Below are 72,089 nucleotides of genomic sequence, written 5' to 3'. Positions count from 1 at the left end.
AAATGTCTAGAAAAAAATGGGAGAAAATCTTTGTGATATTGGGTTGGGCAAAGTTTTTTTTTTTTTTTTTAAACTATGACACAGAAACATTCGTAAGAGAAAAAACTGGTAACTTGGACTTCCTCAAAATTAAAATAAACAATAAAACAAACATCTAACAACTATTTAAAACATAACAATTGAGGAGCCTTTGACATAAATATACAAAAGATAGTATGTCTAGGAGTTAGTGGAAATCAGATGTGCATACTCCTGAAAGTCACTGAGTTTACCATTCAGGTTAACTCAGAAAAATGGTTTCAACTATAATACAGTTTTAAATTGTAAGCATTTTCAACTGTGTATTATTTGATCTTATGCATAACAGACAACTGTTTAGAGGCAGAGCACATGAAGAACGCTGATTTGAGAGCATAAAATAATAATTCTGCCAGTTCACCTAAAGATATCTTCACTAGTTCCATAAGCTGTATTCCACATGATCAAAATTATTTTATAACATCTAAAAGGTATCTCCAGTATTTTGGAAGCCAATTTAAGATACTGAGAATAACTACAAGTAAGACCACCTGGTTTTTCATTTGGGTATAAATCCATCCATACCACAAGAAGTTATTTATATAGAAGTGCTTGTGACTGGCAAATGAAAACCTATTTCATCTTTTAAAAACAAAACATTTCCAAAAAAACATGGAAATTAACCAGTTGACTTTTTAAAAGCAGAAAGTGAAGAAATTTATTTTTTCTCAGAAATACAGTTTTTTCTATTTCTGGTGGAAGCTGCATTTTATTTTTTTGTTGTTTAATTGCTAAGTCATGTCAGATTCTTTTGCAACCCCAAGGACTGTAGCCCACCAGGCTCCTCTGTCTATGGGATTTTCCAGACAAGAATACTGGAGTGGGTTGCCATTTCCTTCTCCAGGCAATCTTCCCAAACCCAGGGATTGAATCCACATCTCCTGCATTGAAGGCAGATTCTTTACCACTGAGCCACCAGGGAAACCCACCTTCATTAAATGTATATTTGATCTAAGATCAAACATTAAACTATTCAGTTAACACACACAATGACTGAGAAGCATGTTAAGAGACACTATGTTAGGTACTAGAGAGATGGTAGTTAGCATGAAAAGTAAGGTTTCTATTCTTACAGAGCTTACAGTTTACCCAGCAAATGGTAAATAAGAAATAAGAAAATAAAAAGATAAGAAGTAAATAGGGGTCTCATTGTTTTTATAAAAATCAAAGTAGAGTAATAGAGTATCACTATGCTTAGACTGCAAGGAGATCCAACCAGTCCATCCTCAAGGAGATCAGTCCTGGGTGTTTATTGGAAGGACTGATGCTGAAGCTGAAACTCCAATACTTTGGACACCTCTTGCAAAGAATTGACTCATTGGAAAAGACCCTGAAGCTGGGAGGGATTGGGGGCAGGAGGAGAAGGGAACGACAGAGGATGAGATGGCTGGATGGCATCACCGACTCGATGGACATGAGTTTGAGTAAACTCCGGGAGTTGGTGATGGACAGGGAGGCCTGGCGTGCTGTGATTCATGGGGTCACAAAGAGTCGGACAGGACTGAGCGACTGAACTGAACTGATATTGCAGTAGGAGTTAACTTAGATTTGTAGATGAAGGAAGTCTCTTGATAACATCTGCTCTAAGACTAGAAATGACTAAAATCTAACCAAGATTTCAAGTAAGAGCTTTCAAAGGAAAAAAGACAATTCATAAAAACCTTTAAAACAGGAATAAATTTGGTGTGTTTGAAGAGCAATTATAAACTTATCTAGAACATGAGCCAGAGAAAGGAGTCCAGGATCATGCCACGGAGTTCACTCACATTTATCTGAACAAAGGAAGAGATACTACAAAGGAGAAAGAACCCTAAAAGAAAACTTAGAAAGTTCAGCTGGTGGGAATTCCCTGGCAGTCCAGGGATTAAGACTTTGACTTCCCAGCGCAGGGAGTACAGGTTCAATCCCTGGTTGGGGAACTGAGATCCCACTTGCCATGTGGTCTGGCCAAAAAAAAAAGAAATGCTAGAGACTAACACCACCATAACTGAAGTAAGAATGCCTTTGATGGACTCATTAGTAGACTGGACATGGCTCAGAAAAGATCTGAGCTTGAGGATATATCAACAGAAACTTACAAAATGAAAAGAGGCTAGATGGTGGTGGGGGAGGGTGGGTTGGGGGGTGGGGACACATAAACAAGAATATCCAAGAATTGTGGGTCAACTAAAAAAGGTGTTAACATATACACGTAATGGGAACACTGAAGGTGAAGAGAAAAGAAATATTTGAAGCAATAATGACTGAGAATTCCTCCAAATTAATGTCAGACATAAAACTACAGATCCACAAAATTCAGAGAACACAAAGCAAGATAAATGCCAAAAGTAAATTATATAGCATAAGTCATTCAATACATGAAGCACTGTATTAAAGTACATAAAATTATATGTAATAGCCAATAGTATTTAGAATAATAGTTCATTAAAAATTTTTTATCACTAAAAATTATCATACATTTTTCCTACTAAAATGAAAGCCATATGAAAGCAGGATGTGAATGTTTTCATTAACTGCTCTATCGTAAAATATTGTTGGGTACACAGTAGGCCCTTAATAAGTATTTCTTCAATAAACATCATCCAAAATAATAAAATCATTTAAAAAAACTTCAAGGGGACTTCCCTGGTGCTCCAGTGGCTAAGATTCTGCACTCCCAACGCAGGGGGCCCCAGACTTGATCCCTGGTCGGAAACTAAATCCTGGATGCCACAACTGAGAGTTCATGTGCTGCAACTAAAAGATCCTGCATGACACAGAGACTTGGTGTGCCACAACTAAGACCCAGCGCAGCCAAATAAATACAAAAACATAACAAAAATTTCAAGGAAAGGGGTTCATAAGATACTTTACTGTGAAAAGAATCTCAAGGCTAAAAAATACTAGTATAGAACATTGTTGTCCAATAGAAATATGATGTGAGCTACACACGTAATTTAAAATGTGCAGACACATTTTAAAAAATAAAAAGAAACATGAACTTTTCATAATAGCAGTTTAGGTTATACAAAAAGAATGTGAAAAAGGCAAATCCTCAAAGGAGTTTTCCAAACATCTTGATATTCTTATGAATATTCAGTTTTTAATTATGCAGATATTGGGTGGGAAAAACAGTATTTGGATCTTACTTAGATCTAAGAAATTTGTTTCTAGTTGCTAAAATACTGTATTCTGTTTACTGTTGGCACCACTATCATCTTTGATGATATTTATTTTATATACACCCAAGATACTCAAGCAAAATAGGTTCCTTCTCTAAAAGGAATTTAGTCAATCCGTATAAATAAGACTTCAAAGAATATGGAATGAGCAAAACTGAGAAAAAAACAACTTCCTTAACCACAACATACAGAAACTAAAATAGTAACCTAACAGGATTTAAGCAGCAAGACTGCAAGAAATCTTATCACCCTTTCAAAGGTGATAAGAAAGCAACCAGATAAATTATTTTAACTCTTGGTGGCTTAGACAGTAAAGAATCTGCTGGCAATTCAGGAGACCAGGGTTCAATCCTTGGGTTGGGAAGTCGCCCTGAAGAAGAGAATGGCAACCCAGGCCAGTATTCTTGCCTGGAAAATTTCATGGACAGAGGAGCCTTTCGGGCTACATTCCATGGGTCACAAAGAGTAGGACACGACTGAGTGACTAATACCTTCACACTTTCTCTTGAAGAAGCAATAGTTCTAGATAATCCAAAAATCAATTATATTTGCCGTGTGTGAACTTCACTTTCATGTTTTTTACAAGAGTTTTCAACCTGCATTCCGAATTAAAATAAATAATAATCATTCCTTAGCACATCTGCAGCCCAGAAATTTTAGGCATAGTGAACCAAAAAGCATACCAATCCACAGCAAAACTGTCACAGATAATCCACAAAGCAAATAACCCTACAGCAAAAAGTCTAGATTTCAATAAACATTTTCTTAGAAGTATCATAAAAACTACCAACCAGAGACAACTTCAGTAAGACATGCCAAAGTTTATTTCTTTAAATTATAAGCATTTAAAAACTACAAAGAATAAAAACAGTTTTTTCTTCCTGGCTACATTAAATTTATTATAAATAAAATCAAGTTACTCACCAAAATTGGGGGGACTGTAAAGTTGGGTCTACAATTTAATCCAACATTCACTGTGAATTAAGGAAGAAGTCAGTTGTTCTGATATTCACACGACTACAAATAAAAAGTCTTGCCCTGTTGTCTCCAAAATGCTTCCATTAGTGACTTAATCTTTAAGATTTATAAATCATATTTATGAAATTTATCATTAATTAAACACAATCTGATCCCTTGGACATAATGAGATATAGTAAATACTATCATTTTGTTGCTGTTTAGTCACTTAGTCACGTTTGACTCTTGTGACCCCATAGTCTGTAACCCACCTTGCTTCTCTGCCCATGGGATTTTCCAGGCAAGGATACTGGAGTGGGTTGCCATTTCCTTCTCCTGCAGATCTTCCCAACTAGGGACTGATCTCCTACATTGGCAGGTAGATTCTTTATCACTAAGCTACCAGGGAAGCCCAATATCACCATGTCATCCCTCAAAAGCTGCATGTACATAGTGAGATAATTATATCAATAATTATTGCGTTGATCCTGACACTAGTAACCAGGTCTTTACAACTACTATTTAAGTATATGCAGGTCACATATACCAAATAAGTTTTGGCATTTGGGCTAAAGAAAATCAAAAGTTTGCCAATCTAGTCCATTTTCAGAGTTGAAACTAAAAATCTAGACAATCTAAATAAGACCCACCCATCCCCCTGAGAAAGAACATTAAAAATTAAAAACCAAATCTGATTTCCAGTCCCTAAAATACTACTCCAGATTTGATTATGACTTACATTCTAGCATGCATATGTATATTCCATAAAGTCCATGGAAAATATATCAATATCTACCCCCTGATATTAAATGTATTCTCTCAACTGAAATCTGGATAATCCTAATTCTCTTTAATGCAACAATATAAGCTAGGAATAAAAGTAGCATAAAGAAAGCAGATTCATCCTCAAGTTATAAGAAAGTGAAAAAACTACCAACAGATAGAAGGGAGAACTCTGAGGCAGAGACAAACATTAAATTGCTTCCACACTTATAACTTTTATGTGTTTAATATAGTCAATCCATTATGGTAACAGTGAAGGAGTAGGAAAAAAGCATAACTTCTTTTAGGAAAATTTGAGCAGCTCTTTCAAACATTACTGAAATACAACGGGGCTAAATTTCTGAATTTGTAACTCATAATGTTAAATTAAGTCAATTAAACCAATTAAGTCAATATAAGTAATGAGAAAGTATCTATATTGGTATAACTTTATTTCTGAAAAATACAGGAATTACTGGAAGGTGCAAATACAAAGCACACTACTGTGTTTTCAAGATTTCTTTATGCCACAAATGGGTATTTTCAATTCATAGCAGAAAGCACTGCAGTAATTGGCATGACCAAGGTACAGTTAGCTCAGTACTTTGTATTCAATAATGTTTATAGCTAGAACTCCTTCCACTTCGAAGACCATGCCTAAAAAGGAATTCTCTTTGAAGACTAAAGGAATTTAATTAAAGATAAAGCCACTTGGGTGGCCACATAACACATCAAACAGATCATACTTCAAACTTCAAGCAGAATTAGTACTATTCAGTTACAAAAGTATGACTCATAGGAATATAAATGAAGAATCATGTTTTTTCTGTGTACATCAACTTAGATCCAGAAATTCACATTAAAATTTAGCACTGTCACATTTGCTCACTATATACATTTTAGCTTTGACTTAATTTCAGGTGGTTAAACACTGATCAATGGCCTACTATCAAATAAAAACAAACTTTTAATTAAACAACATGCTTGAAAATTCTTGATCTTAAAGGACCAGAAATAATAAAAGTTTATTAGAAATATAACAAAGCCTTAATATTATAAATGAATGCATTTTTCCCAATTTTGCAAGAGAACTGTCTCATTCACATAAGAAAAAAAAAGTGTTCCTAAAAACCTAAAAATATTATCAAGTATTTAAAAACTTTCACTATAAATTGTCCTCAGATTTCCATTACAGACTGTCTACAGGCAAGTACAATATCATTTTTTAACACTTGCTGATTTGTTTATTTCACATAGAATAACAAGCACAGTTCACTGAAATCTCTTCAGAACATGTAAAAAGGAAAAAAAATCAAAACTTTTCAGAAATGAATACACCTTCCTTGCCTTTCTAAATCAAACATACTGAAAGTAAGACTGTATTGATGACTGAGGGTCATCACTAATGTACCATATTCCATTATAGTCCTTTAATATATTAATAGTAAGGACTTTAAGGCTAGAGGTGTAACAGATGATATGTTTTAAAGTCAGTAAACTAGTTGCTAATTTCCTATTGACCGTCACTTCAGTTGGAGGCAGTTTCATTCCTTCATTGCTGATTGTAACCTGAAGAATCCAATCAATAAAGAATCTTCTACACCTGAAAGAAAGCTTTTGGCCTCTATCAACTAACATGGTACAGACAATGTAAAAAAAAAAAAAAACAGGGAGAGAGACAAACAACTGAATAAGTAAAAATTACTCATAACAAATAAGATTTACGTGGTAGATTAAAGATAGGGTTTATTTTGTCTTTAGTTGCTAAGTCGTGTCCAAGACTTTTGTGACCCCACCAACTATAGCCCACCAGGCTCCTCTGTCCATGGGATTTCCCAGGCAAGGATGCTGGAGTGGGTTGCCATTTCCTTCTCCAGAGGATCTTCCCAACCCAGGGACTGAATACAAGCTCCTCTATTGCAGGGAGATTCTTTGCCACTTTGCCACCAGCAAAGCCCCAGGTTAAAGGCAGTAAAAGATGTTATAGGCAATTCAGAGATGGGCTGTCAAGAGCATCTAAATAATGAAGGAAAGTAACTTCAGATACTAGGCTTTTTTCCTTTAAACACAAAAAGACTGGCTTTTTTTCCTTTAAACACAGAAAAGGCTACAAGTCAATCTGGAACAATTAAAAGTAAAATTTGTAATCGAATTCTACATGAGACAGTTGAATGAATTAAGGAAATGAAATAGTCTAAGTTATTATGATAAATGGCATCAAAATTGGATGGAGTTACTGGATAATGCAGCAGTTGCACAACGGGAACTGGCAGACAACTGACAGATCAAGAGGCCCCACCTGAACAGAGAAGTACTCAAAATAACGAATAAAACAATAAGAGTATATTGCCAATAAAGTACTCCTAAACTAAGACAAAAAGCCAAGATATAATTTCCTGAAAAGTTTCAGAAGATCAAAAAGATAAATATTAATAGTCAACTTGCAAGTGTTTATTAAGCATCCACTATGTAAACTGCAGTGTATCAAATATGAAATATATTCCTCTTCTACAAGGGGCTTGTAAGAAAATAAAACATATAACACAGACATATGAAAAAAAATTTACGCTAATGAAAGCAAGTTCTTCTGTTTTATTGCTAATCCCAGATGATGAATAAAGATGTAATATGAGGCATGCTCATACACTAGATGAGTATTAAATACTCTGGAAGGTAATTTGGGGACATTACAAGAGCCTTAAAACACAAACACTTCGACCAATAATTCCTCTTTTACAAATCTAGGAGAAATTTTTTCCCAAAGCTTTACATAAAAGGCTGTAGTCTCTGTAGTGAAATTTATATCAGCAAAACATTAGAAACATCCCAAACATCTGCCAACAAGAAAATTTTTAAATATGATAGTTATATGATATAACACTGAGCTGCCAAAAATAATTTTTTCAAAGACTAAGGACATGGAACAGTGTATGAGGTAAAGTTAAAATACCACATAATCTTAGCTTCAAGAAAAATATGCAAATATTTATTGGAACATATAAATACAAATTATTTGTATTTTTATTATCTGCACCTGTTTTCTTTCTCCAAATTATTTTATAATAAGATTTAAAAACAAGCAATTATTATTTGAAAAGGTACATAACACATACACACAGAGTAAATGTTTAAAAAAAAAAAAAATCAGTGCGATAGAACTGGCCTGGATTTAGAAAAAATTCATGGAAAAAAAGTTAACCCAGAAGGACTGGGTAAAAGAAGTAATGATTATCTAGATTAAAACTATGAGAAATGGTAGAAACCTTGACACTGATCTGATTAAGTGGAAAAAATGGGAGAATCAATGATAATTACAACAGATTTTAAAGACATTCAAATATATGCTATTTCATCATTTATATTCCTCTAAGATGCTGGCTTTAAAAAAAACGGACTTGTTATAAAAACGCATTATCTGTCAATTTCTGTATGTGTAGTGTTGATAAAGGTTATAAACACTTTTACTGACACAAAGCATTTGATTCTCGTAACAACCTCTTAAGGCAAGGACAGTATTACGAAACTATTTAGAAGACGAAACAGAATCGGAGAGGTTGTAACTTGCCCAAACAAGCTAGTAAGAACTGGAAACAGCAGCGATCACTCACTGCTAAGCCTTTTTCAAGCAATCCACAGTCCAGAACACCAGGTTTTTGCTAATGTTTAATTATTTTTAGAGCCACTTTTTCCTAGTCAAAAACACTGTCGATTTTGTCTACAGTAGTGGTAAATATCTTAGGTTTTGTTGCTAACAAACCTGCCCCATACCGCGGTACTAAAAAAAAAAAAATTCCAACTGACCCAAACTCAGCATGAAGTTAAGCAAACTGGTTAGGAAGGACGAAGGAAAGACGAAAGAAACTATCCTCTTAAATCTCGCCAGTTGACCAAAGTTTGGATTATCAAAAAGTAAAGAGAGTAACTAACACCTGCTCACCCTAAACAGAAAAACCGGCGCAGCAAGAAAGACCAGCACAACCAAATATAAAAAAACAAAAATTTTTTTTAAGTAACATGCTTTCCAGTTAAAAAAACAAACAAAATCTATCCCCGCAGACCGCTGATGCGAGGGGGAAAGAGTGAATCTGCACGGAGAAGAGTGAAAGCGGGCAATGAACGAACCAAACAGTACTGCTGAGTAAGAAAACACCACAAGAAGGTCCATCCAGTGCCTTTCCTCCCCGTAAAGCTAGTCTCTTCCTTTCCAGTAGTTTAATAATCGGAACAGTCATGTATTTCTTGCTACCGAACACCACACATCCTCAAATTTTCCGGCAATGCATCAATCCCTTCAGCACACAAACTTAGAAACAACCGTTCCTCAACAATTCTCTAGATTGCCCTCCATCCCACGTAATTCTAAAGGCCAAATCAACATCTGCCTAGATAAAGTGAAAACAAGCAGAACAACGATCCCATCTAATGCAAACAGGTCCACCCTGAGAGATTCTCAAAAACAGGCGTAACCACAACCGCACTCGGCGAGGCGCGGCCGCCGAGGCAAGGGGCGGACCCGGGAGACCACGTGTTCGGGCCTCTGCGCACGCGCCAGCCAAAACAAAAGGGAGGACAGCCAAGCCCCGCCCCTGCTCCCACGTGACCAAGTCTAGATCCGCCCCTCCCCTCCCTCCACCCCTTACCTCCCCTTAGCTCTGCCAAAGCTGTTAGGTTTAGCCGTTTAAATTTGGCTGCGGTCCGACCCTACCCTAGAGCGCGATCCTGTGCCGGGACCCAGAGTCCAACAGCTCAGAAGATTCGGGGGGCGAAGGGGCTGCCGGTCGGTCGCCTGGGCCGCAAGTCCACCCAGCGGTCTTCTCCGCTCTCCCCTCCCCGCGGGGCCGCCGTCCCCAGCAGAGGAGACCCAACCCCCTCAAGCCCGCCGCTGAGACGCCGGCCACTCGCCTGCTGGGGCGCCCTGGCTCCCCTCCGCCGCCGCACCTTCGGTCCGGCCGTGGTGGGGGCTGCCGAGGTGATCTGTAGCTGCCCGCCCTCCACCCCCCACCCGGGGCGCAGCTGACTCGTCTCCAGAGCGCGTCCCGCTCCCGCCCGAGCCGCCGCCGCCGCGGTTTAACAGTCCGCCAGCTGCCCGCAGCTCCGGGCGGCTCGGGGGACGGAACCTTGCAGAGGTGGAGGGGCAGTGGGCGGGGCGCGGCGCCGGCCAATGACAGCGGGGGAGGGGCAGTGCCATGCAAATGAGCGCGGGTGGCGGGGAAACCCCGGCAGGATGCTGGGCAGGCAGAAGCGGCCAGGAGCGTTCTGGAAGTGGCTGCAGCGCTGGCGCCCGAACCCTGCTGCAGAGGCGCGGCCGCTCCCTTGGGGCGGGCTCCGCACTGCTCCTGCTTCCTCCTCACCGCGGTCCTCAGCCAGCCGGGAAAAACACGCACACTCACACATACAGACACCAGAAATACGGCCCGACGACTTCCCGCCGCTGCTCTATTTCTGTATCACCGTGACAGCAAAAACAAAGCGAGAGGATAGTCTGGCTGCTCTACACCCTGCCGCCCGCGCTGGCTTCTGGCGGCCAGACCCCCTTCCCGCCCCGCCACTGGAGGGACACGTTTTAACAAAGCTTTGTCACTGTTGCCAAGTCTATACGTGTCCGTGCGTTTGCTTTTCTTCTGCGCTCGAATGCAAAGTCATAATTCTGTAGAAGGGCCCTGGGAGAGAGTGACAAATCTGCCTTGAATCTGAGTCGGATTTTGGTTAAAAAATAATAAATCAAGAAAGGTCAGCTCAAACGTTTAAAAATCTGTACAAAGCTGGTTTAAGTGCCGTTGTAGTTAACTCCGTTCTGCAGTAGCACAGTCAAATGACAGAGTTTTACGTGGAGATAGTTGGCCAGGGACACATAAAAACATCGCTGAAAAGTTTGCACCTGGCCCGGCGCTCCACTCACCACGAAACTACACCCAGGCATTTCCCTAGCCACGCACTCAAGTTGTGTGTGTGTGTGTGTGTGTGTGTGTGTGTGTGTGTGTGTGTGTGTGTGTGTGTGTGTGTGTGTGTGTGTGTGTGTCTGTTTTAACATAACAGCATTGTGTGTGTGTGTGTGTGTGTGTGTGTGTGTGTGTGTTTTAACATAACTGAGCACTAAATATAGCTCCTTAGGCTGTAGATGGATTACAGGCTTTCCTAAACACCTAATTTACACATGAAATGATTTAGGGAATGAAGCGCACCAAAGACAATTGCCAGGATTTCTACGTTATTAATAGGATAACATGGCGGGGGTGGGGGGCGCCTGGGGAGAAGGATGGAATCCAAAGAACTGGAGTTTTCACAAAGCCTAAAACGACACAGATTATTGAAACTGGAAAATAACCGGCTTGTTTTTGGTCTTTAATAGATTGTGACATAACTGCAATGGTTTTTATGACAAGCTGCGTTTATAGGAGAGAATACTGCTTAAAAATTGCTCAAAACAATCAATAATTGCATCTTCATATGGAATAAGCAAAGTATTTCAGAAATCGATGTACCATCATTGGAAAAAAAAAAACTGTAAGTGAATGTTGTGAAAATAATTGAATCAACAAATATTTTTTGGATATTCAAAGGGTTGTCCTATCTCTGGGGAGAGGGGTTAAAAAAATAGATAAGGCATTAATTTTTTTTTTAATGAACAGGCTGAAAAGTCAGGCAAGTATTACAATAATTCAAAGATTTTTTTTTTTAATTTGGTCTGAGTATTTTAAAAGACTTTAGGCAGTGAAGGAAGAAAGGCATTACTAGTTCAGAGGATAGTTAACTTTGAATTTTTAAAATTTATTTATTTATTTTAATTGGAGACTAATTACTTTATAATATTGTAGTGGTTTTTGCCATACATTGACATGAATCAGCCATGGGTGTACATGTGTCCTTTGAATTTAAGTAGAGGTTGTGTGTGTCATATTATTGGGCTGAAAAGTGCTGTCATTACTAGGATTGAGAAAATCTCTATAGGTCTGGAGATACAGCACTAAACGAAGTTCCGTCCCCATGGAATTTATAGCAGTGATATGGAAATTAAGCTTTGTAATTACACAAGCAACAATTTAGAAGGCACTTTTATATACATTATCTAATTTTCCAATGCTCTAAGTTCTTTTATCTTATAGTCAATCCTGCAGTCTGCCAAATTTGCAGACCTTAAACTTTTCAATTTATTGAACCATCAGACAAATAAAACTTTCTTACTTCTTTTATATTTACAATACTTTAATAGGAATTGGGGGGTAGGAAATTAATAATACAAAATATATCTTTGATATAAAAATGTAGAAAAGCACAAAGAAGGAAATCATTATCATCTGTAAGACTTGCTGTATGTTATATATGAGATGACACTGCATACTGTGATTTTTACCCCATTTAACTACATATTAAGGACATTGACCCTTGACAGAGAGTATTATTCTAAAGCTTGATTTTAATATTTATAGCATATGCATGCCAGTTTTCCAGAAACTGTAGAATATCAAAGCTGCTTAATAGGAAAATTGACATACTGAACCATTTGTCCAATTGTTTATATTATTCTGAAAAATACATGCAGTTACTTTTTAAAAATCAAGGATATATTGTCATTTAGAAGGTACGTTAAAAGCATCCTGATTTCCAAGAAAAAATATAACACTGGGTAGAAGACTTATAGAACCAGCAAGAACAAGGAGACCGGAAGGCACCATTCTTGCTGACATAATTATTACCTATCTGGAAGCACGTAAAAGTGTCCAAGTAAGCAGTATTACAGTGATTTCATGAGATAATCTTTCTTAAGATTCAGTCACAGCTTTCATTCAGGGCACATGTGTGCAACACTTATATGTAGCTGACATGATAAACGCTGGTGATACAGGAGAATTTAAGCAGCTTACAGCCAGAAAGAGGGTAAAGTTACTTTTCTATCCTCCTTCTCTGCTGTTTTTCTCCATGGAACTTATGAAAATCTAATTTAACATCAATTTTGATTTTTTTGTTGTTGTTGTCTTGTCTAAGTCAAATGCCGTCTCCATGAGGTCAGTCACCTTTTCTGCTTTGCTTACTGCTGTATCCTCTGAACTCAGGACAGGTCCTGGCAAATGTAGGTTTTCAGTATACATTTGTTAAATGAATATATGCATTTAGTTCTCACATTCTGCAAACTGAGTGTTATATTCATTTTCTAAAGTGAGTGGAAAAGAAAAAAAAACTGAATGAGGTTACATAATGTAATATATCCAGATTCTCACACTAAAAAATGGCCAAATTTGAAAAACAGACCTGCCTGTCTCCAAAGCCAGCGTTCTTTCCCCATTACCTCTAGAAACTAGAAAACTAGTTTGGAAGCCTGAACTATTATTTCTCTATATTTCCATACCCAGGGCAACTGTCCTCCACTGTCATATTCTAGTATATTCAATTCTTTCTTTTTTATAATCATGTTTAGAAAGTGAAATAGGAGAAGTAGCAGTGCTAAAAGTGGTCATTCCTATTCAGGATAGATTTAGCTTTAACTAACCAGGATCATCAAGTGAAATGAGGGCTGGATGAAGCACAAGCTGGAATCAAGATTGCAGGGAGAAATATCAATAACCTCAAATATGCAAATGACACCACCCTTATGGCAGAAAGTGAAGAAGAACTAAAGAGCCTCTTGATGAACGTGAAAGACAGTAAAAAAAAAGCTGGCTTAAAAAAAAAAAAAAGCTGGCTTAAAACTCAACATTCAAAAAACGAAGATCATGGTATCTGGTCCCTTTACTTCATGGCAAATAGATGGGGAAACAATGGAAACAGTGAGACACTTTATTCTCTTGGGCTCCAAAATCATGCAGATGGTGACTGCAGCCATGAAATTAAAAGATGCTTGCTCCTTGGAAGGAAAGTTATGACCAACCTAGGCAGCATATTAAAAAGCGGAGACATTACTTTGCCAACAAAGGTCTGTCTAGTCAAAGCTATGGTTTTTCCAGTGGTCATGTATGGATGTGAGAGTTGGACTATAAAGAAAGCTGAGCACTGAAGGATTGATGCTTTTGAACTGTGGTGTTGGAGAAGACTCTTGAGAGTCCCTTGGAATGCAAGGAGATCCAACCAGTCCATCCTAAAAGAAATCAGTCCAGAATATTCATTGGAAGGACTGATGCTGAAGCTGAAATTCCAATACTACCTGATGTGAAGAACTGACTCATTGGAAAAGACCCTGATGCTGGGAAAGACTGAAGGCAGGAGGAGAAGGGGACAGGGGACGACAGAGGATAAGATGGTTGGGTGGCATCACCGACTCAATGGACAGGAGTTCCAGTAAGCTCCAGGAGTTGGTGGTGATGGCCAGGGAAACCTGGCGTGCTGCAGTCTGTGTCCAGAGTTGGGCACGGCTGAGTGACTGAACAACAACTGTAACAAGAAGCCAGCTTCAACAAAAAAGCAGACAAAAGATAGGGGTAAATAGCAAGAGCTACAGGATTCTTCTTGGAGTGAGGGCAGGATGCAAGAGTAGTCAGAATTGACCCATGACTTTAGAGAGACGGAAAAATGACTCCCCGTGTATACAAATATTCATAGCACCTTTTGTCAAAATAGCCCCAAGCTGGAAGCAACCCAGGATCCATCAAATGGTGAAAAACCATTTGTGGCACATCCATATGATGGAATACTACTCAGCAATAAAAAGGAAACAGACTACTGGCACACAGGACAACATACCTGAGTCTCAGCACGCTAAGTGAAAGAAGCCAGACACAAAAGGGAATAAATATTTTATGATTCCATTTATATAAAGCTCTGTCTACAAAAGATGAATTTAAACGCATAATGACAGAAAGCAGACCAATAGTTGCTGAGGCTGGGGTAGGGGGAACTGAGGGGGATGGGTATATGATGTAAAGGAAATACTCTATCTTGATCATGATGGAAGTCAAATGGGTACATGCATTTGTCAAAACTCATCAAATGTGTACTTAAAAATATGTACATATTATTGCATGAGAATTATACTTCAATAAAGTTGATTTTTAAAACAAGGGCTTTCTGATGAAAGTTGTGACCCAGAAATCTCAAAGAGTTTTAAGTCAGGCAGGCAGAAAAATTAAAAACTAGCCTACATCAGTTATGTGTGAAATGCATTTGAAAGCTCCAAATAATGATGGCTTAAAAACACAAGAATTAATACTCCTTGTTATATTTTATTGATACCGACACATTTTTTCACAGCAATGCAATAACAAAGCAATAGAACAAGAATGTTTGATTGGCAGTGGGTTTTTTCTTAATAATATATAATTAACAGTTAATGAGACACATTTTGTTTCTCTAAAACATTTATTTATTATTTGACTGCACCAGGTTTTAGTTGTGGCACATGGCATCTTTAGTTGACACATGTGGGATCTAGCTCGTGACAAAGGATCAAACCCGGACCCCCTGCATTGGGAGTGCAGCATCTTAGCCACTGGACCACCAGGTTAAATCTCTAAAACATGTTTTTTAAAAAAACACAAAAACGTTGAGAGACAGCCCAGAGCTGATATTTCAGCTCCACAAGGTAACCAGGAATGAAGGTTCCTTCCTATTACTCTCTTCTGCCATTCTCAACCCTGGTTTCCATTCTCAAAGTGACTTCATGTTGCCTGAGGCTATGGGAACTCCAGTCATCATATTCATTTCTCAAGCAGCAAGCAAGAAAGGGATAGAAAGCAAAGTGGGCCTCTAAGGTGACTTCCCAGATGTTCCTCTCAACAGTTCTACAAATGTGCATGTATCTAGTTGCATGGGAGACTAGGAAATACAGCTAACCTTGAACACATTGTCACCTCTTGTGACAGTCATGTTCAACTCTTTGTGATCCCATGGACTGCAGCACACCAGACTTCCCTGTTCCTCACCATCTCCTGAAGTTTGCTTGATGTCAAACAAAAAGACTGATAAGAGATTTTGAACTACATTTCCCTTTCAGGCTCTGTGGCTGTGCCCATTATTCTTTTTAATTGATGTAAGTCTGCAAAGGTTGATTAAGACCAAACTACGGAAGGTTAAGTAAAGGATGTAAAGTTATTCTGCAGGTAATAGTTGAACCACTGAAGAGTTTTGCATAAAGAAGTGAAATGATCAAAGTGTTGTTTTCAGACACTAATCTCACAGGTCTTTACACTAACTAAACAAGCATATCCAGAAATATTGGTCAGAACTCACTACAACTGGAAAACCTATCCCAATATTCTGACTCATTTCATATGAAGTGTGCATATCATGGCAGTTTCTTGGGGTCACTGAGGTGTTTAATATTGTAACAGCAGTTTTATATCCTCTATTACATACAACATATAAGAACAAATGGATGTTGTATCAGTCATGGTGGGTTATGATCAAGTTACAATACAATAACAAACAATCCCCAAGTTACAGTCAATTAATGCACAAAAAGTTTATTTCTATCTCACACAAAGTCTGTTGCAGGTCAGGTCACTTTTCAGAACACTTGCCTTCCAGAGCTGAATCTTTATTCTATGCTTTGATCATATGTCACCCCTACAACAACTCTACAGTTGCTGCCACAGGGTAAGACACATACCTCACTTCCATCCACAATCCATTAGCAAGAACTGGTCACACAATTACAATGGAACCAGGAAATAGAAACCTCTCATGTGCCTGGAAAGGAGATATGTGCATGGATGAATATTAAAGCTTTCTACTACAAAAGTCATGTCAGAAAAATGTTAAATGGCACCAACAAAGGAAACCATATCTAGTTGGAGATGTGACAATTTTCAGGCACTGATCTTAAAAAAAGAGGATCTTTATTCCATAATTTCCCTTTCCTAACATTTTTCTGTTTTTCATGCTCACATGCAGCCCTCCTCCCAGTTCATGAGCTCTGAGTGAATCTGCTGCTATTTCTATGTCCCAAAGTACTCTCCCGTTTGCTTAAGCCAAGTAAGGCAGTCCATTTCCTTTGGCACAATCATTGGTTCAGAGATAGGGATGAGACTAAAACTAGCTGCTGAAATTCATTCTCATGGGCTAGTTTTAGTCAGCTATACATCTATATGCAAAAATTAAAAATGGACCTTGACATCTCACCCCTAAAATCATTACTGAATTGAACATATATCTAAGTGAACAACATAAAGTATAAGATTCCTAAAAGAAAACAGGAGAAAAACTTTATGACTTGAGTTTGAGCAGAGTTCTAACGTATACTAAATGTGTGATCTAGAAAAGAAAAAACTGATATATCAGAATTTGTCAAAATTAAAAACTTTTGCTCTATGAGACCCACTGTTACAAGAGTGAAGGAACGAGCTACAGATAGGGAGAGAGTATTTACAAATCACATATCTGGGAAAGGACTTGTATCTCTAGGAGTACAGCCAGAGCCTGACAACCTTGCATGTTTCCACACAGACCACAAAGGCAAGGTTTGGACAGTAGCTGAATGGTGACAGAATGCCATAAAGTCTTGTGAACCTGCTGGTACAGGAGAGCATGGGAGACATGGGATGTGCGGCTACAATGTTATTTTTCACTTGCTCTCCTATCTACCCAGGGGGCTGTCATGGGCCAGTGTTTCATTGTTTTCAGATTTTGGTGGAGTCTGAGGCTTTCTGCCTCACCATCCATAAAGCAAACCTGCAGTTGTTAAAATTGATTAGCAGCATGCTGGAATGGAATCCTCCAAGGAGTGCCCCATCCTTCTCATTGCAGTCAGCCGGCCTCTTCTGTTTGTGTCATCCCGTACAAAGGCCACAGAGGGCTGGCACCTTTGGCTAGTTATCTTTGCATTCTCTATGTGAGCAAAAAACTGAGTATGTAAAGGGCTCATTGCTTCTTTACTGGCTGAATCTGTCAGCCTGAATTTACCTGGTGCTTGACAGTATTCAGTTCAGTTCAGTTCAGTCGCTCAGTCGTGTCCGACTCTTTGCGACCCCATGAACGGCAACACGCCAGGCCTCCCTGTCCATCGCCAACTCCCGGAGTCTACCCAAACCCATGTCCATTGAGTCGGTGATGCCATCCAACCATCTTATCCTCTGTCGTCCCCTTCTCCTCCTGCTCTCAATCTTTCCCAGCATCAGGGTCTTTTCAAATGCGTCAGCTCTTCACATGAGGTGGCTAAAGTATTGGAGTTTCAGCTTCAGCATCAGTCCTTCCAATGAACACCCAGGACTGATCTCCTTCAGGATGGACTGGTTGGATCTCCTTGCAGTCCAAGGGACTCTCAAGAGTCTTCTCCAGCACCACAGCTCAAAAGCATCAATTCTTCAGTGCTCAGCTTTCTTTATAGTCCCACTTGCACATCTATACATGACCACTGGAAAAACCGTAGCCTTGACTAGATGGATCTTTGTTGACAAAGTAATGTCTCTGCTTTTTAATATGCTGTTTAGGTTGGTCATAACTTTCCTTCCAAGGAGTAAGTGTCTTTTAATTTCATGGCTACAATCACCATATGCAGTGATTTTGGAGCCCAGAAAATTAGTCAGCCACTGTTTCCACTGTTTCCCCATCTATTTGCCATGAAGTGATGGGACCGGATGCCATGATCTTAGTTTTCTGAATGTTGAGCTTTAAGCCAACTTTTTCACTCTCCTCTTTCACTTTCATCAAGAGGCTCTTTAGTTCTTCTTCACTTTCTGGCATAAGGGTGGTGTCATCTGCATATCCGGAGAAGGCAATGGCACCCCACTCCAGGACTCTTGCCTGGAAAATCCCATGGATGGAGGAGCCTGGTAGGCTGCAGTCCATGGGGTCGCTAAGAGTCGGACACGACTGAGTGACTTCACTTTCACTTTTCATTTTCATGCCTTGGAGAAGGAAATGGCAATTCACTCCAATGTTCTTGCCTGGAGAATTCCAGGGACGGCGGGGCCTGGTGGGTTCCGTCTATGGGGTCGCACAGAGTTGGACACGACTCAAGTGACTTAGCAGCAGCAACAGCAGCAGCATCTGCATATCTGAGATTATCTATATTTCTCCCGGCAATCTTGATTCTAGCTTGTGCTTCTTCCAGCCCAGCGTTTCTCAGGATGTACTCTATTAGAACATATAAAGAACTCTCGAAGCTCGACATTAACAAACAACCCAAATAAAAACGGGTAAAAGATCTGAACAATTCACCAAAGAAGATACATGGAAGGCAAATCATCACATGAAAAGTTGTTCAGTATCATTAGACATGAGGGAAATGCAAATTAAAACCAGTGAGATACCACTACATAGTATTAGAATGTCTAAAATAAAAAAACCAAGTGCTAGAGAAGATGCAAAACAGTTGGAACTATATTGCTGGTGGGAAGGCAGAGTGACACAAGAACCCTGGGAAAATAACTACAATTTCTTGTAAAATTAAACATACATTTACCTCTGTGAACCCAAAATTCCTCAGACAGCAAAATGAATGAATAAATAAGCTGTGGTATATCCATACAGTGAACTACTATTTAGCACTGAAAAAGGAATGAGCTATTAATTCACACATGAATGAAACATAAATGCATTTTGCTAAGAGAAAGCTGTTCTTAAAAGGTTACATATTATACGATTCCATTTATATGAGTCCCAGAATGACAAAAATATTATAAAACAATGAATATATCAGGGGTTGTCAGGGGTTAGAGGGCTTTCCTGTGGCTCAGTGGTAAAAAATCTGCCTGCCAATGCAGGAGACACAGGAGACGTGGGTTCAGTTCCTGGGTCAGGAAGATCCCCTGGAGGAGGAAATGGCAACCCACTTCAGTATTTTTTCCAGAATGGCAAGAGGACAGAGGAACCTAGCAGGCCACAGTCTGAGGTTTGCAAAGAGTGAGACAAGACTGAGCGACTAAACATGCATGCATGTATGCCACGGGTTAAAAGTGCAGAAATGATGTGACTATAATGGGAAAGAGGTAGTTTTTTTGGTATAATAGAACTGTTCTGTATCCTGATTATGGTGGTGGTTGCACAAATCTATGTATATGCTAAAACTTAAGAGTACCAAAAAAGACAGTTTTATCATATGTATGTATACCAAAACAAGCAAATTTTCTGTATACTAATTAAAAAATAAAATGTAAAAAGGGAGAAGGAAAAAGAGAGAAGAGAAGACTGTTATAAAAGAAGGAGTTCCCTGGTGGTCTTATGGTCAGGATTCCAGGCTTTCACTGCCGTGGCCCAATTTCAGTCCCTGGTCAGGGAATGGAAATCCTACAAGGCACTTGTGTGTGGCCAAAAATAAATACAATTTTAAAAGTTAAAAAAAAAAAAAAAGAAAGAAAAAGACTAGTGCCTAGTATTTGGGACTTTCCTGGCAGGCCAGTGGTGAAGACTCTAAACTTCCACTGCAGAGGGCACAGGTTCAATTCCTGGTCAGGGAAATAGGATCCCACACATTGCACAGCAAACCGCAACCCCCCACCCCAAAACATAAAAGAGAAAGAAAGTGAGAGATGTAGAAGACAAAACCAAAAATGCAATCTGTGGACCTTGCTTGGATCCTGATTTGAACAAACCAGCTACAAAGGGCATTCTTGATACAACTAAGAAAAATTTACTATTAATCTGTAACTATATTTTAAAGTTTTTAAATTATGATCATGGCCTTGTGGTTATATAAAAAAAAACTTAATCCGTTAGACACACATTCTGAAGTATATATGTGTGTAAAATAGGATTACGTCTGGGATTTACTTCAAAATTATTGAAAAAAATTAGGGGCGATACATTGGCAAATGTTGAAGCTAGAGGCTCATTACACTATTTTCACTATTTTTGAGTATGCTTGAATCTTTATGTAACTTTTCTTAAAATCTGTCATGATAATGAGATTTCAAAACAGGATATCTGAAAGAACTCCTTTTCAACATTTATTATAAAGCAGAAGACAGATTGGCCTACAGTTGACTTTCACCTCAATGTCAAATCTTTCCAATGACTTCAAATAAATAAATGCTGTGTGTGCCAAAAATAATACTGACATATGAAAAAAGCAGCCTCCTAGAAATCTTATACCGTGAGCAATAAACTACTAAAATTACTAGATTAGTAAAGATTTGCTGTTAGATTTTTAAAACAGCAAATCAAAACAGCTTCTTTTATATACTGTCATTTTCAATGACACTATCAAAGAAACAAAGGGCAAAAATAATTTTAGGGCAATAATCATGATTTTAAAAATCTGAGCCAAAACCCAAAATTACTAAGGCCTTTCATTCTCATTAATTATTTACACAGTGTGGCTTTCCTGCTGTGTCGGTCCAGTCTGTTCTTTTGAGCATTATTATTATTTATCATTTCTTGAGCACTTAGCACTGCGTGAGATACAGATGCTAAATTCCTTCCCTGGGGGACAACAATCAAAGCCACACAAGCAAAATACGAAGATTAGCTATTGAAGAAATGAAAACTAAATAAAAAGCTAAGGAACACACTCTGAGCTCCCTGTTTTGCTTTATGCTTTAAGTTCATGATACAACACTTGCTTCTTTGGAGGGAGTGCAAAAGAAGACTGCATTTGCCAGATAAACAACTAGCTTAGAAGAAATAGAAAAACAGATTTTCAGGGATCATTCTAGGAAATATCCTACCTTAACAATCCTTTTACCTTCTGATCAATACAAATTACAAGAACCTACTCCCGGGAAGCAGCAGTGCATGCATGGGATCTTTTGAACTGAACTGAACTGACTCCCTGCTTAAGGAATGGCTTCTCCCAGTCTGTATTCCTGGTGAGTGTCAATCACAGTACACCTTTCCCCCACTTTATGACGACATTGTGCTGAACGATGTAGGCTAGGGGCAGCCCAAGGTTATTTTTACAGGCCCTGTACTGAAATTTCTCTGCAGTGTCCATTGGGCCAATTTGTAAAGAAAAGTAGAGATAAACGGATGCAGTTTAAGTGCTGGCAGTTCTAAATCCCAGAATCAGGCTCTTAAGTGCCTACAATTCTTTGCTTCTGCTGCTGCTGCTAAGTCACTTCAGTCGTGTCCAACTCTGTGCGACCCCATAGATGGCAGCCCATCGGGCTCCCCCATCCCTGGGATTCTCCAGGCAAGAACACTGGAGTGGGTTGCCATTTCCTTCTCCAATGCATGAAAGTGAAAAGTGAAAATGAAGTCACTCAGTCGTGTCCGACTCTTAGAGACCCTGTGGACCGCAGCCTACCAGGCTCCTCCATCCATGGGATTTTCCAGACAAGAGTACTGGAGTGGGGTGCCATTGCCTTTTCCCTACAGTTCTTTAGATTTTATGAACTACTCTACAATTCATTTAGCCAGCACACTCAAGTTTTTGCTTAGGATAGTCTGAATTGGATTTCCTTGTCATTTGCACCTGAAAGAATCCTGACTCAGAATTTGCCCAAGGTCCAACAGCTGCTAAATGGTAAGAGTCATCATTCAAGTCTAGGTTTGTCCAGCTCTACATAGTAAGCATTTCCTGTTAGGTTACTTTACTGTTTATCCTAGAGATGTTTAATTCCTAAAATCTAGTTTCCTTTAAGATTGGGAAAGGAGCTGGGGCTGGGGTGGGGTGTTGGATCTAATTCTCTATTGTTCCCTGGCAGTTGGTGTGAGGTGAAAGCGACAAATACAGTAATACCTAATAAGAATTTATTTTCACTCATTTTGTAGAAGATTTACTGAGCAAGAACTCAAGTTGTCAATCATACAAAGTTCTACCCAAGAGCAAATCAAAGTTATGTAAGACACTAGGACAGAACGGTATAAAAACATTCTCTCTTCTCTCTGCTCTACCCAGTTGTAATGACTGCATCAAAAAACAATGTTTAATACCCACAACACCAAATAAAATATCAAAATTTTCTAGGTTGAATGAGAATACATCTTTTTCACTTAAAAACTACTTTATTCTTTGTCTCACCAATACATGCAAAGGAAAACAAGTATTAAAATGATGCTGGCAGTTTACAAATTAATGGCCTATTTTTTGGTAATAATTAAATTAAATTACTAATTTTGGGTAATAATTAAATTAAATGTCATTTCCTCATTTTCCTATTTAAAATACTTCATTTCTTTTATTACCTTTATCATGATTTGAAATGATTGTTTATTTACTTCTTACTTTATGACAACTTGTTTATTCACTTATGGATCTTGCCAATTTTTGAAATCATATTTTTCATCAGTTTAACAGCCTGGCTTATAGATGACAACACAAAGTATAAATCTATTAAATTAATTAAAAAATTATACTGCTCCAAAATAAAAGTCATTGTTTTGGTACCTATAAAATATACCAATATCTTGAAACTATTAAGGATAAGGGTGTGCTCTCCTAGCAATTAAACTGGGATGGAAATCTGTTGAAAGCCCAGGTGTCAGTGGTTTAAGGAACCAGTGGAATTCTCTTGTGGGGATTTGCTTAGCTGAGTCCTAGTGGTTTTAAGGCCCTAAGGTAGGAGGCTTCCTGCTTCAACCTAAGCAGTGCTTCACACATCAAGATTTCACAAGGACTTGGCATAAGCTTTGGACTGAAGAAAGTGTCTCATTACTTAAAAACAGGTTTAGGGGTAGGGTGGTAGAAACACTGTTCTGGGGAACTTGGAATAAAAGATATCTAAACTTATTTTGCATTGTCAATTATATTTATTCTTCTTTTTCAAAATCAATGTGCTGTAAAAAATTTGATAGTATAATAAAAAATTACTTCTGCCTCAATTTTAAAGACCGAAGCATTTATACTCTTTTAGAATTTTAGAGATAAATGAAACATTAAGGCTTCTAGAATCAGAGAGTCTTTGCCATTTAGCTATGCAAAAAATTAACAGTTTAAACCTTATATTGGAAAAGTTTATGATCTTTGGATTCAAAGATTTCTCCCCCCACGGTGTTAATCTTATATTTGCATTTGATAGCTTTCTCTATATGGAGAACAGATTAAAAACTTGTTTAGTGTTCCCTCCCTTTCTGAGTTGTATTTTATCTTGAGTAGATTTAAAACCAGATTAGCTGTAATAGGATTCCGGGATGTGGGCAGATGTCTACTGGTCATGGATGATCTCTCTTGCAATCAGCTCCTTCATTATTTCATTGGTACCACCAAAGATTGTCTGGACACGGGCATCCACATAAGCTCTGGACAAATAAGAAGATGATTAAAGGAATAAACAAAGGATATTAGAAATTATAAATTTTGTCTCACCAGGTAACTATTAATTACTTTACAGTGTTCATTTAATGAAATTCAAACAATAAAATTTCTTCATAAATTACTTTTTTTCAGTATGGCATTCATCCAAGATTGGGATAAAATTCTATTCAGATATTGATCATTTGCATAGATTTGTTTTAGTTTGCTTGAAAAGAGTACAAATTCAAAATAACATTTCTAAGTATGTTTCTTTTAATTTTGTAAAATTCAGCACATATAATCCTAAAAAGTGCTATTTTAAATTTAGAAATGAATGCAATGTCTTAATAGTTTGTTACCTTTAATGTTTCCCCCCAAGAGTTGAAATGTACTGGTTTTATTTTTTAAAAAAAGAGAAAAGTACATATTTTCTAACATCCTTTAGATTCCCACCAATACTGCTGCCATCGGCAGTATAAATTGATGCTTCAGAAAATTATTACTTCACAAAGTTAACAAGTAACTTACTTTTGGAAATGATTAATAATCACCCCAGTAATGTAGGAGTTTAAAATACCAAGTGACTGAGCACACTGCTATAAAAAAAGAGTTTACTTTTGGTAGCGATGACAGCAAACATAACACTATATAGTTGTTTTTATCTTATCTCATTTTACCCTCTCAGCTCTGGAATTAGGGAGGGTAAATATTATTAATTTTGCAGGTAAAGGAACTGAGGTGCTGAAAAGTTAATACATATACTAATTAATGGTTTCTATTTAATGGTCACATAATAGATCATTGGCAACCTGGAATGAAAAGGTAGGTATCTTGCCACTTTGGCAAATATCTTTTTAATTATATCAATATTTATTTTCATCGATCCAGAAATGTAAGATTATTTATTGAGCTTTGCAGTTTTCTAGTAGGCAAATTCAAAGGCATTTATTTCTAAGCCTTAAACTGTTTTTTTTTTTTTAAATTTAATTTGAGACAAATTAAATGTGTTGGCTCTCTAGGAACATGACCAATTCTGAACTTTTCCTTGTCCAAGTTCATCATGGTACCTTGCAATGGTACCTCACTCGAGCACTCAGTATTTATTGATTTGATTTACTGTATTACAAAGGAATTTTTGAGTCTCAATACCTACTTTCTGATGAAACTTGAAATCTAGAAACATTTGTGTTCTCAAATATATTTTTTCTTTTGGACAAATTCCATTGTTGCCCATAAAATCCAGAACTTTCATTTAGAGAACCTATCTGGCATTTCAGCCTACTTCAGCAATTTCAATGCTTTTGAATCTTTTTGGACCGAGTTGGGCACATTTTTTTCACATTAAAGAAGTTCCAATGGAGTAGGTAATTGACAGAGACGAGTAGGCCTTTTATAAGTTATTAATTAAATTCAGTCATCAACTAAAATACAGAAGGCAGCAGAAGGAATGTTTAACCACACAGGGATGAAGCTCTTTATCTCACACTGTTCTTCCCAGCAAACAGGTCTTGAAATGGCAAAACTTAAGCTATCTGTTCTCATAGCCCCAAGCCGAATGAGTAAGACTAAAGGAAAACTCACACTTAAAACCACTTATTTTTATACAAATAGGAAAAAAATAAATAAAACAAAAAAGCATCTCCTTGATCTGTGAAACCAAGACTCAGCAACATGCACGGGCATAAGTTCAGTTCAGTGGCTCAGTCACGTCTGACTCCTCGCAACCCCATAGACAACAGCATGCCAGGCCTCCCCGTCCATCACTAACTCCCAGAGTTCACAAACACACAAATAATACAGTTTAACCTTAAGGTATAAAAAACACCACTAGAATGATTTTTTTTTCTATCATATAAAAATCTGTATACTTCATCCACATACTGCCTAATGTATCTAATTAGCTTTTTTGATATTATCCACTACTCTCTCATCATCTTATGAAAAGTTCTTTCCCTTTGTCTTTGGAGAGAAAACAACAGTCTGGTTTAAAAGTTCATACAGTCTTCAAACTAAGAACCTGGCCAAGAAGGGGATTGTTACTCGTGAAAGGAAGTATGTCTCTCAAATTGAAACCAGAAATTTCAAATACCATTTTTGCTTGCTCCTGATCTGATGGAATTGCCTCTGAGAAAACAGACCAAGATGTATGCTATACTCTAATCCTGGACCAGGCAGATGGCTGACTCTTTTTCACCTAAATGCTTTTCTTAGGAACAGAACTAAACTAGACAATCACTGAACCATGACATTGTCTACATTCCCAGAAGCAGTTATAACTGCACAGTTAGCGGAAAAATATAAACACCCATTATTATTTTACTTTCTTAAGCACTGTGGATATTATAAATAAGATGAGTTAATATTGTGACTAAAACATAAAAATACACAGGAGAAATCCCAGCAATGCTTTAATTTGTGCTAGCATAACTCAGTTTACTTCCAACTTCATGACTATTCAAAGATTAAAAAAAAAAAATCTGCTTTTGTTTAAGGCCTGTTTGAAGCAGTTCTGAAAGGATATACCAAAATCCAAGTCCAAGGATTGATAAAGAAAAGGAAATAAGTTAGTTACTTCATGCCTACATTCTAAAGGAAGGAACATAATCTACTTGTTGAGTTTTCATAGAAAGTTATAAATTATATATACCCTGTGATTAAAGCTTTCTGAGTTACCCAGTGGCTACAGAAAATTAGTAAATTACATCTATGCTGGAGCTTCTGTTCTTAATATAACTTGAATACAATGTTTATTTTCCTTATTAAGGACTATAAGCAAATAAAATGTCTTCAGTTATGCTTGCCAAAATGATAAATTTGAAACGAAGTTTGGATACTAGTTTAATACTGTTTCCCTTTTAGATATTCTGTATTTAGATCAATGTTATAAAAAGTTTTTAGAAGCTCACAGCATTCTCATTCTCAGATTCAAAACTAAATTGGACTTCTCTCTATATAGCAAAAACTTCCTTGGGAAAATTATATAAGCTGAAAATATTGCCAAATAAGAGGAAAAATATATTTTCTACAATGAGAAGGAGAAATGCCATGGAGGGATTATTAAGGCAAAGACTAAAGGAAGAGGGTAAGAAGAACCTATGGAGATGGAGGAAGAAACATAGACGAGGATGCTGTCTATTGACAAACTGGAACTGCTTCAAAATGGTAACAAGAATATTCATGTGTAATACAATACAAAGGCTGTAGTTAATTTGAAGAAAATACAAATTCTACTTAGAAAAAAAATAACACTTTTCATTTGTTTTTAGAGCTAAATAAACAATAAAAAAATTTAAGCTTTTTTATTGACTTTACATGTAGGTTAATTTTTCTATAATGTGTATTTTTTTTAAATGGTATTTTCAAAGACATACAAATGACCAAAAGGTATATGAAAAAATGCTGTACCACTAATCACCAGGGAAAATGTAAATCAACCACAGTGAAATATCATCTCACATCTGTCTATGAGCTAAAAGGCCAAAAGACAAATGTTGTCGAGGTGATGAAGAAATTGCAATACTGGCATACTGCTGTCAGAGAGCGGAGAAGGCAATGGCACCCCACTCCAGCACTCTTGCCTGGAAAATCCCATGGACAGAGGAGCCTGGCAGGCTGCAGTCCATGGGGTCGCAAAGAGCTGGACATGACTGAGCGACTTCACTTTCACCTTTTTACTTTCATGCATTGGAGAAGGAAGTGGCAACCCACTCCAGTGTTCTTGCCTGGAGAATCCCAGGGACGGGGGAGCCTGGTGGGCTGCCGTCTATGTGGTTGCACAGAGTCGGACACGACTGAAGCGACTTAGCAGCAGCAGCAGCAGCTGTTAGAATGCAAAGTGGTGCACAGCAGCTGCTATGAAACAGTACAGAAGTTCTTCAAAAATTTGATCCAGAAATCCCACTTCTAGATATTTATACAAAAGAATTGAAATCGAGACCTCCAAGTGATGCTGGCACTCACTTGTTTAATGCAGTATTACTCACAATAGCCAAGATGTGGAATCAACCTGTATGTCCATGGACAGATGAATGGATAAAGAAACTGTGGTATAACATACAATGGAATACTATTCAATCATCAGCAGAAGGAAATTCTGCAATATGTCACCACCTGGATGAACCTTGAGGACATTCTGCTAAGTGAAATAAGCCAGTCACAGAAAGACAAATACAACATGATCCCACCTATATGAGGTATCTAAGGTAGTCAGATTCATAGACTCAAAAAGGAATGGTGGCTGCCAGGCGCTAAGGAGAGGGAGAAATGGGAGGTTACTAACCAATGGGCATAAAGTTTCAGCCAAGCAAGATGAATAAGTTCCAGAGATCTGCTGCATAGCATGTGCCTAGAGTTAACAATACTGTACGATACATGTCAATTTCTGTGAGGAGGGTGGATCTCATGTTAAGTGCTCTTAACAACAGTAAAATAAAATAAAACAAAATAATTAATAGTCAGTGCAAATTAAGGACTTCCCCGGTAACTCAGACAGTGAAGAATAAGCCTGAAATGCAGGAGACCTGAGTTCAATCCCTTGGGTCAGAAAGGTCCCCTGGAGAAGGGAATGGCTACCCACTCCAGTATTCTTGCATAGAGAATCCCATCGACAGAAGAGCCTGGCAGGCTATATAGTCCATGGGGTCGCAAAGAGTCGAACACAACTTAAACAACCAAGCACATAACTTAAGAGGATAAGTCATCTTCAGTCTTTGTTCATTTGAGTATGAGTTGCTTCAAACTGGAGGAACTGATCTGGAAATGCATTAAAATGTAAAATATGCATACTTTTGAACTAGCAGTACTACTTTTGGGACTTTGTCCTTTTATAATAAAAAACACATGTATCTAAGATAAACGTATGAAAGTGTTTATTGAAGCATTGTTTGTCACAGTAAAAAACTAGAAAAAAAATCTGAAAAAACATAAACAATTATAGTAAAATACTATTAGACTATAAAAGTGATACTAATCCTTCTGAATAATGATTCAAATAAAGCTTTAGTACATTACATATTTATTTATATTTAATATCTTGTATACTAAAGTATATGTTCACTTTTTAAAAAAATGATTAAATCCTAGTGGTAAGTTGTTTCTATCTACCTGAACACACTCCATAGGCAGTTGAAAAATGCAAAGATTTTGCACCTCCTTTCCCTCTATACTCAGTGTACAAAAGACAGGTAAAGAAGTTTTCCTTTTTCTTCGCACCACCCTGAAAAGCATAACACAACAGGCCTACTTACTTTGCAATGGGATACTCCCACATGTATCCCCAACCTCCATGCAGCTGCAAACAGTCATAAGCTACTCTGTTTTGCAAATCAGATGCCCTAGATGTCCAAAATAAAAAGCAGAAAAGGAATATTTAAAATGAATTTTCATGAGATGCTTTACAACCAGAAAACAAATGACTGTTTAAATGCATACATTTATCAAACAATTAAAAATAGGCATATCAGTCAACCAGAGAAGATGGATATAAATTATATGTAAAATAAATCTCAAGAGTATTTTCACATAATGAATACTTTCTTCATCAACTATATTTCTGGCTGGGTTTCTGTCAAGTCTAGAAACAAAATGTAGACAATTTAGACTACTTGTTAGGTGTTGGCTACTTTAAGCCTAAAAAGAATATAGTAAAAATTTGACTCTGGTCTAATTTATTCAGATTCTCTGTGTGATATGTTAGCAGAAAAATTATATAGTCATCTATTTTCTTTTGCCTTGTGTAATATGTATTTGTTTTCTTCAAATGTATCACTTCCTATGCAAAGGTTGCAATTCTGAATTTTTAACTGTAAAAAATATGGTTTAGGGTTTTCAGAAATAAACTGAAAGTAAAAGTGAAAACCTAAGAGGACAGACCTCTATTAAAGCACATACTATCATCTAGGACACTTATTAAAGATTATTGGGGAATTATTATTTCTGAAGTATATGTATATTAATATGAGGTGCTTGAAAAATATATTCTTTTCTGATCTAATCACAATTTTCACTACTGTTAAAATCTGTAAAATAACTGGTTAGTTCAAAATCTTTTCAACTTACTTTCAACAGTGGGAAATATAAAACAAAGGTAAGCATAGACCCATTTTCCTATAAAAAATAATTTTTAACTCAAGCCATAGGACAGGTCAAGATGTTCCTGAGAAATACAGTAACGATATAATGATTAACAGATAAGATTCAGGGGGCAGTGACATTTGGAATTCTACACATTTTTGTCTTTGACAAGTATTTTAGTGAAATATTTGCTGGGTTATAAGTAGTTACTTCCTCTTCTCCAATATGAAACACCAGTATGTCTATAAACCTGGTGTTTTCAAAGAACAATAAGGCCACCAGCTATCCAAATGTATTTTTCCAAAAATATCTAAAAATTTTACACTATTTCCCCTAGTTAAAAAACTTGCTATAAATGTAAAGTATCTCCGTGCCGAAATGCTAATTCCTAGTAATTCCACATGACTTTTCAACCTGGCAAGTTTATTATTTTGGAGTCATTACATAAACCACTATTCTGCATATTTCCTCATTCTACTTCTCACTGAAGTGAACACAAGTTAATGAATAACAACAGGAATTTTTTCCAGGTTATTTTTGGGCTAATGAGATGTGAGAATGTTTTGTTTTTAAAAGAGGAAACAAAACCCACTTTCAGAATCTGATTTAAACTATGTTCTTGCATCTTAAAATACACAAAAGGCCTGGGGGGGGGGTCTTTTTTCAATTAACTCATCTTTAATAACATTGCTAATCATGTTTAATGAAAATGAAAAATTTTTTTGTTTGTTTTGGTTTGTGGTTTTGGCCATACCATGAGGTATGCAGGATCTTACTTCTCCAACCAGGGATCAAACCTGAGACCCCTGCAGTGGAAACCCAGAGTCTTAGCCACTGGATGGCCAGGGAAGTCCCTGAAAGTTGTCTTACAGAACATTTTTTTTTCTTTTGCTTCATAGAGCATGTACAACTTTTGATTGGCCAGTCAAAACTTCAGAAATTTTTTCTGAGGTCTAGAAAACCTCTTAAACAGAAAAATCTTGTGCAATCTACTCATTTCACAGATATCAAAATGTTGGCCCAGAAATAATTAAATTTAATTGCAATTACGTAGTGACAGAATTGCAGCTATTACTGTTCTTTTGTTATCTTACACTACCACCACTCTTCAGCTAATTTGAGATTGAACTACTACTTGAAATAACGAATTAGTCATCATATTTAATATTTACTTTTTGAGGGTAAGCTAAAAGTTAAAAAGTAACTTGGGTAAAGTTTTAGCACATTATAAATAGGTTTAATGGGAACGTTCAGCATTTTTTAAAAAATTGGTCTTTTCTGCTAGTTTTCATTTACTCAGCATTCTTCCTTTAAGACCTTCAAGGCTGAGTTTCACTTTGGAAGAATTCCATGACAGCCTGTGCAAACACCACATTTTCATTACCGTAGCATGCATACCAGTATTTCGCCATGGCAGCAGTGGCACGGTCCAGACGTTTCGCTCTGTGCAGCTGGAGACAGCTGTCCACAAAAGTTCTGGCTACACATATGGATGTTTTTAATTCTGCCAGCTTATGCTGCACCGTCTTGAGTTTACAGGAAATGAAAGGAAAAGATGAGTGAAGGAGAAGAGCATATTTTGAGTCACAGCGTATCAAAAAGTATATGATAAAAGATCTTTAGAGCAAAACAGACGTGGAATTACTGGGGTTTTTTTCCCTTCAAAAAAGATGCACGTTAACTACACAGCTAATGTTATATTTCATTGCTAAGAAAACTTGTACCAAAAGACAAGATGCAAAGGTCGATAAATACAAAATAACATCTCATATTTTACGTTAAAAATTTTAGACTATTTAGGGAACTTTTGGAAGAACAGCATGACTAAGGGTGAGCACCATTGTGTGGTACAGTCCTTTAGGTACAGCTGTTGAAAATATCTGTTCTCCTCCAGAATCTAAATCCATGAAGAACTACTAATTAAATTAAGTATGCACATTTCCTGCTTCTCTGTATTGGAATAAAGAAACAAGCTAGAAGGACAATATCAAAAATATTATTAGACATTAAGGGCTTCTCTGGTGGCTAAGTGGTAAAGAATCCACCTGCCAACGCAGGAGACATGGGTTCGGTCCCTGAGCCAGAGAGATCCCACATGCCCGGGGACAACTAAGCCCATGTGTCCCAGCCCTGCTTACCGCAACTAGAGAAAAGCCATGCAGCAACACAGACACAGCACAGCCAAAAAATTTTAACAAATAAATAAATAAAGTTTAAAAACTGTATATTTAAAAAACATATTTATACTTGTTGTTCAGTCACTCAGTTGTATCTGACTCTTTGAGACCCCATGGACTGCAGCACACCAGGCTTCCCTGTCCTTTACCACTCCTGGAGTTTGCTCAAACTCATGTCCATCGAGTTGGTGATGCTATCCAACCATCTTATTCTCTGCCCCCACCTTCTCCTGCCTTCAGTCTTTCCCAGCATCAGGGTCTTTTCCAATGAATCAGGTGGCCAAAGTACTGGAGCTTCAGCATCATTCCTTCCAGTGAATATTCAGGCTTGATTTCCTCTAGGATTGATTGGTTCGATCTCCTTGTTGTCCAAGGGACTCTCAAGAATCTTCTCCAGCACCACAGTTCAAAAGCATCAATTCTTCAGCTCTCATTGTCTCTATGGTTCAACTCTCACATCCATACATGACTAATGGAAAAACCACAGGTTGTTTTTCTAAAGAATTTTTTGTTTATTTATCTTTGGCTGGGTTGTGTCTTAGTCGCGGCATGCAGGTTCTTCACTGCGGTGCATGCGCTCTGTAGCTGCAGCACACCAACATGTGGGATCTTAGTTCCCCAACCAGGGATCAAACCTGCATTCCCTGCATTGGAAGGTGGCATCCAGCCTGGCTTTTCACATGGTGTACTCTGCATAGAGGTTAAACAAGCAGGTGACAATATATGGCCTTGACGTACTCCTTCCCCAATTTAGAACCAGTCCGTTGTTCCATGTCTGGTTCTACCTGTTGCTTCTTGATCTGCATATTGGTTTCTCAGGAGGCAGGTAAGGTGGTCTGGTAACCCATCTCTTGAAGAATTTTCCACAGTTTGTTGTGATCCATACAGTCAAAGGCTTCAGTGTACTCAATGAAACAGAAGTAGATATTTTTCTGGAATTCCCTTGCTTTTTCTAGGATCCAACAGATGCTGGCAAATTGATCTCTAATCCCCCTGTTTTTTCTAAATCCAGCTGGTTCATCTATTAGTTCTTGGTTCATGTATTTTGAAGTCCAGCTTGAAGGATTTTGAGCATTACTTGCTAGCATGTGCGTGTGTGCTAAGTTGCTTCAGTTGTATTCGACTCTGTGTGACCCTATGAACTGTGCAGCCCACCAAGTTCCTCTGTCCATGGATTCTCCAGGCAAGAATACTGGAGTGGGTTGCCGTGCCCTTTCCCAGGGGATCGTCGCAACCCAGGGATCAAACCCGCAAGTCCTGAATTACAGGCAGAATCTTTACTGCTGAGCCACCACAGAAGCCCTGCTAGCATGTAAAATGAGTGTTTTACATCCTACTGCATACATGCAGTAGTTTGAACATTCTTCATCAATGTCCTTCTTTGGGATTGGAATGAAAACTGAACTTTTCCAGTCCTGTGGCCACTGCTGACTTTTGCAAATTTGCTGGCATACTGAGGGCAGCACTTTAACATCACCTTTTAGGTTTTGAAATAGCTCAGCTGGAATTCTATCGCCTCCACTAGCTTTGTTCATAGTAATGTTTCCTAAGTCCCACTTGATTCTAGGATGTCTGCCTCCAGGTGAGTGACCACACCATTGTGGTTATCCAGGTCATTAAGACCTCTTTTGTACAGGTCTTCTGTATCTTCTCGCCACCTCTTCTTAATCTCTTCTGCTTCTGTTAGGTCTTTACTGTTTTCATCCTTTATTGTGCCCATCTTTGCGTGAAATATTTCCTTTGTATCTCTAACTTTCTTGAAGAGATCTCTAGTCTTTCTCATTCTATTGTTTTCCTCTATTTCTTTGCATTGTTCACTTAAGAAGGCTTTCTTATCTCTCCTTGCTATTCTTTGGAACTCTGCATTCAGTTGGGTATATCTTTCCCTTTCTCCTTTGCCTTTAGCTTCTCTTCTTTTCTCAGCTATTTGTAAGGCCTCCTCAGACAACCATTTTGTCTTGTTGCATTTCTTTTCCTTGGGATGGTTTTGGTCACCGCCTCCTGTACAATGTTACAAACCTCTGTCCATACTGCAAAATATTTAATCTATATCTGCAGAATGCAATAGAAGAAGAAAAGAATCAGAACACTCAACACATCAAAGTCCATTACCTCCCCAACCTCTGCCACCTTTCCCCACTCTCCCTCTTACCTCTCTCAGTAGCTCGCACGATCCTTAACTTGAACTGCATGGTCTGGAACTGTCAATGTCAATATACCTATTTACCTCCTCCTGCTGGCCATAGACAACTAACAGTATTCTAATCATTCTATCTAGACCAACGTCAACTATTCTTGATGGCTCTAACTTCAATCCAATTTTCTTGTAGTCCTGATTTTATTGTTCCTGTGGAAATTCAAATAGAAACAGAGTTTTGATCATTCTGCTTGGAAACTGAGATCTTCACTGTGGCTGATAAAAGGCATGGAAGACAGTGAAAATGGCACTAACTTGATGGCCCAGTGAAACTCAAACTAGAAATTATAAATGAACTCCACCTCCACAACAAGTGAACCAGTGAAGTTGCTCAGTTGTGTCTGATTATTTGCTATCCCATGGACTATAGCCTACCAGGCTCCTCCCTCCATGGAATTCTCCAGGCAAGAGTATTGGAGTGGGTTGCCATTTCCTTCTCCAGGGGATCTTCCCGACCCAGGGATCGAACCCAGGTCTCCCGCATTTCAGGAGGACGCTTTACCGTCTGAGCCACCAGGGAAGCCCCCACCTGCACACTGTCTAGTTCAAAACCACGATAGCCTTCTCCCAGGAAGGCTCCAAGGAGCAGAGGATGCTGACCCTCCTTTGCTGCCATTACAACAATCTCAAACCGTAAAACCTAACCCTTCAGAGCATCATTGTGGTGGAGACCGTTTGAGTACTTTCCATTTTTGGAAAAAAGTAGAAAAGGAGTATAATAAAACTCAGGACCAGGCAAAACTCACAGTATGTCAGCTAAAGGTGTTCCAAGGGACAGATTCCTCATACATGTGCCAACATAACTACTGTGCTGCTAAAGAACCCAACTGACTGCCTTTCCCTTGGGTTTACTCCGTTCCAGTCTAGTAACAGAAGATGGGACTGACTTCTAATGATTCTAAAACCAAGCAGAGGGAAGGCTGGTATCACACCTTTTCATCTCTTATATTGCTGTTGTTGTTGGGTCACATCTGACTCTTTGCAACCCTATGAACTAAAGCACAACAGGCTCCCGTGTCCTTCATGATCGCCCAGAGTTCGCTCAAACTCACGTCCATTGAGTCAATGATGCCATCCAGCCATCTCATCCTCTGCTGTACCCTTCTCTTCCTGCCCTCAATCTTTCCCAGCATCAGGGTCCTTTTCAAAGAGCTGGCTCTTCGCATTATGTGGCCAAAGTACTGGAGCTTCAGCTTCAGCATTAGTCCTTCCAGTGAATATTCAGGGTTGATTTCCTTTAGTATTGACTGGTTTGATCTCCTTGCAGTCCAAGGGACTCTCAAGAGTCTTCTTAAGCACCACAGTTTGAAACCATTAATTCTTCAGTGCTCAGCCTTCTTTATGGTCCAACTATCACATCCGTACATAATTAATGGAAAAACCATAGCTTTGACTACACGGACCTTTGTTGGCCTCTAATTCAAAACGTGACAGGTTACACCAAAACTTTCTTCCTTTCTCAGACTTTCCCTTACTTTTTCAATCTCCCTTTCTATTCATTTATATTTAACAAAGCCAAATGTCTACCTTTTAGTCAGCACAAAGTCTCCCACTCCCACCCCACACATCCGAATTTACTCACAGAAAAATCTAAAAGTGGAATAGGAAACAAAATATTGGAGCAATACCCTCCTACATATTGAAAACAGATGAGTGTATACTCCATGAAAATCCCGGAAATGGAATTTTTAGCTTAGTCTTGGTGTAGATCAATGACACTACCTATGACACTTCATTTGGAAAATAAGGAAGAAGCTGACAAGTCTCAATATACTTTTGCACACCCCCTCCACAGCATGTGATGGCACATTTAAGAATTTTTAAAAACTGGTTGTTTATTTATGTATTTATTTTTGGCTGTGCTGGGTCTTTGTTGCTGCATGGGCTTTTCTCTAGTGGTAGTGCACAAGCTTCTTGTTGCAGTGGCTTCTCTTGTTGCAGAGCATGGGCTATTGGCAAGGAGGCTTCTTAGTTGTGGCACATGGACTCAATAGTCGCAGCTTGCAGGTTCTAGAGCACTAGCTCAGTAGCTGTGGTGCAAGGGCTTAGACGCTTTGAGGCATGTGGATCTTCCCGGATCAGGGATTGATCCCGTGTCTGCTGCACTGGCAGGCGGATTCTTTACCACTGAGCCACCAGGGAAGCCCAGATTTAGGAATTTATGCACGATTTACAACAGAATAAAGATCTCTAAGCCCAATTATCTCGTAAGAGAGCTGCTTCGATGGAAATGCTAAGAGCTTCTAGAAGCTAAAGTTAAATTTCAGAGCAGGATGGGCTCATTTAGAAAATCCTTGCTTCAGTACATTCAGGTCCACAGGTTTGAAGGAATTAATGCCTGCAAGAGCACATAATTTACTCTTTGGCGATAAAGAGTAAATATTTACATATTCTTGGCATTGAGCTGAGTGTTACCAAACAGACTTGGTTTTTTGCTCTTCACTGCAGACAATGCATCATGCTTTCAGATATTATGGTAGCTAATAATTGTACCACATGTTATTAGCAAGGTGCCTTTGGTGAATGATCAGCATGCTCACAGCAGTACTTTTTAACATTCATTACTAGTCACTCATAGATACCTCTGCAGCTAGCCTTTTCCCCTAAAGTTGCAAAGTGGATCAGACAGCATCTCTTTCTGAGTTCTGAATAATACAATTCTTAAAAACACAGAATTATTGAGTTAGAAGACACCCTGGAGAAGTTACTGAGCCCAGCATTTCATTTAAACAGCTTGACTCAAGGATAAACTATAACAATTTAGGTTTACTACCTGATTTTACAGTTAATTAACCCCACACTTGGGCTTCCCAGGTAACACTAGTGGTAAAGAACCCTCCTGCCAGTGCAGGAGACTTAAGAGACGTGAGTTTGATTCCTGGGTCGGGAAGATCCCCGGGAGGAAGTCATGGCAACCCACTCCAGTACTCTTGCCTGGAGAATCCCATGGACATAGGAGACTGGCAGGCTACAGTCCACAGGGTCGCCAAGAGTCAGACACGACTTAAGTGAGTTGGCATGCATGCACACAATCCCACACTCAAGGTCAAAGAACTAAATAGTCCCTTTTTGGAGAAATGTAAGGAAGAAGTGTTATTTTTTACCTCTCCTATTTTTTTTCTCTAATACTTTGTCCTCTTAAAAGAGCATATACCACACAGGAAATAACTAAAGCTTGTGTTAGAAAAGAACGGGAGAAGGCAATAGCACCCCACTCCAGGACTCTTGCCTGGAAAATCCTATGGACGGATTAGCCTGGTAGGCTGCAGTCCATGGGGTCGCGAAGAGTTGGACACAACAAAGCGACTTCACTTTCACTTTTCACTTTCATGCCTTGGAGATGGAAATGGCAACCCACTCCAGTGTTCTTGCCTGGAGAATCCCAGGGACGGCAGAGCCTGGTGGGCTGCCATCTATGGGGTTGCACAGAGTCAGACACGACTGAAGTGACTTAGCAGCAGCAAAGAACACTGAATTTTCACTTCACTGTCCATGGGTGAAAGAGGTGGGAAAAGAAAAAGAGTCTATCTACTTTGGCTTTCTGGGTAATAAAACTAGTGAATGGGTTTCACTAGAGGCAGTAAAATTAGCTCTGGAACCTAAACCTAGAGTGTAGGTTCAGAGCTAGAATACTTAATGAAATCTTGGGCATATAACTTAACTGCTCCATGCTCCAATATCCTTTTCTGTAAAATAAGGATAAATGTAACATTTATTATATGCAGTTGCTATGAAAAAAGGAGAGACAATCATTTAGCACAGTGCCTGGCATACAGAGAACATCAATCAATGACACACATTATCATTATTTAATATCTGAATTTTACTATTGTATTGTCCATTCCATGGAAAATCATAAGACTGGACAGCAACTTTGGAGAGTATAGATGAGATAAAATGAAAATCCTGTAACTACTGCAACTTAAGTATGGTAGATCTCCAGTCTAAAAAGAAAATAAATCTTATCAAATGTACCCAAGTGGTCAGAAAGGCCCCAAATGTTCAAAATTCTAGGATAACAGGTATCAGGAAACCGAATTATTATATGGTCATAAAAATGACATTTGGCCACATATAATATAACATTTAAAGGTCTACTATTTCAATTTAATATTGGAACCATAATGGTAAAGAACCTGCCTGCCAATGCAGAAGACATAAGAGACACGGGTTTGATCCCTGGGCAGGGGCGATTCCCTAGAGAAGGGCATGGCAACCCACTCCAGTATTCCTGCCTGGAGAATCCCATGGACAGAGGAGCCTGGTGGGCTACAGTCCATGGAGTTACAAACAGACACGACTGAAGCAACTCAGCATGCACACATAAGCACATATTATTCATTCTTCTCTGAATACATATCTAGATTGAGTATGAAAATATTATTCAAAGGTACTTATTTATATAAAACAAGAAGATCAGAAGAAACATCTCAGAAATCTCAGAACCACACATCTACTTGGAAAACAATACTGCTCTTACCAGTGCTGTAGATGCCTGTAGAAGCAGAATCGTACCGCCATCTAGTGAAGTTTTAATAAACTACCTTTGAAAGAAAGAAAGTGAAGTCGCTCAGTCGTGTCTGACTGTTCGCGACCCCGTGGACTGTAGCCCACCAGGCTCCTCCATCCATGGGATTCTCCAGGCAAGAATACTGGAGTGGGTTACCATTTCCTTCTCCAGGGGATCTTCCCAACCCAGGGATCTAACCCGGGTCTCCTGCATTGGAGGCAGACGCTTTAACCTCTAAAATGGCACTTGCTTTGAAAAGGACTGTTATCTTTTTGCTATCAAAATACATAAATACATATCTATACATATGCACGTATATGTTATTAAATAAGTAAATATTTTAGAAGAATCTTTTTCTCCCATTGGAAAATATTATACCAATTTTCTGTATTTTTCATGGTTAAATGTCAAATAATATTTAACGTTCTGAAGTCTACAGGCAATCTGGGTAATATTACTGTCATTTTTGTTGTAATTTAATATGAAATTCCTGAGAAGGAAATGGCAACCCACTCCAGTGTTCTTGCCTGGAGAATCCCAGGAACAGGGGAGCCTGGTGGGCTGCCGTCTGTGGGGTCGCACAGAGTCGGACACGACTGAAGCGACTTAGCAGCAGCAGCAGCAATACGAAATTCATAAACACAGCAAGTGTAGATTTCCAAGGGGATGGAAAATATGTCTATTTGATTCACTTTTTATAGTACCCAGAATAGGGCCAAAGGCAAGAGTATTTTTTAAATTATTTTTTAATTGAAGGATAATTGCTTTACAGAATTTTGTTGTTTTCTGTCAAACCTCAACATGAATCAGCCATAGATATACATATATAAACAATTTTGATGTGAAACTGGTAGTGGTTGGCTTTGAGAAGTAAATGATACTAATTCCACTTTGGATACATCTGGGAAAGTCAAAGAGTGATAACAAGTAGTATCACTCTCTTTGTGTTGCTAGGGGCTTATAGTATTTCCAGAGTCATGTCTATCAAATTACATTTGAGCATACAACCTTCAGAAGGCAATCAATATATATTGCTCAGTGAAACAAATAGTGTATATTAATGTTTTTCAAAATGAAAAGATTAAGTGAAAAAGAAATTTACAGGTAAAATGACTGGTGCATTGATAAAAAAGAAACAGCAGTGTGATTACTTTATGGTAGCCGAGCGTAATCAATGGCATCCTGCGTCTGTGTGCATAAAAAATTAAACTTTTTATAATAAATTTATATATACTTTATGGTAGTAAATGATAAAATAGACAAGTATCTACATATTTTATGCATTCATGATATACATTTTCTCATTTTTTCATATTTCTCAGCTACAGAGTTCGTCTGTACTATTTGTCTTAAAATCTTCAGAAATTTTTCCAATGTATTTATTGAAAAAAATCCACGTGTAAATGGACCTGTGCCATTCAAACCTGTGCCGTTCATAGGTCAACTGGAGTAGCTAGCTTTAATGAAAGCTTGCTTTGCCAGGAAATATTCTAAGCCCTTTATTGGTATTATCTTCATAACAACTCTATGAGGTACCTACTCATATTACTCACATCTTACCAAGAAGAAATTACTTCTGAGAGAGATAATACAACTTGCCTAGACCACAAAGACTTAAGGAGTTGTACTAGGATTTAAATCACATCTGAATTTAACTTCATATAATGCTGTGCTGAAAACTTACTAAAGTATTTCATCTTTCCTTTTCCCTTCGCAACACGTTTCAGGCAAGACACTGCACTTAGAACTTTGCAATTAGACTTCCAACTGCAGGATTTTTGATGACTGCATTATTTATAAGTTGTTTCTTCACTTAAGAAGAAATTAGAGGGTTTAAAATCTGATTGACATTTTAGTGATTATGGCCACCATATTCTGAGTTATTCTGAAAATACCTTAAACTTCTTGGCAAAAGCCAGGAAGAAGCAAAACCCTTGCAGTAAAGCTAATACACAAAAAAGCAGAAGATTCTGCTATAAATACATGAGCACTAACCTCATCTGGGTCCTCAATACTGCCAGAAAGCTTACTCTAAGTGTCTGTAGTGTTCCGTCTCTCACTCCGAAGAGAGGATTTCAAACCTTCCTACTTCCATCCCTATTCACTCACATGTCTTATTTCCCTATTGATGTAGAAAGACATGGGTCTTCTGAAGAGAGCTTTTGCAGTCAATAGAATGGGAAAGACTAGAGATCTCTTCAGAAATATTAGAGAAGGCCTTACAAATAGCTGTGAAAAGAAGAGAAGAAAAAGGCAAAGGAGAAAAGGAAAGATACACCCATTGAATGCAGAGTTCCAAAGAATATCAAGGAGAGATAAGAAAGCCTTCCTCAATGATCAATGCAAAGAAATAGAGGAAAACAATAGAATGGGAAAGACTAGAGATCTCTTTAAGAAGATTAGAGATAGCAAGGGAACATTTCCTGCAAAGATGGGCACAATAAAGGACAGAAATGGTACAAACCTAACAGAAGCAGAAGAAATTAAGAAGAGGTGGCAAGAATACACAGAAGAACTATACAAAAAAGATCTTCATGACCCAGATAATCACAATGGTGTGATCACTCACCTAGAGGCAGACATCCTGGAATGTGAAGTCAAGTGGGCCTTAGGAAGCATCATTACAAACAAAGCTAGTGGAGGTGATGGAATTCTAGCTGAGCTATTTCAAATACCGAAAGATGATGCTGTGAAAGTGCTGCACTCAAAATGCCAGTAAAATTGGAAAACTCAGCAGTGGCCACAGGGCTGGAAAAGGTCAGTTTTAATTTCAATCTCAAAGAAAGGCAATGCCAAAGAATGCTCAAACTACTGCACAATTGCACTCATCTCACATGCTAGCAAAGTAATACTCAAAATTCTCCAAACCAGGCCTCGACAGTATATGAACCATGAACTTCCAGATGTTCAAGCTGGATTTAGAAAAGGCAGAGGAACCAGAGATCAAATTTCTAACATCTGTTAGATCATAGTAAAAGTGAGAGAGCTCCAGAAAAACATCTACTTGTGCTTTATGGACTATGCCAAAGCCTTTGACTGTGTGGAAGACAACAAATAAAGAGAATATCAGACCACCTGACCTGTCTCCTGAGGAATCTGTATGCAGGACAGGAAGGAACAGACTAGTTCCAAATTGGGAAAAAAGTAAGTCAAGTCTGTATATTGTCACCCTACTAATTTAACTTACATGCAGAGTACATCATGAGAAATGCTGGGCTCGAAGAAGCACAAGCTGGAATCAAGATTGCCGGGAGAAATATCAATAACCTCAGACATGCAGATGACACCACCCTTATGGCAGAAAGTGAAGAAGAACCAAAAAGCCTCTTGATGAAAGTGAAAGAGGAGAGTGAAAAAGTTGGCTTAAAGCTCAACATTCAGAAAGCTAAGATCATGGCATCTGGTGCCATCACTTCATGGCAAATAGATGGGGAAACAGTGGAAACAGTGGCTGACTTTATTTTTTTCGGGCTCCCAAATCACTGCAGATGGTGATTGCAGCCATGAAATTAAAAGACGCTTACTCCTTGGAAGGAAAGTTATGACCAACCTAAACAGCATATTAAAAAGCAGAGACATTACTTTGCCAACAAAGGTCCGTCTAGTCAGGGCTATCGTTTTTCCAGTGGTCATGTATGGATGTGAGAGTTGGACTATAAAGAAAGCTGAGCACCGAAAATTGATGCTTTTGAACTGTGGTGTTGGAGAAGACTCTTGAGAGTCCCTTAGACTGCAAGGAGATCCAACCAGTCCATCCTAAAGGATATCAGTCCTGAGTTTTCATTGGAAGGACTGATGCTGAAGCTGAAACTCCAATACTTTGGCCACCTGATGTGAAGAGCTGACTCATTTGGCAAGACCCTGAGGCTGGGAAAGATTGAGGGCAGGAGGAGAAGGGGACGACAGAGGATGAGATGGTTGGATGGCATCACCGACTTGATGGACATGGGTTTGGGTGGACTCCGGGGGTTGGTGATGGACAGGGAGGTCTGGCGTGCTGCGTGCGGTTCATGGGGCCACAAAGAGTCGGGCACTACTGAGCAACTGAACTGAACTGAACTTGGATGTTCCAACTATCTGGTTTTTGTTGCAAAACTCTTACATATCTGGTTCCTCCCTCACCTGTTTGGATCAGTCCCTCAGAGCTGTCTAAGAGGTTGTCTTTGGGGCTCACATCCACAGCTTTGTCCATCAGGTAAAACAGAATTCTCAACTTTTAAGTTGTGCGTATTTTCCAGTTGACATCACCTATGTGAAAATTACTCCACATTCATGTTTAGCTGAGACCCATTTCAGATGAGCAAATTGAGACTATGTGAAAGTGAAAATCACTCAGTCGTGTCTGACTCTTTGAGACCCCATGGACGATACAGCCCATGGGATTCTCTAGGCCAAAATACTGGAGTGGGTAGCCTTTCCCTTCTCCAGGGTATCTTCCCAACCCAGGGATTTTCTAGGTCAAAACACTGGAGTGGGTAGCCTTTCCCTTCTCCAGGGGATCTTCCCAACCCAGGGATCCAACCCAGGTCTGCCACATTGCAGGTGGATTCTTTACCAGCTAAGCCACCAGGGAAGCCCAAGAATACTGGAGTGGGTAGCCTATCCCTTCTCCAGCAGATCTTCCCGACCCAGAAATCGAACCAGAGTCTTCTGCATTGCAGGCAGATTCTTTACCAGCCAAGCTGCCAGGGAAAATGAAACTATGTAATACCAATGAAAAGCTTACCTGTAAATCTGCAACTGTCTTCCCAAAAGCTTTTCTTTGTTTAATGTAGTCCCTGGTTTCCTCAAACATGAATTCACTGGCTGAAACTGATAGCTCGGAAATTAACAGCCTCTCCTATAACCCCCAAATTAGATAATTACTCTAATTACACAAGTGCTTTTCATATGATTTCAATGACAGTAAATCACATAAATAATCTTTATAAAACTCCTAAACATTAATTTATTTAACTCTTCATAAGAAAAGACTCCCACTGAGATTTTTTAAGACTATTTTGATCATTTATAATAAGTCTCTTAAAAAATCTTTTATCTTTATGTATGCCTGTCTTTATACAGATATATAAGTAATTCATTTCCCTCTTCTCTTTACTTACTTATGAGAAAAGAAATTCCAAAGTTGTTCAAGTATTATTTTAAAAAAAAGAACTTGGCAAATATTTTGGCTATTTCCTTACAAAGAGCTAAAAATTCTCGACTTGCAGGTAAGACACTAAAATCATTCCAGGAAGGAATCATAGGACTGAAAATCTTATTTTCCTGACTCACTTATAAGCTTTAGTTGGATATCCTTGAGTTCACTTATTCATACGTCCAGTCATATATATGATTTTTGTATGTATATATATAATATATATAAAATAAATAATATACATAATATATAAAATATATGTATATTTTACAACTTCAAGTTATAGTCAAGTGACTGGCTACATCACAAGTTTTGTATGCATGGATTTATATAGTCCTGTATTATTCTACTCCAGTCCATCATCTAATCAAAAGGTGGATTCTTTTAATATTTCTGACCTGTGGAAGCTCTTGCATGAGGTAATAGAAGCCTCTATTCTCTTCTCCAAGTAGGGCACCTGCTGGCAACCGTACATCTTCAAAGAAAAATTCTGCAGTATCCTAAGGGATCATACGATTGAGTACAGCATTACCTCATTTAAATCTCCCAAGAACCTGATGAGGTGATTAGTATTGCCATTCAGAAAACAAATTGGCAGACAAAATGAAGTTGTTAATGATCACAATTAGTAAGTGGTAAACCTGGGATTCAAATTGAGGTCTATCTGATTTCAAAAGTGGCTTTCCCACTGCGATTACCTGTCATTCTAGTTCTAATACTGTTCTGTTCTACAGATATTGAGCACTAAGGATTTCTAATGCATCTCAAGTAAAACACATTTTTCTTTTTGGTAATGAAAAAATTACTAAATAATTACCAAGTAGTAGGAAAAAATATTTCCTGTTATTTCATAATTCAATTTCAAAAATAGACAGTATTGCTGCTATGTCGCTTCAGTCATGTCTGACTCTGTGCGACCCCAGAGACAGCAGCCCACCAGGCTCCCCCATCTCTGGGATTCTCCAGGCAAGAACACTGGAGTGGGTTGCCATTTCCTTCTCCAATGAAGTAAAGTGAAAAGTGAAAGTGAAATCACTCAGTCGTGTCCAACTCTTCGTGACCCCATGGACTGCAGCCTACCAGGCTCCTCCATCCATGGCATTTTCCAGGCAAGAGTACTGGAGTGGGGTGCCATTGCCTTCTCCGATAGACAGTATTATCACGCAGTTAATGTTCTAAAGCAGATTTTCAAAATATCCTAATTCACTTCTACCGCTGACAACAGTTGCATAAACAGTGGAATAAATTTCCACAATCATTTCTGAAAAAGCATATTTTAAGAATCCAGCATAGGAAAAACAGTATGATTGTGCTATATGTAGTTCTATATATAAAGCATAACTGAGTAAACTCAATTGTATATAAACAATATATTTATAAAGGATTTATATGATGAAAACAAATTTGTATTATGACTTACCTGGGCTTTTAGTCCAATTTTATCTAGTTTTCGTCCCTTGATAAATCCTTTCATTCCATTTTCCACCAGAAAAAGGCTAATGCCATGGGCAGGAGAGCGAGCCTCACGATTTGTGATTGCCACTACAATCACAACATCACACAGCCACCCATTACTGACAAATACCTGCAAAACCCCAAGTATACTGTGATGCTCCGCAATAACTCAGGTCCACGCGGAAGTCAAGACTGTGCGAAAACATTAGAGGAAACTAAACCAAACAAAACATGTTTATACCTCTCTTTGTAACCTCTCCAAATAGTTGCAGTGTTGATTATTCATACATGAGGCTATTACATGAGGGGAAATTACTCAATGTTTCAAAGAATGAATTCTATACATTTTCTTCCCACTATCAATACCGTAAATAATAATAATAATAATGAACTGATTATGTTCTTTTTAAATTAAAACAAAATTATCTATAAAAATGATACATTGTATTTTAGAAAGAAGTTTCAGATGAGAAAATGGAATCTGATGAGAAAATGGAATCTGCTCTGAATGGCATGATACTATTGAAGTATTTGTACTTTCAGATTTATCAGTTTTTGAAAAGGCACAGTTTTTGATTTCATAATAGATGGCCTAAATAAGAAAGGTACTGACTAAGGAGGGTTTCCCTGGCAGCTCAGCTGGTAAAGAGTCTGCCTGCAATGCAGGAGAACCTGGTTCAATTCCTGGGTTGGGAAGATTCGCTGGAGGAGGGACAGGCTACCCACTCCAGTATTCTTGGGCTTCCCTGGTGGCTCAGCTGGTAAAGAATCTACATGCAAGGTGGCAGACCTGGGTTCGATTCCAGGGTTGGGAATTTCCTCTGAAGAAGGGAATGGCTACCCACTCCAGTATTCTGGCCTGAAGAATTCCATGGACTGTATAGTCCATGGACTGATTAAGGAGCGAAAAAACAACAAACTCAAAAAGATATTAGTTTATCAAATATTTATCCAGAAGACAAATATACACAAACTAAATATGAACAACTATCTTCTCATTCTGTATCTTTCCTGGGCCCTCTCAGCCGCTTCCATGGCTTCAGTTGCTATGCATAGGCTGATGACTCCAAATCTTTATCTAAGCCAAATTTCTTGCTAGGTTCCAGACCTGAATATCCACCTGCTTCTGGATAGTTCCATCTGATAATTCAAGGAACATATTTCTTCCTACCTCTACTCCTATTTAATCCGGAGTATCAATCTGTTTTTCCCCATGACAGGGTATGATGTACATGTGCACTTAGTTGTGTCCGACTCTGCGACCCCAAGGGTTGTAGCCTACCAGACTCCTCTGTCCATGGAATTTTCCAGGCAAGAATACTGGCGTGAGTTGCCATTTCCTCCTCCAGGGGATCTTCTCAACCCAGAGACTGAACCCAGGTTTCCAGCATTGGCAGGCAGATTCTTTTCCACTGCACCACCTGGGAAGCCCCCTTCCTAATGACAGTGAATGGTACCAACAAATCATGTTATTATCCTACTTAATATTCAATTTGACACACAGTTCTTTCTAATATATTTCAACAGTTTTTCAGGGTTTTTTTTTTTAGCAGGGTTCATCACATACTGGCACTAGCTTACCAATCCAGCCTTATCTCTTATCTCACTCTCTCCTCATTCCTTTGTTTTAGGTGAGATCTATTGCATGACTTGCTGTCGCCAATGTTCTAAGGTCATCTTTACCTATGGGTCTTCGGAAATCTTGTTTCCTCTACTTGAGAGGCCCTTTTCCAACTCTGCTACAATGAATCCTACTCATCTTGGACTAAGTTCAGACATCACCTCCTGCAAAAAATCTCCCCAAATTCCCCAGACTGGATTAAGTGCTCCATAGCATCCTAAATTTACTATCTTTCAGTTCAGTCGCTCAGTCCAGTCCAGCTCTTTGCAACACCATGAACTGCAGCATGCTAAGCCTCCCCATCCATCACCATCTCCCAGAGCTTGCTCAAACTCATGTCCATCGAGTCAGTAATGCCATCCAACCATCTCATCCTCTGTCATCCCCTTCTCCTCCTGCCTTCAAACTTTCCCAGCATCAGGGTCTTTTCAAATGAGTCAGTTCTTCACATCAGGTGGCCAAAGTATTGGAGTTTCAGCTTCAGATCAGTCCTTCCAATGAAAACTCAGGACTGATATCCTTTAGGATGGACTGGTTGGATCTCCTTGCAGTCCAAGGGACTCTCAAGAGTCTTCTCCAAAACCACAGTTCAAAGCATCAATTTTCCAGCACTCAGCTTTCTTTATAGTCCAACTCTCACACATCCATACATGACTACTAGAAAAATCATAACTTTGACTCTCCAGACATTTGTCATCAAAGTAATGTCTCTGCTTTTTAATATGCTGTCTAAGTTAGTCACAGCTTTTCTTCCAAAGAGCAAGTGTCTTTTAATTTCATGGCTGCAGTCACCATCTGCAGTGATCTTCAGTTCAGTCACTCAGTCATGTCCGACTCTTTGTGACCCCGTGAATCACAGCACTCCAGGCCTCCCTGTCCATCACAAACTCCTAAAGTCCACCCAAACCCATGTCCATTGAGTCGGTGATGCCATCCAGCCATCTCATCCTCTGTCATCCCCTTTTTCTCCTGCCCCCAATCCCTCCCAGCCTCAGGGTCTTTTCCAACGAGTCAACTCTTCTCATCAGGTGGCCAAAGTATTGGAGTTTCAGCTTCAGCATCAATCCTTCCAATGAACACCCAGGACTTATCTCCTTTAGGATGGACTGGTTGTATCTCCTTGCAGTTCAAGGGACTCTCAAGAGTCTTCTCCAACACCATAGTTCAAAAGCATCAATTTTTCGGCGCTCAGCTTTCTTCACAGTCCTACTCTCACATCCATACATGACCACTGGAAAAACCATAGCCTTGACCAGACGAACCTTTGTTGGTAAAGTTATGTCTCTGCTTTTTAATATGCTGTCTAGGTTGGTCATAACTTTCCTTCCAAGGAGTAAGCGTCTTTTAATTTCATGGCTGCAGTCACCATCTGCAGTGATCTTGGTGTCTGTCAAACTCTATACAAATGATCTAATCTTGTCTCTGTCCCTTTGAAACAGTACAGGCATAAAACGGTGTTGGTTACTCCATCACCTACCATCCATGCCTCTTATAAGAAGATTCATCTCTAAAATACAGAGTGCTGATACTAAGCAATAATGGGAGATGGGAGTGATGTTAGTGCCGTGTCCATGACAGCAAATGAAAGCGCTGGAGATGGCACAGTTGTAAGTGACATAACAGGAAAAACTCTCAGCACCTCTAATAGTTCCTTGACGGTGGGAACTATTTCCTATGCACGTGTCTTCAGTACTTAGAACAAGGTTTGGCATACAGAAGGCCTTCAAGGATGTTTGCTCAAAAAGTGAGAAAAACATACTCCTCAAAAAAAATTGTGCACATCATGGTAAACGTATCTTTTTTTTTTTTCTACAGTGTTTCTCCAGTATACCACTCCCTTGCTCAAAAGCCATTTAGGTCTCTCAATTTCCTACCTGTCTAAAATAATAAAGACCATTTATGCAGTTACCAGCTGAATTTCTGAAACAGTATTTGTTTGTTATCTTTATGTTACTAATACTTAATGTGAGCATTTCCACCATGACTGATCCTCTTTTCTAATAAAATTACAAAAGAATTCTCTTTGTATGAGATATCTTTGACTTCTTTCTTAATTATGACAGTCAAAACTTTTTATGGGGCTGAGATTATCCCTAGTGAGGGCATTACTTATTTTTTGTTTGGTATTGAATGCCTATAACAAACATTCTTTACAGATGTAGATAGTATACAGTATTACAAAGAAAAAGGGAAAAAAAAATCCTCCATGAAGCCATCATACAAATATCATTGAGAAATTCCTTTCCGATCTTTTTTCTTTTAATATAGTTGAAATTATTCTGTATTTACATTTTATATGCATGAAGTGAAAGTCACTCAATCGTGTCTCTTTGCGACCCCACAGACCATACAATCCATGGACTTCTCTAGGCCAGAATACTGGAGTGGGTAGCCTTTCCCTTCTCCAGGGGATTTTCCCAACCCAGGGATCAAACCCAGGTCTCCTGCATTGCAGGCGGATTCTTTACCAGCTGAGCATTTCATTTAAATGTTTATATGATCTTTTCACTTAACACAATTATTTTCCTATACCATTAAAAAGTTTGTGTTGATGCTTTAATAGGTATATATTAAGTCATCTTATTGATGTAATGTATTTACTTACTTGCTTCTTTACCTCTTCTTCCTTTAAATTTTTTTACTATGCCTAATAGTTTTTTGAAAATCTGAGGTACTTTCCTGGGTGGTTCCCGCAGAAGAGTCTAACTGAGAAGATTGGGCAGACTTAGAAAGTTGGAATCTTAGGAGAACATGGATCCCATTTCACTTTTGACCAAATACCCTACTCTTCCACCAAAACAAGCCCTTTTTGTGCAGAGAGTTAACTGGTTATATATCATTTTAATAGTTAGCACCTGTTTATTATAATCCTTAGAAAAATAACTCAGATTAATATTTCTTAAAGTATATTTGGCTTCCCAGGTGGCTCAATGGTAAAGAATCTGCCTGCCAATGCAAGAGACACAAGAGACTCAGGTTCAATCCCTGGGTCAGGAAGATCCCCTAGAGTAGGAAATGGCAACCGGCTCCAGTATTCTTGCCTGGAAAATTCCATGGACAGAGGAGCTTGGTGGACTGTGGTCCATGGGTTCACAAAGTGTCAGACATGACTGAGCTACTGAGAATGCAGACAAGTTTGAAAAACATCAGTAATTCAAGACAGTCTACAAAAAGAGAATTTCCTTTTTCTTACGGGCATAAAACACTCTATCTCCAACTTTTAAAAGTTTATGATACATACCAGCTTCTCAAAGAGTAAGGAGGACACATTTCCCAAAGTTTTTGATACTGCAGATTGTTTTTCTGTATAATGACTATGTGGACTTTCCTGGTGGTCCAAAGGTCAAGAATACGCCTGGCAATGCAGGGTACACAGGTTCTATCCCCGGTCCAGGAAGATTCCTCATGCCACAGGGCAACTAAGGCCCATATACGACAACTACTGAGCCTGCGTAATAGAGCCCAGAAGCTGCAACTACTGAAGCCTTGCATGTGGAGCCCATGCTCTGCAACAAGAGAAGCCACCACGACAAGAAGCCCACATACCACAGCTAGAGAGTAGCCCCTACTTGCTGCAACTAGAGAAAGCCTACACACAGCAGCAAAGACCCAGTGCAACCAAAGCTAAATAATTAATTATGAAACTAGATAATGGAATGGTCTTTAGAACTGGGTTACTCAAAATGTGTTCATCAAACTGATGTCAGTCCACAAACTGTTACTAATCCTTGATCATATAAGTACAGAAACTGGATGTTTAGAAAGTTTTATAGCAATTTAACAGCATCATAACATTCAAGCTTATGATTTTGCAAACGCAAAGGTCTTAGTTGAAAACAAATAAGAAAATTTTTGGTTTTCCCTGGTTGTCCAGTGGTTAAGACTCTGTGCTTCCAATGCAGGGGGTATGGGTGTGATCCTTGGTTGTGGAACTAAGATCCCATATGTCATGTGGTGCAGCCAAAATTTTTTTAAAAAGAAAAAACGAAACACTAACAACAGCAACAACAACAACTAATAAAAAAAATTTAAATGTTCAAAGACATTTTAGTTGTTCAGTAGTCTTTGAAACTTTTGGAAAGATATCCTTAGTGCAAACAATGAATATCTTTTCTTCACTTAACACTCAGTCATCAATAAATCTTTACTGGGTGTATACTAGACACAGGTTTAGGTAAACCTCTGCCATCAGTGATGTGAGACTCTAAAAGATACATTTACTTCTGAGCCTATCTATAATCTCAATTGCAGGTGCTCTCCAATTCTATCAGTGGATTGATATGATGCTCAGAAAGGTTGAAGGGCGCTTAAATTCTATTAAAAATACTTTTTCTCTTAAGATCTTTTGAAACTCTTCTTGATATTTATAAGAAGTCTTTCCCCTCATTTCTCATCAACATCAAATTCATTAACTATTGTTTGTCCCCTATCTGGACAATGTAAGCCTCACCTTTTCTTTTTCTGGTTTGAAAAAGGCTGCCTGGAAGCTAAAACAACATTTTCCATATTAGTGAGAGAACATGCAAATAGAACAAAGAAGAGGAATATATCTCAGGTAATATGAACGCTGTCCAGTTCTTACTGTCTCCAAAACAAGTCAGCTCAGTTCCAGTGCCAGCTCAAGTAAACAATTCCCATGTGACTCAGAGATCTGAGAAGACTCAATGATGAGTAGTCTTTAAGGCTTTGTTACCCCACAGCATGACTTCAGAGAGGAGAGTTATGGAAGCCATTCTTTACCAACCTTGCTTCCATTGAGAATCCAGTCACTCCCATCCTTTTTGGCATTTGTTCTTATTCCTTGCAAATCACTGTAATTGAAAGAAATGATAAAAGAATTCATTAACTGGCAAAAAATAAACTATGCAAATATTGTTATGTATCTACTGTGATAATTTACACTGCTACACCATTATAAAAATCGACATTTAACTAATATTAGGAATGTTCACACAAATGCACTGAAAAATCATGTCTGATATATTCTAAACTGTTTATACAAATGAATATTTGATTGAGATTCATAGAGTAGCCTGATTTTTACAGAGCATAACAAGCCTATACTCATTCATATTTGTGGTTAGGACCTTGCTTCTGAGATTTCAAAACCAACCAAACATTGATTTACCTTCCAGCCCCAGGCTCTGTCATTGCTATGGCACCAATACATTTCCCTGCAACCATCTCGGGGATGAAGCGCTTAATCTGTTCTTCTGAACCATAGTTTGCAATATAGGGTATGACGATATCTGAATGAAGACTAAAACCTGGGCCTGTACAATTTGAATATGCTCTTAGAAAGAAAAAGAGAGAAGACAATTTAAAGCACAACACAGTTATTTTTTTCTCTTTTTAGTTCCTCTGATTCCTAATTAGAAAACAAGTACTAGAGAGTCTTTTTTTTTTTTGATGTCTGATCTTATTCATTTGTTACTCTTAGAACATCTCAGTTTTGATCTCTGGGCAAACCGTTCCTGGCATTCTTCTTTGGCCTCCTTCATTCTCTTGGCCAAAAGTTTCTCATATTTTGTAACCTTTCCCTTCTTTTTCTTAGTTCGCTGTTTCTCCAGAGCAACTTGCCGATGTTTGTGTTGCAGAACACGGGGAGTAACAGGCACTGAATCTTGGGTGTTCCAGTCCTGGGTTTCTAACCTTCATTGTTTATAGAGGCTTTCTCACAACATACTGGTGGACATCATCTTCTTCAGAGGGACTGAAAAGTTTTCGGATTCTGCTAGCTCTTTTGTTTTGGAGGGTGGGGGGATGTCCCGTTGAGCCCCTTGTTTTGGGGGGTGGGGGGTCTGCTAGCTCTTTTGGTCCCTAAGGGATGAGGCACAGCAGTATCAGTTGAGTCCAGGAATATCCGTCTCCCTATTGTTAATGACGACCATACTGAGAACACTCAGACTGGCATCCACAATGCAACCCCGTACAGATGTGCTCTTTTCCCCTCTGGTCTTCCTCAGTCTATAACAGGAATGCCCCTCACTCAGTAGCAGGCAGACTTGGTCATGGGTCAAGACACCTTGCTTCATGGGAAACCTGTTTGACATTCCCACCGATTTGGACCACATAATCCTTCTTATCTTCACCTAGAATGTCAGTGCCTGTGGTTATACATTTCTCACCAAAGGTATGAAGTTTTTGTTGAAGTCTTCATTCATCATCCACTTCAATATGTTTCTGGCAGCCAGCGGCCAGGAAATAGATGCTCAAAGGGCAGTACTAAACCCTTATCACATTATGTGATGACAGCTTGTCTCCTCACAAACCCATGAAGTTCCTGAAGGTTTTCTCTCTTTATTTTTTGCTAACCTTTTAATTTCTGGCTCTAACATAATAACAGCACTCTAGCAGAGCTCAACGATCACTTATTTAATGAATTAAAAGATAAAACATTAAAAAAAATTTACCACCTACAACTGTATTACCCTAAACACAGTAACTATATTCATTTTAGCAAATGACCTTTGCCATAAGGATATATGTATTTCTAATACAGCTGTATTAGAACTGGACATGGAACAACAGACTGGGTCCAAATTGGGAAAGGAGTACATCAAGGCTATATTTTTGTCACCCTGCTTATTTAGCTTATATGCAGAGTATATCATGAGAAATGCTGGAATGGATGAAGCACAAGCTGGATTCAAGATTGCTGGGAGAAAGATAAATAACCTCAGATATGCAGATGACACTATACTTATGGTAGAAAGCAAAGAAAAATTAAAGAGCCTCTTGATGAAAGTGAAAGAGGAGAGTGAAAAAGTTGGCTTAAAACTCAACATTCAGAAAACTAAGATCATGGCATCAGGGTCCATCACTTCATGGAAAATAGATTGAAAAACAATGAAAACAGTGACACACTTTATTTTGGGGGGGCTCCAAAACCACTGCAGATGGTTATTGCAGCCATGAAATTAAAAGGTGCTTGCTCCTTGGAAGAAAAGTTATGACCAACCTAGACAGCATATTAAAAAGCAGAGACATTACTTTACCAACAAAGGTCCGTCTAGTCAAAGCTATGGTTTTTCCAGTAGTCATGTGTAGATGTGAGATTGGACTATAAAGAAAGCTGAGTGCTGAAGAATTGATGCTTTTGAACTGCAGTGTTGCAGAAGACTCTTGAGAGGCCAATAGCAAGGAGATCCAACCAGTCCATCCTAAAGGAAATCAGTCCTGAATATTCACTGGAAGGACTGATGCTGAAGCTGAAACTCCAATACTTTGGCCACCTGATGTGAAGAAAGAACTGACTCATTTGAAAAGACCCTGATGCTGGGAAAAAGTGAAGGTGGGAGAAGAAGGGGATGACAGAGGATGAGATGGTTGGATGGCATCACCGACTCCACAGATATGAGTTTGAGTAAACTCTGGGAGCTGGTGATGGACAGGGAAGCCTGGCGTGCTGCAGTCCATGGGGTCGCAAAGAGTAGGACGTGACTGAGTGTCTGAACTAACTGAATACAGCTGTGGTCACGGCACGAATACACTTATTCATTCTCCCACTGCCATACATTTAGATTGCTTCCAAATTTGAGGGATTATAATCTAACAAGGCAATGATGTTTGTACATAGCTGTTATTTTTTTCTAACAAATTATTTCCTAATGACAAATTCCCCAAAATTGCATCCAAAGAGTAGAAAGATTTTCATTTTTTATGTATCCATGATTTCATCACCAAAGCACTTATTACTCCAATATATAATGCCACCAAAAGTATATGAGTCACTTGAACGTGCAAGCTTGTCAGTACTGGGTATTATGACTTTTCATTTGGACTACCTTTTGTACTCAAAATGATATATCTCTAGATATAATTTAATTTGCATCTGATTGGTAGAAAGGGTGAACTTTTTCATTTAAAAAGCTATTTGCATTTCTCTTTTGAGGATTTGATGGTTCAAATCTTTTCCCCATTTATCAACTGAAATCTCTGAAATAGTCACATGGGTCAATTAGAAATGAAGCAACTACTTTATCAACTTAAAAGGAGATTTTCAATCTTATAAGAAGATTAGAAATCATTTTTAAATCATCTCAGAAAGGTGAGAGAACAAAACAAGACTCAACTTCAAATGTTTTCATACTTACTGCTCCTCCCAGACAATAGCTGATGAAAACAAGTCCCCCCCAATGCCACCATGGTGATCTGCAATATTGATACCAAGTAGTCCTTGTTTTCCAGCTTTTTCCCAAAGCTCCCTACTCACTTCTCCAGCTTTCTCCCATCTGCAAATAACAAAACATTTTAAAATCAGAAAACGTGTTTTCATATTTTTTAAATGGCTACAATTTGAATTTATGAATGATTTTGAGCAGGAATGGTTCCTTAATTTAAGATAATAAAGGGGGTGCTCTCATACTCTGTGACAACAGTAGGGCCCAAGAGGAATAAGAAGGACTCCTTTTTCCCAGCAAGGGCTCAGTCACTGAAAAGCCATGGACCCTGTGTTTACCCCGGCCCTCCCAACTTCCTTTTTCTCTCTATGAACATGCTCTCCCTCCCTTGCTGTGGCAGGGGTGGGTGGGTGGGGGGAGCGGGGGACTTGCACACAGATCACCGTGGTTGCAGACCCCAAACTGCAATTCTCTGCTGATCCTGAATAAACCCATTTTTTTTTCTTTGCTTGAGAAATAACAGGCAATCAACTTGTCTTAGGTCAACATATAGATATCTTTAATTTTTTAAAGTCTTTGTTGATTTTCTTATAATATTGCTTCTGTCTTATGTTTTGGTCCTTTGGCCACAAGGCATGGGGAGGGAGGTGGGATGGGGAGGGAGGTGGGAGGGGGCTTTAGGATGGGGAACACATGTAAATCCATGGCTGATTCATGACAATGTATGGCAAAAACCACTACAATATTGTAAAGTAATTAGCCTCCAACTAATAAAAATAAAGGAAAAAATAAATAAATAAAACCAGCCTGAACATCTGGAAAACAAACAAACAAACAAAAAAGAAAACAGTCCTTCTTGGACTTCTAATGTGTATTACTTTAAAAGAAAATTTGCCACTTACTCTGCATGATAAGGAATCACTTCTTCTTGAAAAAATTTCCTTACACTTTCCCGGAAAATGTCATGTTCTAAAGAGAAGATTCTTCTAGTTCCTATATCTGTTAATTTTTTAGCAGAAGAAGTTTCTAGACGTTCTTCACCTCCAGAATGAGAACATCTTAAAAATACAAACACATTAAGAAAATTCAGTCAAAGGTTGCTCTTCACATCTGAATTAATGTCATCAAACAAAATGGAAAATTAATCCTATAGGATAACATGGAAAAAATTCTGACTCCCCTCCACCGCCCTCCCCACCCCTGAGGCACTTTAGAGATAAACAGAGAGTCTGAAATCATACAAACTGGTTCAGATTTGGGCAGAACCACTTTAGGATCTGCCTCCATTGGATGAGGTTAAGAAGTAGCTTACCCTGATTCAACTCAAACTTTACTTCCAAATCCATAAAGAGGACATGGTGCCTAAAACTGATCACATGTGTGAGCTGCAGTAGACTAACACTGTCATGTGATGCTAATTAAAGAACGTAAAATTCACGTGATGTCAACTAAATCATGCAAAATTCAAATAGTACAACAGAATAATCATCATCATGTGGTCAGTTGCTCGTTCGTGTCTGACTCTGCGCGACTCCATGGTCTGCCAGGCTACTCTCTCCATGGGATTCTCCAGGCAAGAATACTGAAACTGGTAGCCATTCTCTTCTCCAGGGGATCTTCCCAACGCAGGGATCGAACCTGGGTCTCCCACATTACAGGCAGATTCCCCACCATCTGAGCCATCACTTATATGTGCAATTTCCCATGCAAGTCAGGAAGAATAATATTGATATGTTTTCAAGTAATGTACAGTATTTAAAATAATGTAATCCCCATCAATATTTTATCCATAATTATACAATTTCAAATGGCACATATATAACATGCAAACTGTGATTTTTTTTAATTGATTAATTAATTTTAATTGAAGGATAATTATAATACTGTGATGGTTTTTGCCATACCTTCAGCAGGACTGTGTTGATTTTTATTGCTACATTACAACCTAATTGTAAAGCAATATCAGTTTCTGTAGGGATTAGTCCAGAATTACTCAAGATCTTTGGAGACTGGCCTTTCATCTCCCTGCAGTGCCCCATACCAGGCTTCAAAAAAGACAAAAAAGTTCCTTTTGTTAAATGGTCTGAATTCAGATCTCCCCATTCCCTAGGGGTACACCTAAAAAGATTTCAAAACTCTGTGTACCACTTTGTACCTTTTGAGCTCACATCTAAAAAAACTTTTTATCAAATATTTGAATATTGCCAAAAAGTATTTTTCTGTTTTGCACGATACTGTTTTGGGTTTCTCTCTTCCTTATTAGGACTCCGATCTGATCCTATCCTTTCCTTCCTTTTCCTTTTTCTTCCTCTTCTTCTTACTCCAGAAAAGACTAAGTCTTCATTATTGGCAATTAAGCATTTCTTTTTTCTCCCCTGAAATGGGCTATTTTGTTCCAGTTTATGTGTCTTTGCTTAATGCAATGAACTGAAATGCAATGGATTAAACTGCACTCGCTTCCCTCCCCTCAACCCAATTCATATGTTGAGGTTCAAACTCCCAGTGTAATGGTATTTGGAGATATGGCTTTGAGGAGGTAATTACAGTTCAATGAGGTCCTAAAGCTGAAATTTAAACCAAGAAGCTAGACTTACGTTATAAGAAGGAGAAAGAGAGATACAGTTCTGTGTGCACACAGGAAAGGTCTTTTGAGGGCTAAGGGAGAAGGGGGCTGTCTACAGGCCAGAAAATCAGGTCAGTACTGAAATCAGATTGACTACAGTCTTTGCAGCTGAAGATGGAGAAGCTCTATACAGTGAGCAAAAATGACCAGGAGCTGACTGTGACTCAGATCATGAAAGCCTTATTGCAAAATTCAGACTTAAATTGAAGAAAATAGGGAAAACCACTAGGCCATTCAGATATGACCTAAATCAAATTCCTTACAGTGGAAGTGACAAATAGATTCAAGGAATTAGATCTGATAGACAGAGTGCCTGAAGAACTATGGATAGAGATTCGTAAGTTGGACCATAAAGAAGGCTGAGTGCCAAAGGAGTGATGCTTTTGAATACTGGTATTGAAGAAGACTCTTGAGAGTCCCTTGGACAGCAAGGAGGTCAAACCAGTCCATCCTAAAGGAAATAAGTCTTGAATATTCATTGGAAGGACTGATGCTGAGCTGAAGCTCCAATACTTTGGCCACCTGATGCAAACAGCCAACTAACTAGAATAGACCCTGATGCTGAGAAAGACTGAAGGCAGGAGGAGAAGGGGACGACAGAGGGTGAGATGGTTGGATTGCATCATTGACTCAATGGACATTTTTTGAATTTGAGCAAGCTCCGGGAGATGGTGAAGGACAGGGAAGCCTGGCTTCCTGTCAGACAGGAAGCTGCAGTTCATGGGGTTGCAAAGAGTTGGACACAGCTGAATGACTAAACAACAACAGGCCAGGAAGATGGTTCAGACCAGGAAATGAACTGTCCGGTACCTTGATTTTGGACTATTCAGCCACTAGAATTATGAGGAATAGATTTCTGTTGTTTAAACCACCTAGTCTACAGCATTTGGTTATGGAAGTCTGAGCTGATTAATACACTTAATATGTATATTGCGTCATTTTGCTTTAGGCTTACCTATTATAAGTGACTCTAAGTTGAGTCTTATTTGTTAATATAATCTGAGATGTCTTTTAAGTGGTAACCTTTAGTTGAGAACAATTAATAGTACAATTGTTATTGTACTGTCTGCTGTTTATCTTCACTGATATTTTTCTGGTTTGCTACTCTGTCTTCCAAATCACCATTTTTAATAGCTTATTTATTCACATAGCCAACAAATACTTTCTGAGTGTGTAATATGTACTAGGAACCATGCAACTTGGGATATCAAGCAACTTGGGATACAATAGCAAGCAAAGGTCTTGCACACCACTGTAACATTAAAGCAATACAGAAAATAAAATCTACTTCATTCTCTACTGAAAGGATTGGTTCCAATTTCTTTATAATATACAATGTCTTGGTCCGTATTTCCTCAAGCGAAAAAATGTGCCGAGACTAGGGTACTGAGACTTGAAGACACTGAATCATTTGTCAGCATGATTAGTAAATAATAGAGTGCAACTTATATTTGAGTCTTCCTGGATCTTAAAATTTTATATCCCATGTAACATAAAGGAAATCTTTGGAACATTTATAAATAAAACATACTAAGACACAGGAAAGTGACAGAAGTGCCAGAAAGAACAAAGATGTTCAGATCAGTCAAAAGTGTTCAAAACAGAATGTGCAGGGGGAAGGAAATCAAAACACTTGGCAGTAAGTTTTTGGAATAGCCATTTTTTTCCAAGACCAAGGAACCAGTACTAAACATATTGGCCCCTTTTCTCCCTACAAAAACCAGGAAAACTGTACTGAATAAATTGTTCATTGTTTTCCTAATGCATTAAACTGCTACTAATCTAACAGGCTAGGCTCTAATTAATATCATAATTTTTTAAGCCTCATTTACACTATAAAAGAAGGGAGACAGTCTCCACCAGTACCTTCAGGTTGGGAGCTGGTGATAAATACACAATTTCAGGCCTCATCCAAGGCTGACTGAATCAGTCAGCATACTTGACCTGTGAACAACATAGGGGTGAGGGACGCCCAACCTTCACACAGTCAAAAATCCAGGTGTACCCCATCATCAGCTCTCCAATATTGAAATTCCTCCAGAGCACAGTTCTGCATCCTCGGATTCAAGCAACCAAAGACTGTGTAATACTGTAGTGTTTACTACTGAAAAAATTCCCATGTAAGTGGACTCTCAAAATTCAAATACAAGCTATTCAGGCCTAACTGTATTTTAATATTTTATCCTAAATGATTCATATGCACGTTAAAGTTTAAGAAGCCTGTGTGAAATGAAAATATCTCCTGCCATATTCATCAACAAGAAATGTCACAGCCATCAGTGATTTCTGGCCTCCAAAAGTGAAAGAGGGCTCCTCAAAATGAGATCATCAGATGCTGCCATCCCCCCACAGTGATTGCTGAGGAGCTGGGGGAATGCAACAAGCAAGGTGAATAAGAAAACAGGATTGGCTCCAGATAGCTGAGGTGCATATGAAGGAATGAATTCATTGAGCCAAGAGGCTTGCCTCTTCCTGTACATAGAATGCTAAATTCCTTAATTTGATACCTGATCTTTGATGTTCAGACTGCCATCTCCCTTTATTGCAAACTTGTATATAGCCTGACTCTCTTCCTGCCTCCTTGGAGCAGTTTTCTCAGAGCTTCTGAGAGGCTGTCTCCTGGGCTTGGAGTCCTAAACATTTCCACCAAATAAAATAACTCTCTACTTTCAGATTGTGACTATAATTTTTTGTCGACACCTGTTATAATAAAACTAGAGCCTCTGACCTATTTAGAGGGTCCCTCAGGTCCTCTTTGTTCCAATATTCTTCGTATGTGTGTGCTAAGTCGCTTCAGTGGTGTCCGACTCCATGTGACACTATAGACTGTAGCCTTCCAGGCTCCTCTGTCCATGGGATTCTCCAGGCAAGAATACTGGAATGGGTTGCTATGCCCTTCTTCAGAGGATCTTCCTGACTCAGGAATCTAACCTGTGTCTCTTACATCTCCTGCTTTGGCAGGCGGGTTCTTAACCACTAGCACCACCTGGGAAGCTCATTCTTCCTATCCATCAACCAAAACAACATGACAATAGACAATGAAGAAGCAGGTATGAAAATCAGGCAGTCTTAATTTACAGACTTAAGAGAAGGCAGTTAGGAGGGGGAATGTTTGGGGGAAGGATGGGGGAAGGGATAGGCAGGGAGTTTGTAATCAACATGTAGACTGCTATATTTTAAATGGATAACCAACAAGGACCTACCACACACAGGACAGGGAACTCTGCTCAGTGTTAGAGGCAGTCTATATGGGAGGGGCTTTTGAACTGTGATGTTGGAGAAGACTCTTTAGAGTCCCTTAGAGTCCCTTGGATTGCAAGTTAAACCAGTCAATCCTAAAGGAAATCAGTCCTGAATATTCATTGGAAGGACTGATGCTGAAGTTCAAGTTCCAATACTTTGGCCACCTGATGTGAAGAACTGACTCATTGGAAAAGACCCTGATGCTAGGAAAGACTGAAGGCAGGAGGAGAAAGGGGTGACAGAGGATGAGATGGTTGGATGGCATCACTGACTAGATGGACATGAGTTTGAACAAGTTTCAGGAGTTGGTGATGGGCAGGAAAGCCTCGTGTGTTGCAGTCCATGGGGTCACAAAGAGGCAGACATGACTGAGCGACTGAACTGATTGACTGACATGGGAGGGGAGTTTGGAGGAGAATGGATACATGTACATGTATATGTAAGGCTAAGTGCCTTTGTTGTCCACCTGAAACTATCATAACATTGCTAATTGGTTATATGCCAATATAAAATAAAAAGTTTAAAAAGAGAAAAAGAAAATCAGGCTGTCTTCTATTAAGCCTGTTATTAAGGGATCTACAAAAATGCAATACAATGTCACTCTTCTCACTTTTTCCTTTGTGGAAAAGTTAATTTTTATAAAAATGTTGTTTATGTTAACATGTAATGAGCTAGTTTTATGTGAACTAAATATTTGTAAAATTTCACATTTTCAAATTTTGCATGCTTGTCTTACACCTAGTACTTCTGAACTGATTTTTTTTTAAGGTATAACTTATGTTGATTTTCACTGAAATCATGGTTCTGTCACTACTTTTGTAAATTAATCTGAAAGGATACGCTTGTGAAAGTGCTCCCCTTTTATCATCAGTGTAACTTGCTATGAAAATAAGGTGTAACTTTGTGACTGAAGACTTCCAAAGAATGAAGACAATGGAATGTTTCATTTTCAAAATTGTGACATATTACCTGCAGCCACAGATTCGGTATCAGATGTGAGAATAAAGATTTTTGGTACATAAAAAAAAATTCTCTCAGTTTTGTAGATATCTGTTGACATCAATGTCCATAGATAAAACTAACGTAAACAAAAGATCTTTGAGGCCCTCTCATTTTCACAGCAGGCTTTGCAAGTGGCTCTGTGGTAAAGAATCTGCCTGCCAAGCAGAGGATGAAGGTTCAATCCCTGGGTGGGGAAGATCTCCTAAAGAAGGAAATGGCAACCCACCTCAGTATTCTAGCCAGAGAAATCCCATGGACAGAGGAGCCTAGTGGGCTAGTCCCTGGGGTCACAAAGAGTCCGACAGACTTAGCGACTAACAACAAAGTTTAACAGGACAAAGTTTAAAATCCAAAAATTTGAGCATCACTGTCTTATGAAGTTTGGGAGAGAGCTTAGAAAAGTATGTGTATTCAGAAGTAAAGTTACTCCTCCATGAAGCCTTCCCAGCCCTCCTCAGGAGCAGCAGGAAATTTGTTTCCATCCCCATAGCATCTTGTGTGTGTGCAGTCTCATGTGACTCTTTGCCACCCCATGGATTGTAGCCCACCTCTCCAGCATTGGCAGCCCGGATTCTTTACCACTGAGCCAGAATCTCCAAAATGATGCCGTAAGTTGATTTATCCATCCTGTCACTTTTTTAAAAACTTTTTTTTCATAGGGAATGAATAAATAAACAAGTGCTTCCAGTTTATTTATCCAATGATTGTATTTGAGGTGTCAGCCGGTATCGGAAACTTTTGATCTTATAAACATTACCTTAATAATCACCGAGTCACTTAGAAACTCTCTCCATTAATTCCCATGCAAAACTTAACTATAAGGATTTGTTAAGCCTTACGTTAATTTCCTTATCTAATGCGGCCATCACCAGGTCTTTTCCTGTCCTGGGATGTCTTTTCTGGGCCAGCATCGCTCGCTGCAAGTGCTTTCTTTTCTAGAGATTTGGAAGGCAGTGAAAGTCCTGCTTCCTTCCAAGTTCACAGGTTGGCTGTGCCTTCTGCCACAGATCTAACAGGACCAGAGGTCGTGCCTCGATTCGAACTCTTGCCAACTGTGCCCGAGGGTGCGTCGACGCTTCGCAAGAACTCTAGGAAATGCGGACTCACAGTGCCCCTTGCGGCCCTCGGATCCAGACGGGCTAGACCGGAGCCTCAGGAGTATTTGGGGACACCCCCCCCGCGCCTCCCGCCGCCTTTGGCTGTGCTCGCGTTGAGGCTGCTCGCCCGGCGCCCGCCCTGCTAACCGCTGCGGGTCCCACCAGGTTCTGGGAGTCCAGGGGCAAGGCCCAGCCTCTTCTCCCACCCACTTCCGCCCCCACAGCTCAGCCCCAGCCCCTGGTGGTGAGACCGCCGGCCCCGAGAGCGCGGCTCCCTTGTTTTCCGGCCCCCAGGAGTGGTGCGCGGGTCACCGCCTGGCCCTGCAGCCCCCGGGCCGGACTAGCTGGAGCCCGGCCGGCACTCACCTCGAGGCCGGCGGCAGGCACGGTGCAGCGCGGCCGCCCCACAGGCGCAGGGTCCCGCGGAGGAGGCGCGTGGCCATGGCTGGGACTGCGAGGGCTGCTGCGAGGGCTGCCGCGGGGGCAACGCACATGTCTCCTCGGGACTCAGAGCGCGCAGGGCGAGGGGCCGGCCCGGGGCACTATCCCTGAACCTTGCCCCGGGGCAGTCCCGCCCGAAAAGCGTCGCGCAGCCGCCCTGGAACCTGGGCGTGCTTCCGGAGCGGTGTCCGCGGCCTCCCATCCCCGGTGCCTGCGGTGGGTGAGCCGCCCAGCGTTGGGACACGCCCCCCCGGAATCTTACCAAAGGAAAGACTCCAAGCTGGAAATTGTTACTTTTTTCCTACGGCGTTGTTGTGTATCTAAGCAGTTCTTTTCCTTGTTCTGAACCGCTTTGAGGAACCGGTGTAAGTTATGGAGCTTCAGAAATCCACTCAAATACAAACTCACAAACTTACATGAAGTACCTTTCCTTTTCCTTTTTTTTCCTTTTTAGGATTTTTTCCCCCTTATTATTTTTTTAATTGAAGTAGTTGATCTACAATATTAGTGTCAGGTGCACGACGTGCCTGCGTGCTAAGTCGCTTCAGTCCTGTCTGACTCTTTGCGATCCTATGGACCGTAGCCCGCCAGGCTCCTCTGTCCATGGGATTCTCCAGGCAAGAATCCTGGCGTGGGTTGTCCTCCAGGCTGGTGCACAACATACCAATTCAAAATTTGTGTAGCGAGATGGATGAAACTGGAGCCCATTATACAGAGTAAAGTAAGCCAGAAAGATAAAGAACATTACAGCATACTAACACATATATATGGAATTTAGAAAGATGGCAATGATAACCCTATATGCAAAATAGAAAAAGAGACACAGATGTATAGAACAGAATTTTGGACTCTGTGGGAGAAGGCGAGGGTGGGATGTTTCAAGAGAACAACATCGAAACATGTATATTATCTATGGTGAAACAGATCACCAGCCCAGGCTGGATGCATGAGACAAGTGCTCGGGGCTGGTGCACTGGGAAGACCCAGAGGGATCCGGTGGAGAGGGAGGTGGGAGGGGGGATCGGGATGGGGAACACATGTAACTCCATGGCTGATTCATGTCAATGTATGACAAAACCTACTACAATATTGTAAAGCAATTAGCCTCCAACTAATAAAAATAAATGAAAAAACAAAACAAAACAAAATTTGTGTAGCTTATACTCCATTTTTAAAACATTTTATTGGGGGTATAGTTGATTTACAATGTTGTGTTAGTTTATGCTGCATAGCAAAGTGAATTAATTATACATATACATATATCCACTCTTAAAAATTCTTTTCCCATATAGGTCATTACAGAGTAGAGCTCCAGGTGGTATATAGTAGGCCTTATTAGTTATTTTTTATTTTTATTTTTGTTGTTGTTTTGTTTTCCAAAACTCACCTATTTTATATATAGTAGTGTGTCTGTGTCAACCTCAATCTCCCAATTTATCCTTCTCTTCCCTTTATCCTCTGGTAAGTTTGTTTTCTACATCTGTGAGTCTATTTCCCTTTTGAAAGAAAGTTCTTCATTTGTATCATTTTGATACCCCACATATAAGCAATAATCATGATATTTGTCTTTGTCTGATTTCACCTAGTATGATAAGCTCCAGGTCCATCCATGCCACTGCAAATGGCATCATTTCATTCTTTTTATGGTTGAATAATCTTCCATTGTATATATGTGCCACATCTTCATTTACCCACTCCTCTGTGGATGGATATTTAGGTTCTTTCCATAGCGTGGCTATTGTGAATAATGCTTCAGTGAACGTTGGGGTACATGTATTCTTTTGCATTATGATTTTCTCTGATGTATGCCAAGGAGTAGGATTGCTGGATCATATGGTAGTTCTATTTTTAGTTTTTTGAGGAACCTCCATACTGTTCCATGAAATTTATTTTCTAACATTGCAGATTGATTTACTTCACATAAATGACTGTAAACACTATTTTCAAAGAAATGTGATGTTATCATTTTTTTTCTCACAAAAATTAGTAGCCATTTCTTGGCAAAAATTAAAACATGTTCAGTATGAAACTTTAAAAATTTAGTTTTGCTCTTCAATAGTATTTTATTTGAATTCATGTCTTGCCATTTCCTTTTTGTTCAAGTCATCAAATACTGTTTAATAATCTACAGTTCTTTGTTTTAAAAAAGAATCTGCCTACAAGGCAGGAGGCTTGAGTGCGATCCTTGGGTTGGGAAGATCCCCTGAAGAAGGGAATGGCTACCTACTCCAGTATTCTTGCCTGGAGAATTCCACGGACAGAGGAGCCTGGGGTTGCAAAGAGTTGGACATGACTGAATGACTAACACACGTCTATTTATTTTTGGTTGTGTTGGATCTTTGTTGCTGTGCAGGCTTTTCTCAACTTGCAGAGAATGGGAGCTACTCTCTAATTTCAGTACATGGACTGCTCATTGTGGTGGATTTCTTGTTGTGGAACACAGGCTCTAGAATGGGCAGGCTTCAGTAGTTGTTGCACATGGGCTCTGTAGTTGTGGTTCCCAGGCTCTAGAGGACAGGTTCAATAGCTGTGGCATCCAGGCTTAGTTGCTCGGTGACTTGTGGGATCATCCCAAACCTGTGTCTCCTGCCTTGACAGGTGGATTCTTTAGCACTGAACCACCAGGGAAGCCCAATAATCTACATTTCAATTTAATGAAGTATGCACTTTTGAAATTTGTGGATGTGGTTTTTTGGTAATAGGAAATCACTGAAAGATTGAACACTGAAGAGTTTTCAGAGTGGATTTCTAAGGGGGTAAAGCAGGACATTAAGGCCATTCTAATAGTCGAAGATCATTATCAAGGGCCTGCAATGGTGCAAGTGAAAAAAAGACATGTCTTGTTAGAAATCAGGAACCAACAACTAATTGAATGCAGTATAAAGAAGTTTTCTTTTTTTTTTTTTAAAGAACGTTTTAATTGCAAACAAAAGCATGTGAATATTATTAGCTAGCTGGGGAAGCCCAAGACTCCTTGAAGGCTTGCTAGAATTCTGGACTTGATAACCAACCTTCTTAAGCCACCTCAACTATTAGAAGTCTGTGCCAGGGTATTTACTCGCTTCCTGGGACCAAAGTTGTTTTTTCAGGATGCTGATTAGCTGATCAAGTAATCTGTTATTACTGAAACCATTTACTTCAGATTGGGACTTGAACCCATGTGCTCGGACTTGAACCTGGCTAAAATGCAGTTTGGGGCTTGAACCTTTGTGGCTTCCAACTGAGATCACACACTTGGTTTCAGGACTTACTGAAGCTCAGGTTCTTGATGCTTCATCACAGAAAGAATTCAGTGAGACACAAAGTGATAGGTAAAAAGTGGATTTATTTAGAGAGAAACACACTCCACAGAGCATGGGCCACCTCAGAAGGTGAGAGGCCCTGAAATATGGCATGATTAGTTTTTACGGGATGGGTAATTTCATAGGCTAATGCGTGGGAGGATTATTGCAACTATTTGCAGGAAGGGGGTGGAGATTTCCAGGAACTGGGCCACCTGACTCACAGATAAAAACCCTGATGCTGGAAAAGATTGAAGGCAGAAGAGAAGAGGGCAACAGAGGATGAGATCGTTGGATGGCATCACCGATTCAATGGACATGAACTTGGGCAAACTCTGGGAGGTGGTGAGGGACAGGGAAGCCTGGCATGCTGCAGTGCATGTGATTGAGAGCAGTTGGACATGACTTGGCAACTGAACAACAACAGCTTGGAACTGTCATGGTGACTGTGAGGACCACTATCCCTTAGCTTGCTGGTGTGTTGCAATGAGTGTATACTGAGGCTCAGGGTCTAGTGGTGAAGAAGGAAACCGAGGGATCTGGACTCCATCCTAAGCCTGACCTACATAAGCTACACGCATGGTCACCCTCCTGGTGGACTCTGAACTTTGTGCTCGGTGTCTATGGAAACGGCATACCAAGGAAAGAACAGACCCCCTTTGGACAAAAGAGCTTCAGGACCTGTGCCTAGATTATCCACTGTCTAAAGGAAAACACACTAATCACCCCTGTCACTGGACAGGGTCATAAATTTTGTTGTGCTTATCGGAGGGTGATCTCAGACCTATTGATTAATGACCAATTGTTTAACTGTTTAAGCTCATGATACATAAGTTATGGGTTTATTGTGATTGTATCTCTCCCTCTTTGTTTGGGCAAGTTTCAAGGAATCTGGGGAGGTGGGTTTGTGCATGTACACTTAAGGTATATAAGGTTTTCACAGAAACTGTTTGGGGTCCTTGGCTAAGAGGAGACTCTGCCTTGGCCCTGCCGGTGTAATAAACTGCACTTCACTGTCTGTACTGTTCTTCCGAGTGACTCTGTTTCCCGGTACGCGTGGCTACAACAGTGGAAGTTCACTTGTCCACCATCTTGGATCCATTTGGTTTATGTCTTGTCCTATATCATTCTTTTAAAGTCTATGCCCTGTCCCCTTCTTTCCTGTGTCAGTTTGGAGCAATGAGACCCTTCTCTACTTGGTCTTGCTGAGTCTCTGACAGTGAAGATAATAATAAAACACTATTTCAGTGTGACTTAATGGTCTGAGAATAACTACAGCAGCACCACTTGTTTAATCAGAATATCTGATGATGAGGTCCAGGATTCGATATTGCTAACATGTATCATGTCTCCAAGGGCTTCCCTGGTGGCTCAGATGGTAAAGAATCTGCCTGCAAGGCAGGAGACCTGGGTTCAGTCCCTGAGTTGTAAAGATCCCCTGGAGAAGGGAAAGGCTACCCACTCCAGTATTCTGACCTGGAGAGTTCCATGGACAGAGGAACCTGGCAGACTATAGTCTCAGTTCAGATCAGTTCAGTTTAGTTGCTCAGTTGTGTCCAACTCTTTGCGACTTCATGAATCGCAGCACAACAGGCCTCCCTGTCCATCACCAGCTCCCGGACTTTACTCAAACTCATGTCCATCGAGTCGGTGATGCCATCCAGCCATCTCATCCTCTGTCGTCCCCTTTTCCTTCTGCCTCCAATCCCTCCCAGCATCAGGGTCTTTTCCAATGAGTCAGCTCTTCACATCAGGTGGCGAAAGTATTGGAGTTTCAGCTTCAGCATCAGTCCTTCCAGTGAATATTCAGGATTTATCTCCTTTAGGATGGACTGGTTGGATCTCCTTGCAGTCCAAGGGGCTCTCAAGAATCTTCTCCAACACCACAGTTCAAAAGCATCAATTTTTTGGCACTCAGCTTTCTTCATAGTCCAAGTCTTACATCCATACATGACTACTGGAAAAACAATAGCCTTGACTAGATGGACATTTGTTGGCAAAGTAATGTCTTTGCTTTTTAATTTGCTGTCTAGGTTGGTCATAACTTTCCTCCCAAGGAGTAAGTGTCTTTTAATTTCATGGCTGCAATCACCATCTGCAGTGATTTTGGAGCCCCCAAAATAAAGTCTGTCACTGTTTCTACTGTTTCCCCATCTATTTCCCATGAAGTGATGGGACCAGATGCCATGATCTTAGTTTTCTGAATCTTGAGTTTTAAGCCAACTTTTTCACTCTCCTCTTTCACTTTCAACAAGAGGCTTTTTAGTTCCTCTTCACTTTCTACCATAAGGGTGGTGTCATCTGCATATCTGAGGTTATTGATATTTCTCCCGGCAATCTTGATTTCCAACTTATGTTTCTTCCAGCCCAGCATTTCTCTTGAAGTAATCTGCATATAAGTTAAATAAGCAGGTGACAATATACAACCTTGACGTACTCCTTTTCCTATTTGGAACCAGTCTGTTGTTCCATGTCTGGTTCTAACTGTTGCTTCCTGACCTGCATACAGGTTTCTCAGGAGACAGGCCAGGTGGTCTGTATTCCCATCTTTTTCAGAATTTTCCACAGTGTATTGTGATCCACACGGTCAAAGGCTTTGGCATAGTCAATAAAGCAGAAATATGTGTTTTTCTGGAACTCTCTTGCTTTTACATGGGGTCACAAAAAGTTGGACATGATTGAGCAACTTTCACTCACTGACTCACTCATCGTGTCTCACAGGTGATTTTTGAAATTAGGTTTAATTAATTCACTTTTTTTCTCATAAAAATAGTCTGTATTGACCATGACTGGATTTTTTATGTCTCTTGTTACTTGTTTGTAGGAAGTAGGCTTCATTCAGGCTTCCTAGGTGGTGTTAGTTGTAAAGAACCCTCCTGCCATTGCCAAGCAATCCCTGGGGTGGATTGATCCCCTGGAGTAGGACATGGTATTCTTGCCTGGAGACGATGGTTTGATCCCTGGGTTGGGAATTCAAAGAGCTATTTATTAGGGAAGGGAGGGAATGCAGAAACAAAGGAGAAACAGTTCAAAAACAATAATGGAGCTTTAGGGCAAGGGGCTTATTCTTCCTCAAGGAATATACATAACAAAATACCTTTGAGTTTTCTGTAGGAACTAAGGCCCCCACCCAGGTGGTGGTGTTCAGTCACTCAGTCCTGTCTGACTCTTTGAGACCCTGTGGACTGCAGCATGCCAGGCTTCCCGGTCCTTCACCATTTCCTGGAGTCTGCTCAAACTCATGTCTACTGAGTCAGTGATGCCATCCGGTTGGATGGATATCAGCCACTGTCATCACTTTCTCCTCTTGCATTCAATCTTTCCCAGTATCAGGATGTTTTCCAATGAGTCAGTTCTTCACACTAGGTGGCCAAAGTATTGGAGATTCAGCTTTAGCATAAGTCCTTCCAATGAATATTCAGGATTGATTTCCTTTAGGATTGACTGGTTTGATCTCTGTGCAGTCAAAGGGACTCTCAAGAATCTTCTCTAGTACCACAGTTCGAAGGAATCATTTCTTCGGTGCTCAGCTTTTTTATTGTCCAGATCTCACATGACTACTATAAAAACCATAGCTTTGACTATATGGAACTTTGTAGGTGAAGTAATGTCTCTGCTTTTTATTTTATTTTTAAAAAATTAATTAAATTATTTTAATTGGAGGCTAATTACTTTACAATATTGTAGTGGTTTTTGCCATACATTGACATGAATCAGCCATGGGTGTACATGTGTTCCCCATCCTGAACCCCCCTCCCACATCACTCCCCATCCCATCCCTCAGCGTCATCCCAGTGCACCAGCCCTGTCTCATGCATTGAACCTGGACTGGCAATCTATTTCATATATGATAACATACATGTTTCAATGCTATTCTCTTAATTCATCCCACCCTCGCCTTCTCCCACAGAGTGCAAAAGTCTTTTCTTTACATCTGTGTCTCTTTTGCTGTCTCGCATATAGGGTCATCATTACCATCTTTCTAAATTCCATATATATGTGCTAATATACCGTATGGGTGTTTTTCTTTCTGACTTACTTCACACTATAAAAGGCTCCAGTTTCATCCACTTTATTAGAACTGATTCAAATGCATTCTTTTTAATAGCTGAGTAATACTCCATTGTGTGTATGTACCACAGCTTTCTTATCCATTCATCTGCCAATGGACATTTAGGTTGTTTCCATGTCCTGGCTATTGTAAACAGTGCTGTGATGTACATTGGGGTGCATGTGTCTCTTTCAATTCTGGTTTCCTTGGTGTGTATGCCCAGCAGTGGGGTTACTGGGTCATATGGGAGTTCTATTTCCAGTTTTTTAAGGAATCTCCAAACTGTTCTCCATAGTGGCTGTACTAGTTTGCATTCCCACCAACAGTGTAAGAGAGTTTCCTTTTCTCTGCACCCTCTCCAGCATTGTTTGTAGACTTTTTGATAGCAGCTATTCTGACTGGAGTGAGATGGTATCTCATTGTGGTTTAGATTTGCATTTCCCTGATAATGAGTGCTGTTGAGCATCTTTTCATGTGTTTGTTAGCCATCTGTATGTCTTCTTTGGAGAAATGTCTGGTTAGTTCTTTGGCCCATTTTTTGATTGGGTCGTTTATTTTCTGGAATGGAGCTGCAGGAGCTGCTTGTATATTTTTGAGATTAATTCTTTGTCAGTTGCTTTGTTTGCTATTATTTTCTCCCGTTCTGAAAGTTGTCTTTTCACCTTGTTTACAGTTTCCTTCGTTGTGCAAAAGCTTTTAAGTTTAATTAGGTCCCATTTGTTCATTTTTGCTTTTATTTCCATTACTCTGGGAGGTGGGTCATAGAGGATCCTGTTATGATTTATGTCAGAGAGTGTTTTGCCTATGTTTTCCTCTAGGAGTTTTATAGTTTCTGGTCTTACATTTAGATCTTTAACCAATTTTGAGTTTATTTTTGTGTATGGTGTTAAAAAGTGCTCTAGTTTCACTCTTTTACAAGTAGTTGACCAGTTTTCCCAGCACCACTTGTTAAACAGATTGTCTTTTCTCCATTGTATATTCTTGCCTCCTTTTTCAAAGATAAGGTGTCCATAGGTGTGTGGATTTATCTCTGGGCTTTCTATTTTGTTCTATTAATCTATA

The 72,089-nt window shown here is 39.3% G+C and overlaps 2 protein-coding genes across 12 annotated transcripts in view; both read right to left on the bottom strand.

The window, feature by feature from the left end:
* KANSL1L (KAT8 regulatory NSL complex subunit 1 like) overlaps positions 1 to 9,974 on the bottom strand; it is a 122,502-nt gene extending 112,528 nt beyond the window's left edge. For 6 of the 10 annotated variants that reach the window (XM_065930663.1, XM_065930664.1, XM_065930657.1 and 3 more), the window contains exon 1: positions 4,164 to 9,420. The gene's annotated coding sequence lies outside the window, so the exon portion shown is untranslated. Of the gene's footprint in view, positions 1 to 4,163; positions 9,422 to 9,663; positions 9,833 to 9,860 lie in introns of those variants that run through there. The other 4 variants (XM_065930656.1, XM_065930661.1, XM_065930662.1 and 1 more) reach the window with 3 other exon arrangements.
* Positions 9,975 to 22,179: 12,205 nt separating this feature from the next.
* On the bottom strand, positions 22,180 to 63,864 carry ACADL (acyl-CoA dehydrogenase long chain). Of its 2 annotated transcripts, XM_065930652.1 has the most exons (11): positions 63,621 to 63,861; positions 56,192 to 56,347; positions 55,263 to 55,400; positions 52,295 to 52,459; positions 51,911 to 51,977; positions 45,511 to 45,675; positions 44,489 to 44,590; positions 43,680 to 43,793; positions 31,468 to 31,595; positions 29,244 to 29,330; positions 22,183 to 24,002 (listed from the first exon to the last, which is right to left on the bottom strand). In XM_065930652.1, exons 1-11 carry the CDS (start codon positions 63,746 to 63,748, stop codon positions 23,909 to 23,911), a joined length of 1,344 nt encoding a protein of 447 aa, XP_065786724.1. In that variant the 5' UTR covers positions 63,749 to 63,861; the 3' UTR covers positions 22,183 to 23,908. The 2 variants fall into 2 exon arrangements, with proteins under 2 accessions (XP_065786725.1, XP_065786724.1); XM_065930653.1 differs by lacking the exon at positions 43,680 to 43,793 and having other exon boundaries at positions 22,180 to 24,002; positions 63,621 to 63,864.
* Positions 63,865 to 72,089: the final 8,225 nt, after the last annotated feature.

Source organism: Muntiacus reevesi, chromosome 3, assembly GCF_963930625.1.
Source record: "Muntiacus reevesi chromosome 3, mMunRee1.1, whole genome shotgun sequence".
In the NCBI taxonomy this organism is placed as follows: domain Eukaryota; kingdom Metazoa; phylum Chordata; class Mammalia; order Artiodactyla; family Cervidae; genus Muntiacus; species Muntiacus reevesi.
Note: the sequence above shows the minus strand (reverse complement) of the source record. Positions and strands in the feature narration are given on the sequence as shown.

Excerpts from the sequence above, each read along its gene's own strand:
- ACADL (XM_065930652.1), bottom strand. The coding sequence starts at position 63,748 with ATGTGCGTTGCCCCCGCGGCAGCCCTCGCAGCAGCCCTCGCAGTCCCA. Across the intron at positions 55,401-56,191 it reads GTGATTCCTTATCATGCAGA|ATGGGAGAAAGCTGGAGAAG; the intron begins GTAAGTGGCAAA and ends TGTTATTTGCAG. Across the intron at positions 45,676-51,910 it reads GGATTCTCAATGGAAGCAAG|GTATTTGTCAGTAATGGGTG; the intron begins GTTGGTAAAGAA and ends GGGGTTTTGCAG.